We start from the raw sequence: 72,089 nt of genomic DNA on the forward strand, positions 1-72,089 counted from the left end.
TCTGTATGAAGCCGGATCGCCTGCAGCTGGATCCGCAATCAAGCGACGCCAAAAAGGACTTTCAGCACTGGCTAGCTTGTTTCGAGGCGGACATAAACTCGGCGTCCACCCCTGTCTCGGAGGCTCAGAAGATACAGATCCTGTACTCAAGGTTGAGCTCCAGCGTCTTTCCGCTAATCCAGGCCGCGCAGAACTATGCCGAAGCCATGACGCTTCTCAAAGAAAATTATGCTCAGAAGACGAACACGCTCTTCGCCAGGCACGCACTCGCCACTCGCTCTCAACTCCCTGGTGAGTCCATAGAAGACTTCTGGTGGACCCTAATCGCACTCGTCCAGGGCTGTGACTGTCAGGCCGTTACGGCCACGGAACATTCAAACCTCCTTATGCGGGACCCGTTCGTTACGGGGATTGGGTCGGTCCTCATACGCCAGCGACTGTTAGAAGAGGCCACGCTCGATCTAGCAGAGACAAAGAAGCTAGCGCTCTCTATGACGGTCGCATCGCGCAACATTCAGGCCTACACCCCCAGCCGTGCGGCCCACCCCTCCTATGCATCGTGGACCGCACAGACGGCCGCCCCAGCGGGGGCCTTATCCAGCCAATAAATCTGCGCCACCCGCCAGCCAGCGAACCCCGGGGGTCCCCGATGTTACTTTTGCGGCCAGCAGAGACACCCCCGCCAACACTTCCTGGCCCGCGCTGCCCTTTGTAAGCATTGCGGTAAGAAGAGGCACTTCACCGTGGTGTGCCAGGCCCGTGCAATCACTGCTATCGCCCCCACCCACCTCGTTTACGAACAATGGGCGCCGCCATCTTCACCTCCTTGGACCACGCATGGCCATTGGCGCCGCCATCTTTCCCTCCACGCAACACGTGCGGCCCATGGGCGCCGCCAACTTGTTCAAACCCCGCCACGTGTGGCCCATGGGTGCCGCCATTCTGTCCTCCTCAAGATCTTCATGCGCCTCCATCTTGTCTCCCCCATGGCACATGGGCACCACCAGCATTCCAGGACCTGTGCCCCACGGGCTCCCCATCATCCGACACCAGCGACGACCGACCACGACTCGCCTCAGTGACCATGGACCAGTCTCGTCCGCACAACCTGGCCACTGCATCGACCACCGTCAAAATCAACGGACACGTGACCTCTTGCCTGCTGGACTCCGGGAGCACCGAAAGCTTCACCCACCCGGACACGGTAAGGCGCTGCTCCCTCGCGGTACACCCCACCGACCAAAGAATCTCCCTGGCCTCCGGATCCCATTCCGTCGCGATCCGGGGGTACTGTACGGTCACACTCACGGTCCAGGGCATAGAATTCAGCGGCTTCCGCCTCTACGTCCTCCCCAACCTCTGCGCTGCCCTGCTACTCGGCCTGGACTTCCAGTGCAACCTCCAGAGCCTAACCCTGATATTCGGCGGGCCCCTACTACCCATTACTGTGTGCAGCCTCGCGACCCTAAAGGTCGATCCGCCTTCCCTCTTCGCAAATCTAACCCCGGATTGCAAACCCCTCGCCAGCAGGAGCAGACAGTACAGCACCCAGGACAGGACCTTCATCAGGTCCGAGGTCCAGCGGCTGCTGTGGGAAGGCATCATCGAGGCCAGCAACAGCCCCTGGAGAACCCAAGTGGTAGTAGTTAAAACTGGGGAGAAACACAGAATGGTCGTGGACTACAGCCAGACCATCAATCGGTACATGCAACTCGACGCGTACCCCCTCCCACGCATATCTGATATGGTCAATCAGATTGCGCAGTACCGGGTCTTCTCAACGGTAGACCTCAAATCCGCCTACCGCCAGCTCCGCATTTGTAAATCGGACAGTCCATACACTGCCTTCGAGGCAGATGGCCGCCTCTATCGCTTCCTCAGGGTTCCTTTCGGCGTCACCAATGGGGTCTCGGTCTTCCAAAGGGAGATGGACTGTATGGTCGACCAGTATGGTTTGCGGGCCACCTTTCCGTACCTAGACAACGTCACCATCTGCGGCCATGATCAGCAGGACCACAACGCCAACCTTGCCAAATTTCTCCACACCACCACTCTCCTAAACCTCACCTACAACAAGGAGAAGTGCGTGTTTAGCACAATCCGCTTAGCCATCCTCGGCTATGTGATCCAGAACGGAGTTCTGGGGCCGATCCCAACCGCATGCGCCCCCTCATGGAGCTTCCCCTCCCCCACTGCCCCAAGACCCTCAAACGTTGCCTGGGGTTCTTTTCATACTACGCCCAGTGGGTCCCAAACTATGCGGACAAGGCCCGCCCACTCACCCAATCCACCCATTTTCCCCTGACGGCCGAGGCACAACAGGCCTTCGCCCGTATCAGAGCCGATATCGCCAAGGCCGGTATGCACGCAGCAGACGAGACGCTGCCCTTTCAAGTAGAGAGCGACGCATCAGACGTCGCCTAGCCGCCACCCTCAATCAGGCAGGCAGACCCGTGGCATTCTTCTCCCGCACCCTTCATGCCTCAGAAATTCGGCACTCATCCGTCAAAAAAGAGGCCCAAGCTATCGTTGAAGCTGTGCGGCATTGGAGGCATTACCTGGCCGGCAGGAGATTCACTGACCAATGGTCGGTAGCCTTCATGTTCAATAACACACAGCGGGGCAAGATCAATAATGATCTTGAGGTGGAGGATCGAGCTCTCCACCTACAATTATGAGATTTTGTATCGCCCCGGCAAGCTCAACGAGCCCTCAGACGCCCTATCCTGAGGTACATGTGCCAACGCACAAGTAGACCGACTCCGGGCCCTGCACGACAGCCTTTGTCACCCGGGAGTCACACGGTTGTACCATTTTATAAAGGCCCACAATCTGCCCTACTCCGATGAGGAAGTACGGACAATCGCCAAGGACTGCCAGGTATGCGCGGAGTGCAAGCCGCACTTCTACCGGCTGGACCATGCATGCCTGGTGAAGGCCTCAGCGTGGATTTCAAAGGGCCCCTCCCCTCCACCGACCGTAACACGTATTTTCTCAGTGTGGTCGACGAGTACTCCAGATTCCCCTTCACCATCCCATGCCCCGACATGACATCTGCCACCGTCATCAAAACCCTCAACACAATCTTCGCTCTGTTCGGTTTCCCCGCCTACATCCACAGTGACAGGGGATCCTCATTCATGAGTGATGAGCTACGTCAGTTCCTGCTCAGCAGGGGTATCGCCTCCTGCAGGACGACCAGCTATAACCCCTGGGGAAACAGGCAGGTAGAGAGGGAGAACGGGACGTTATGGAGGGCCGTCCAACTGGCCCTACGGTCCAGGAACCTCCCGGCCTCCCGCTGGCAGGAGGTCCTCCCTGATGCACTACACTCCATTCGGTCACTACTGTGCACCGCCACTAACAACACACCCCATGAACGTCTTTTGGCCTTCCCCAGGAAGTCCACATCTGGGGTGTCGCTCCCGACTTGGCTCGCAACTCCAGGACCCGTCCGGCTCTGTAGGCACGTCTGACCCCACAAGGCGGAGCCGTTGGTGGAGAGGGGACAATTGCTCCATGCAAACCCCCAGTATGCCTACGTGGCGTACCCCGACGGCCGCCAGGATACTGTCTTCCTCAGGGACCTGGCACCAACAGGTTCCACACACACACACCCCTCCGGCCCGGCACCATCCCCCCCCCCCTCCCCCGGCGCTCCCAGCAGCAACCCCCCCAGGACCATCCGTGCTCCCTCTGCCCACGCCCGAGGATGAAGAGGATTTCGGCACGCTCCCAGAGTCACCGAGCATCAGACCAGCATCGGCATCGCCGCCACCACTACGTCGCTCCAGCGGCACATCAAGGCCCCAGACCGGTTATACCTCGAACTGGCCCACTGGACTTCAAAAGACATTTTTTTTTCTCCCTCTGTCAAGGATTGTAAATGTAAATGTAAAAAGAAAACCATTTGTTGTACATAGTTCTCCACCACCCCCGCCGGACTGAATTTTAACAGGGGGTGAATGTGGTAAACCACTGTTGCACCTCTATTAGGTGATGTATGGTAGGACCTGTACTACAGGTACGTTGGTAGTCCCTGCCTACTGGGCGGAGTATAAATGTGTGTGTCCTCCATGCTGCAGCCATTTCGCCAGCATCTGTGGGAGGCCACACATCTTAGAGCAATAAAGCCTCAGTTGTATCCAACTCAAGTCTTTGTGCAATTGATTGTGCATCACTCCTATTCGTTCCATCCATTGCCATTGGCCTACATGGGCCTTACCTTGGGCCCCAGCTCATCCATTTTCTACAGCACAGCCATCACTTTCTCTTATCTTCTGTAACTACCATCTTGCCACGGCATATTCCCACCCAATCCAAGTACTTGTATCTGGCTATTCTAGTATCTTAATAATCATAATAATAATAATAATCGCTTATTGTCACAAGCAGGCTTCAATTAAGTTACTGTGAAAAGCCCCTAGTCGCCACATTCCGGTGCCTGTTCGGGCAGGCCAGTACGGGAATTGAACCCGCGTGCTGCTGGCATCGTTCTGCATTGCCAGCCTTGTAGTGTGTCCTAGTTATTTTTTTAAACAAACATCAGGTTTAGAAATGTATCCAATGAGTGAAGGAACAGATTTTGGGAGATTTAAAAGGAAATAAAGACAAAGACTTACGGAAAGAATAACGACGACTGAGGGAGCAAATCAGACAGAAACAGAAAGACAAAGAGATGAACGTAGCTCATTCTGAAACGTAGCAAACCCGACTTACAGTTTGGAGTCCGTATGACGCTTCTTTGATATTTCCAGCATTCACAGATTTTTGCTTTTATACAAGAAATGAAAGATTACATTAGATCAAAGGAATTGGCTTATAAGGTAAATTATAAGGGAAAAAGAAACAGAACATCTCCCAGAACTGCTTGGGGACCAGGGTCCTTGTGAAAATGAGGAATTGAAATAAATTAGTGTTAATGAAGGTGTAGAACTCAAAAAAGTAATTGAATTGAAGATTGATAAAACTCCTGGGCTAGATGAACTACATCCCAGAGTCTTGAAGGAAGTGCCTATAGAAATATTGGATGCATTGGTGGCTATCTATCAAAATTCTACAGATTCTGGAGAGGTCCTTGCAGAAGAGACAGCAGCAAATGTAATGCCATTATTTAAGAATGATGTGGAGATGCCGGCGTTGGACTGGGGTGAGCACAGTACGAAGTCTTACAACACCAGGTTAAAGTCCAACAGGTTTGGGCTTGATTCACCTGAGGAAGGAGCAGTGCTCCGAAAGCTAGTGTTTGAAACAAACCTGTTGGACTTTAACCTGGCGTTGTAAGACTACATTATTTAAGAAAGAAGAGAGAGAGAGAGAAAACAGAGAACCACAGACCTGTTAGTTTGATATCAGTAGTAGAGAAAACGTTGGAATCTATTATTTTTTAAAAATATTTTTATTTCAATTTGTCAACTTTTTTCATTTTACAACAATGACAAACCCACCCAACACAGTAAACCCCCCACCCACCCGTGCTTCCTCCACCCTCCTTCCCCCCACACCTCTCTCAACGGTCATCAGTAACCATCTCCAAAATGCAGAATGAACAAACCACAACTTTTGTAGAGCCCATCACCCGTCCCCCTTAGAGAACATTTCACCTTCTCCGGGGCTAAGAACTCCAGCGGGTTCCCCTGCCATGCCGAGGCATAGGCTGGAGAAGCTGACTTCCACCCCAACAAGCGAGCGATCATAGAACATAGAACATGGAACATGGAACAGTACAGCACAGAACAGGCCCTTCGGCCCTCGATGTTGTGCCGAGCTTTGTCCGAAACCAAGATCAAGCTATCCCACTCCCTGTCATTCTGGTGTGCTCCATGTGCCTATCCAATAACCGCTTGAAAGTTCCTAAAGTGTCCGACTCCATTATCACAGCAGGCAGTCCATTCCACACTCTAACCACTCTCTGAGTAAAGAACATACCATGGACATCCCTCCTATATCTCCCACCCTAAACCTTATAGTTATGCCCCCTTGTAACAGCTACATCCACCCGAAGAAATAGTCTCTGAATGTCCACTCTATCTATCCCCCTCATCATTTTATAAACCTCTATTAAGTCGCCTCTCATTCTCCTTTGCTCCAATGGGAAAATCCCGAGCTCCCTCAACCTTTCCTCATAAGACCTACCCTCCAATCCAGGCAGCATCCTGGTAAATCTCCTTTGCACCCTTTCCAATGCTTCCACATCGTTCCTATAATGAGGTGACCAGAACTGCATACAATACACTACATGTCGTCTCATCAGGGTCATGTACAGTTGCAGCATAACCCCATGGCTCTTAAAGTCAAGCCCCCTGTTAATAAACGCTAACCCACTATAGGCCTTCTTCACGCCTCTATCCACTTGAGTGGCAACCTTCAGAGATCTGTGGACATGAACCCCAAGATCTGTCTGTTCCTCCACATTCCTCAGAACCCTGCCTTTGACCCTGTAATCCGCATTCAAATTTGTCCTACCAAAATGAATCACCTCGCACTTTTTGTTCATAGAATTTACAGTGCAGAAGGAGGCCATTCGGCCCATCGAGTCTGCACCTGCTCTTGGAAAGAGCACCCTACCCAAGGTCAACACCTCCATCCTATCCCCACAACCCAGCAACCCCACCCAACACTAAGGGCAATTTTGGACACTAAGGGCAATTTATCACGGCCAATCCACCTAACCTGCACATCTTTGGACTGTGGGAGGAAACCGGAGCACCCGGAGGAAACCCACGCACACACGGGGAGGACGTGCAGACTCCGCACAGCCAGTGACCCAAGCCGGAATCTAACCAGGGACCCTGGAGCTGTGAAGCAATTGTGCTATCCACAATGCTACCGTGCTGCCCTAAATCACTGTCCACGGTAACACTTATCAGGGTTAAACTCCATCTGCCATTTTTCGACCCAGCTCTGCATCCTATCAATGTCTCTTTGCATCCTACAACAGCCCCCCACCTCACCCACTGCTCCACCAATCTTGGTGTCATCAGCAAATTTACTGACCCCCCCTTCAGCCCCCTCCTCCAAGTCATTTATAAAAATCACAAATAGCAGAGGACCCAGCACTGATCCCTGTGGTACACCACTGGTAACTGGTCTCCAGTCTGAAAATTTTCCATCCTCCACCACCCTCTGTCTTCTATGTGATAGCCAGTTACTTATCCAATTGGCCAAATTTCCCTCTGTCCAACACTTCCTTACTTTCTTCATGAGCCGACCATGGGGAATCTTATCAAACGCCTTACTGAAATCCATGTATACGACATCAACTACTCTACCTTCATCTACACACTTAGTTATCTCCTCAAAGAATTCAATCAAATTTGTGAGGCAAGACTTACCCTTCATGAATCCGTGTTGACTATCCCGGATTAAGCTGCATCTTTCCAAATGGTCATTAATCCTATCCCTCAGGACCCTTTCCATTAACTTACTGACCACCGAAGTAAAACTAACCGGCCGATAATTACCAGGGTCATTCCTATTCCCTTTCTTGAACAGAGGAACAATATTTGCCACTCTCCAGTCCCCTGTGGACCGTGGACAGTGAGGACCCAAAGATCAAAGCCAAAGGCTCTGCAATCTCATCCCTTGCCTCCCAAAGAATCCTAGGATATATCCCATCAGGCCCAGGGGACTTGTCGACCCTCAGGTTTTTCAAAATTGCTAATACATCTTTCCTCAGGACATCTACCTCCTCCAGCCTACCCACCTGTATCAGACTCTCATCCTCATTAACATAGCCCCTCTCCTTGGTAAACACTGAAGAAAAATATTCATTCAACGCCTCTCCTATCTCTTCTGACTCCATGCACAAGTTCCCACTACTGTCCTTGACCGGCCCTAACCTCACCCTGGTCATTCTTTTACTCTCACATAAGAGTAAAAAGCCTTTGGGTTTTCCTTGATCTGACCCGCCAAGGACTTCTCATGCCCCCTCCTAGCTCTCCTAAGCCCTTTTTTTTAGCTCATTCCTTGCTACCTTGTAACCCTCAAGCGACCCAACTGAACCTTGTTTTCTCATCCTTACATACGCTTCCTTTTTCCTCTTGACAAGACATTCAACCTCTTTTGTGAACCATGGTTCCCTCACACGGCCATTTCCTCCCTGCCTGACAGGGACATACCTATCAAGGACACGCAGTATTTGTTTTTTGAACAAGCTCCACTTTTCATTTGTGCCTTTCCCTGACAGTTTCTGTTTTCATCTTATGCTCCCTAATTCTTGCATAATCGCATCATAATTACCCCTCCCCCAATTATAAACCTTGCCCTGCCGTATGGCCTTATCCCTCTCCATTGCAGTAGTGAAAGACACCAAATTGTGGTCACTATCTCCAGAGTGCTCTCCCACAAACAAATCTAACACTTGGCCCGGTTCATTACCCAGTACCAAATCCAATGTGGCCCCACCTCTTGTCGGCCTATCCACATATAGTGTCAGGAAACCCTCCTGCACACACTGTACAAAAACTGCCCCATCCGAACTGTTCGACCTATAGAGGTTCCAATCAATATTTGGAAAGTTAAAGTCACCCATGTCAACTACCCTGAGACCTCCACACCTATCCATAATCTGCTTTGCAATTTCTTCCTCCACATCTCTGTTACTATTTGGGGGTCGACAGAAAACTCCTAACAATGTGACCACTCCTTTCCTATTTCTAACTTCGGCCCATATTACCTCAGTAGGCAGATCCCCCTCGAATTGCCTTTCTGCAGCCTTAGTTAGTTAAACTATCCTTGATTAACAATGCTACTCCTCCACTTCTTTTACCACCTTCCCTACTCTTACTGAAACATCTATACCCCGGAACTTCCAACAACCATTCCTGTCCCTGTTCTAACCATGTCTCCGTAATGGCCACAACATTGTAGTCCCAGGTACCAATCCACGCTCCAAGTTCACCTACCTTATTCCGGATGCTCCTTGCATTAAAGTAGACACACTTCAACCTACCTTCCTGCCTATCGGTACACTCCTGCGACCTTGATACCCTCCTCAGTACCTCACTACTCTCAACACTGGCTTCTGGACTGCAGCTCGTTTTCCCATCCCCTGACAAATTAGTTCAACCCCCACCCCCCGAAGAGCCGTAGCAAATTTCCCTCCCAGGATATTCGTGCCCCTTTGGTTCAGGTGCAAACCGTCCTGTCTGTACAGGTCCCACCTTCCCCAGAATGTGCTCCAATTATCCACGTAACTGAAACCCTCCCTCCTACACCATCCCTGCAGCCACGTGTTTATCTGCACTCTCTCCCTGTTCCTCAACGTGCTAGCACGTGGCACCGGCAACAAACCAGAGATGACAACATGGTTTGTCCTGGCTCTCAGCTTCCACCCGAGCTCCCTAAATTCCTGTTTTAAATCCACGTCCCTACTCTTACCTATGTCGTTGGTACCGATGTGTACCACTACTTGTGACTGTTCCCCCTCCCTTTTAAGGATTCTGAAAACACGGTCCGAGACGTCAAGGACCCTGGCACCCGGGAGGCAACATACCATCCGTGAGTCTCTTTCGTTGCCACAGAACCGTCTATTTGTCCCTCTAACTATCGAGTTCCCAATAACTATTGCTCTGCTGCTCTCCCCCCTGCCCTTCTGAGCCACAGGGACAGACTCAGTGCTGGAGATCCGGTCACCGTGGCTTACCCCTGGTAAGCAGTCTCCCCCACCAGTGTCCAAAGCGGTATACTTGTAACTAAGGGGAACGACCGCAGGGAATCCCTGTGCTGACTGCTTCCTCCCAGCCCCTCTCACCGTCACCCAACTATCTTAATTCTTCGGAGTAACTACATCCCTGAAGCTACTATCTATAACCACCCCTGCCTCCTGAATGATCCAAAGTTAATCCAGCTCGAGCTCCAGTTCCCTAATGCGGTTTCTGAGGAGCTGGAGATGGGTGCACTTCTCACAGGTGAAATCAGCAGGGACACTGACGGCGTCCCACACCTCAAACATTCTGCAGGAGGAACATTGCACTGCCTTCCCTGCCATCCCCCCTAGATAACTAGCGGTAAAAACAAGAAAAAGAAAGAAAGAGCTTACCTGCTATTCACTCACCCCCTTAGGTTAGAGGAGGTGGAAGGGTGGGGGACATTACAAGTGTAGTATCTCGGGTTTAGCAACCGCCCAACTTAAATACAGGTAAAAATAAAACACTTAACCAGCAACCATTGCGTCCCGCACTATAACAGCAATCAGCTGTTATGGGCCCGCGCAAACAATTTAAATCTGTACTACTTACCCAGCAGTCACTCTGTCCTCACTCCGACAGGATTCAGCTGGAAACCCCCAGCGATAAGTTTTTAAAAATTCACTCACAAGGTAAAGGCTAAAACATCTGTCCCCGCACCCGTCTGGAACTTCAGCTGGTTTGACACCCCGAAAATGGCTTCCAGGGATTCGGGCTCCACATTGACATGGAGAACCCCTGAAATGGTGCTGAACACCGTCCTCCAAAAACTCTCCAGCTTCGGGCAGGACCAAAACATATGGTCATGATTCACATGGCCCCTTCCACATTGCTTGCAGACATCCTCCAATCCCTCAAACAGCTGGCTCATCCTTGACTTTCTCAGTGCGTATTACCTTTAGCTGTATCAGCCCCAGCCTCGCACACAAAGTCGATGCATTCTTCCGCAGCACCTCACACCACAATCCCTCCTCCAACATTGCCCCTAACGCCTCCTCCCACTTAGCCTTAAATCTCTCCACGGACATCTTATCTTCCTCCAAAATCCTCCTATAAATCACCGAGGTGACTCCCCCGGCTGACAGCACCACCTCCAACAACGAACAGGTGGGTGCTATCAGGAAGTTTGGGAAGACCTTTCTCGCACAGTCCCACACCTGCATATGCCGGAAACTTGCCCCGCGCCAACCCAAACTTCTCAATCAGCTCCTCCAAGCTCGCAAACCACCCTCCCAAAGACAAATCCTTCATCTCCTCGATGCCCCTCTCCTCCCATCCCCAGAACCTCGCATCCATCCTCCCCGGCCCAAATTCGTAATTTCCCCTGATCGGCATCCCCCACAATCCCACTTCCAACCTAAAATGTTGCCGAAACTTCAGTGTGGCCATCACCACCAGACTCACCGAATACTTCCCTGGAGCCATCGGGAGCAGCGCCATTGCCACCACCCGCAACTCCAACTCTCTACATGAGCCCGCCTCCATCCTCAGCCAGAAAACCCATTGCCTCCCTATTCCATCCCTGAACCTTCTCCGCATTCGCCGCCCAATAATAGTACATCAGATTCGGGAGGCCCATCCCCGCCGACTGTCATCCCCTCTGCAGCACCACCTTCCTTATTCTTGCTTGGAATCTATTATAAAGGATGCAATAACTGGGTACTTAGAAAATGATATGACTGGGCAGGGTCAACATGGATTTATGAAAATGCAATTATTATTGAGTTTTTTGAGGATGTTACTTGCAGCATAGATAAAGGAGAGCCAGCGGATGTGATGGATTTGAATTTTCAGAAAACCTTCGATAAAGCCCCATACAGGAAGGTAGTAAACAAAATGAGAGCACATGGGATTGTTTGTAATATACTGCTGTGGATTGAGAATTGGTTAACTGACAGAAAAAAGGAGTATTTCCAAGTTTGCTGATGGCACAAAAATGTGAGGAGGATATAAGGAGGCTTCAAGGAGATTTGACCAGGCTAACTGAATGAGCAAGAAAATGGCAGTTGGAAAACAAATTGAAAACAGCGCGAGAGGTGAGTGAGCCGGGACAGTGAAAACAGCGCGGGAGCAGAGTGAGCCGGGACAGTGAAAACAGCGCGAGAGGTGAGTGAGCCGGGACTGTGAAAACAGCGCGGGAGGAGAGAGAGCCGGGACATTGAAAACAGCACGGGAGGTGAGTGAGCCGGGACAGTGAAAACAGCGCTGGAGCAGAGTGAGCCGGGACAGTGAAAACAGCGCGAGAGGTGAGTGAGCCGGGACAGTGAAAACAGCGCGGGAGGAGAGAGAGCCGGGACAGTGAAAACAGCGCGAGAGGTGAGTGAGCCGGGACAGTGAAAACAGTGAAAACAGCGCGGGAGGAGAGAGAGCCGGGACATTGAAAACAGCGCGGGAGGAGAGAGAGCCAGGACAGTGAAAACAGCGCGAGAGGTGAGTGAGCCGGGACATTGAAAACAGCGCGAGAGGTGAGTGAGCCAGGAAATTGAAAACAGCGCGAGAGGTGAGTGAGCCGGGACAGTGAAAACAGCGCGGGAGCTGAGTGAGCCGGGACAGTGAAAACAGCGCGGGAGCTGAGTGAGCCGGGAGATTTTAAAAGCGCGGGAGCTGAGTGGGCCCGGAAACTGAAAACAACGCGAGAGGTGAGTGAGCCGGGACAGTGAAAACAGCGCGGGAGCTGAGTGAGCCGGGACAGTGAAAACAGCGCGAGAGGTGAGTGAGCCGGGAAATTGAAAACAGCGCGAGAGGTGAGTGAGCCGGGAAATTGAAAACAGCGCGAGAGGTGAGTGAGCCGGGAGATTTAAAAAGCGCGGGAGATTTAAAAAGCGCAGGAGCTGCGAGTCAGAGCGGAGATTTTAAAAGATCGTGGCCTAGTTTCGGGAGCCGTTTGGAGGAGGAGGAGCAGTCCCTGTCAGGGAGAGAACCTGAGAACATCTAAGACACTCAGAAGGTAAGAAGGTAAGTAAGTGATTTTTACTCATTTTTACTTTTATACCTTTTTCAAATTGTGTGTGTCGGGGGGAAACTGAAGTGACATCACAGAAAAGCTGTGACCTGAGTGGCTGGTTGGGAATCTACACTAAATTAAAAAAATTAAGCATTGGTAACTAATTAAACATAATTACTTAATTATAATTTAGAGGGGTATCTAAGCCAGAGATCGGAGAGTACTATATTTAGCTTTCGCATTTATATTAGAAATCTAGTGCTAGGAAACAGTAACTTTGAAAAATTTTTAAAAATATATAAATTTAAAAAATAAAAAAAAACTTTTAATTTTAATTAATTGACGTAATGTCAGTTAGAGGGGTGCAGTGCTCTGACTGTGAGATGTGGCAGGTCCGGGAGGCTTCCAGCGTCCCGGATGGCTTCATCTGCAGAAAGTGCACCCAACTGGAGCTCCTCGCAGACCGCATGGTTCGGTTGGAGCAGCAATTGGATGCACTTAGGAGCATGCAGGTGGCGGAAAGCGTCATAGATCGCAGTTATATAAATGTGGTCACACCCAAGGTGCAGGCAGAGAAATGGGTGACCACCAGAAAGGGCAGGCAGTCAGTGCAGGAATCCCCTGTGGTTGTCCCCCTCTCGAACAGGTATACCCCTTTGGATACTATCCCCCTATCAGGGGAAAACAGCAGCAGCCAGAGCAGTGGCACCACGGCTGGCTCTGATGTTCAGAAGGGAGGGTCAAAGCGCAGAAGAGCAATAGTAATAGGGGACTCTACTATAGTCAGGGGCACAGATAGGCGCTTCTGTGGACATGAAAGAGACTCCAGGATGGTATGTTGCCTCCCTGGTGCCAGGGTCCAGGATGTCTCCGAACGGGTAGAGGGCATCCTGAAGGGGGAGGGCAAACAGGCAGAGGTCATTGTACATATTGGTACTAACGACATAGGCAGGAAGGGGCATGAGGTCCTGCAGCAGGAGTTCAGGGAGCTAGGCAGAAGGTTAAAAGACAGGACCTCTAGGGTTGTAATCTCGGGATTACTCCCTGTGCCACGTGCCAGTGAGGCTAGAAATAGGAAGATAGAGCAGCTAAACACGTGGCTAAACAGCTGGTGTAGGAGGGAGGGTTTCCATTATCTGGACCACTGGGAGCTCTTCCGGGGCAGGTGTGACCTATATAAGAAGGAGGGGTTGCATCTAAACCGGAGAGGCATAAATATCCTGGCCGCGAGGTTTGCTAGTGTCACACGGGGGGGTTTAAACTAGTATGGCAGGGGGGTGGGCACGGGAGCAATAGGTCAGAAGGTGAGAGCATTGAGGGAGAACTAGGGAATAGGGACAGTGGGGCTCTGAGGCAGAGCAGACAGGGAGAAGTTTCTGAACACAGCGGGTCTGGTGGCCTGGAGTGCATATGTTTTAATGCAAGAAGTATTACGGGTAAGGCAGATGAACTTAGAGCTTGGATTAGTACTTGGAACTATGATGTTGTTGCCATTACAGAGACCTGGTTGAGGGAAGGGCAGGATTGGCAGCTAAACGTTCCAGGATTTAGATGTTTCAGGCGGGATAGAGGGGGATGTAAAAGGGGAGGTGGAGTTGCGCTACTGGTTTGGGAGAATATCACAGCTGTACTGCGGGAGGACACCTCAGAGGGCAGTGAGGCTATATGGGTAGAGATCAGGAATAAGAAGGGTGCAGTCACAATGTTGGGGGTTTACTACAGGCCTCCCAACAGCCAGCGGGAGATAGAGGAGCAGATAGGTAGACAGATTTTGCAAAAGAGTAAAAACAACAGGGTTGTGGTGATGGGAGACTTCAACTTCCCCAATATTGACTGGGACTCACTTAGTGCCAGGTACTTAGACGGGGCGGAGTTTTTAAGGAGCATCCAGGAGGGCTTCTTAAAACAATATGTAGACAGTCCAACTAGGGAAGGGGTGGTATTGGACCTGGTATTGGGGAATGAGCCCGGCCAGGTGGTAGATGTTTCAGTAGGGGAGCATTTCGGTAACAGTGACCACAATTCAGTAAGTTTTAAAGTACTGGTGGACAAGGATAAGAGTGGTCCTAGGAGGAATGTGCTAAATTGGGGGAAGGCTAATTATAACAATATTAGGCAGGAACTGAAGAACATAGATTGGGGGCGGATGTTTGAGGGCAAATCAACATCTGACATGTGGGAGGCTTTCAAGTGTCAGTTGAAAGGAATTCAGGACCGGCATGTTCCTGTGAGGAAGAAGGATAAATACGGCAATTTTCGGGAACCTTGGATAATGAGAGATATTGTAGGCCTCATCAAAAAGAAAAAGGAGGCATTTGTCAGGGCTAAAAGGCTGGGAACAGACGAAGCCTGCGTGGAATATAAGGAAAGTAGGAAGGAACTTAATCAAGGAGTTAGGAGGGCTAGGAGGGGTCACGAAAAGTCATTGGAAAATAGGGTTAAGGAAAATCCCAAGGCTTTTTACACGCACATAAAAAGCAAGAGGGTAGCCAGGGAAAGGGTTGGCCCACTGAAGGATAGGCAAGGGAATCTATGTGTGGAGCCAAAGGAAATGGGCGAGGTACTAAATGAATACTTTGCATCAGTATTCACCAAAGAGAAGAAATTGGTAGATGTTGAGTCTGGAGAAGGGTGTGTAGATAGCCTGGGTCACATTGAGATCCAAAAAGACGAGGTGTTGAGTGTCTTAAAAAATATTAAGGTAGATAAGTCCCAGGGCCTGATGGGATCTACCCCAGAATACTGAAGGAGGCTGGAGAGGAAATTGCTGAGGCCTTGACAGAAATCTTTGGATCCTCACTGTCTTCAGGGGATGTCCCGGAGGACTGGAGAATAGCCAATGTTGTTCCTCTGTTTAAGAAGGGTAGCAAGGATAATCCAGGGAACTACAGGCCGGTGAGTCTTACTTCAGTGGTAGGGAAATTACTGGAGAGAATTCTTCGAGACAGGATCTACTCCCATTTGGAAGCAAATGGACGTATTAGTGTGAGGCAGCATGGTTTTATGAAGGGGAGGTCGTGTCTCACTAACTTAATAGAGTTTTTCGAGGAGGTCACTAAGATGATTGATGCAGGTAGGGCAGTGGATGTTGTCTATATGGACTTCAGTAAGGCCTTTGACAAGGTCCCTCATGGTAGACTAGTACAAAAGGTGAAGTCACACAGGATCAGGGGTGAGCTGGCAAGGTGGATACAGAACTGGCTAGGTCATAGAAGGCAGAGAGTAGCAATGGAAGGATGCTTTTCTAATTGGAGGGCTGTGACCAGTGGTGTTCCACAGGGATCAGTGCTGGGACCTTTGCTGTTTGTAGTATATATAAATGATTTGGAGGAAAATGTAACTGGTCTGATTAGTAAGTTTGCAGACGACACAAAGGTTGGTGGAATTGCGGATAGCGATGAGGACTGTCAGAGGATACAGCAGGATTTAGATTGTTTGAAGACATGGGCGGAGAGATGGCAGATGGAGTTTAATCCGGACAAATGTGAGGTAATGCATTTTGGAAGGTCTAATGCAGGTAGGGAATATACAGTGAATGGTAGAACCCTCAAGAGTATTGAAAGTCAAAGAGATCTAGGAGTACAGGTCCACAGGTCACTGAAAGGGGCAACACAGGTGGAGAAGGTAGTCAAGAAGGCATACGGCATGCTTGCCTTCATTGGCCGGGGCATTGAGTATAAGAATTGGCAAGTCATGTTGCAGCAGTATAGAACCTTAGTTAGGCCACACTTGGAGTATAGTGTTCAATTCTGGTCGCCACACTACCAGAAGGATGTGGAGGCTTTAGAGAGGGTGCAGAAGAGATTTACCAGAATGTTGCCTGGTATGGAGGGCATTAGCTATGAGGAGCGGTTGACTAAATTTGGTTTGTTCTCACTGGAACGAAGGAGGTTGAGGGGCGACCTGATAGAGGTCTACAAAATTATGAGGGGCATAGACAGAGTGGATAGTCAGAGGCTTTTCCCCGGGGTAGAGGGGTCAATTACTAGGGGGCATAGGTTTAAGGTGAGAGGGGCAAGGTTTAGAGTAGATGTACGAGGCAAGTTTTTTACCAGAGGGTAGTGGGTGCCTGGAACTCACTACCGGAGGAGGTGGTGGAAGCAGGGACGATAGTGACATTTAAGGGGCATCTTGACAAATACATGAATAGGATGGGAATAGAGGGATACGGACCCAGGAAGTGTAGCAGATTGTAGTTTAGTCGGGCAGCATGGTCGGCACAGGCTTGGAGGGCCGAAGGACCTGTTCCTGTGCTGTACATTTCTTTGTTCTTGTTCTTGAATATAGCGCGCGATTTAACGGAACAAGTTCTAAGTTCCGTAGCGAGTGAGGTTTCTTGCGAGCTCCTCGCCAGGCGCATTGACGAGCTCCTGACCACTATTGAATCGCATTTAGTCATTTTTTTGGGCTCTTGCGAGGTCCTCACGGGTAAGCCCATTATTTTCATTACTGGGGAGCTGGGCTCGCTGCCCAGATTGGCTCCGCAGAGATCGGGCCGCCATTTTGAAAGGGTGCCCGATCTCTAGGTGAGCTTGTAGGTCCATCACCCCCCCACACATATGGGCACTATGCCACCACCCCCCCCCCCCCCCCCAAGTGTGGACACCCCACTATGGGGGCACTGAGGCCCCCCATTTTAGGCTGTCCCACACCCCATTTTGGGCCCCCCTCTTTCTGGGACCCCCACTCTTCATCCTTCCCAACCTTCTGACATCCCCACATACCTACTCTTCTCCCCCTTACCCTCCAAAGCCCCCGTCACCCTACCTCACCAGCAATTGTGATGCTCGCCAGATGTGGCTTGCTATGAAACTATTGCTCCCCTTAGGCCCTGACCCATGGCAATGCCACCCTGGCACCCATGCACTGCTGCCCTGACACACTGGCAGTGCTTCTGCCAGTCTGGCAGTGCCATCCTGGCGTAGAGGCAGTGCAAGAGTGGCAGTGCCAAGATGTCAGCCGTGCAGTGCTAAAGTGCCCGGGTGTCAGGGAGAGAGCCTGGGTGCTACCCTGCCCTGTCCCTGTCCACCCAAGGGCCACCAACAGCCTGGGAGACTCTCCAAGTGAAGGAACTGTTTCGTCTGGTCCTCATTTGTGTGGACCAGCACTAATCGTCACCTGCGGGACCTTTTGCTGGTGAGCCAATTCGATCACAGGAGGTCGTTGAGTATGGCGACCATCTCATTAATGAGATGGAGATTGGCCTTTAAGTGGTGGTTAGGGGGGTTTCTCACCGCACCTAGTCATGTTCCAGAATAAGCCAACGGGAGTGAGCTAGTTTCATAGCAAGCCACATCTGGCGAGCATCACAATTTAGGCCGCTCCTGCAATCGAACCGACTCACACGGATTCTCACCAGGTGTGACCAGGCCATTAAATTATACCCATCATCTGACTAACTGTGAAGTTATCCACTCTGGAAGAAAAAAACCCAGAAAGGCAGAGTATTTCTTAAATAGTGAGAGGTTGGGAAGTGTTGATGTTCAAAGGGATCTGGGTGTCCTTGTTCATGGAGGTGCAGCAGGTAGTTAGGAAGGCAGAAGGTATGGTGGCCTTTATTGTGAGCAAACCTGAGTACAGGAGTGAAGAATTCTTGCTGCAATTGTATAGGGCCCTGGTGAGACTGCACCAGGAGCATTGTGTGCAATTTTGGTCTCCTTATCTAAGGAAGGTTGTACTTGTCATCGAGGCAGTGCAGTGGAGGTTCACCAGACTCATCCCTGGGATTGTCTTTTGAGGAGGGATTTAAGAAACTGGGCCCATATTGTCTCGGATTTCAGAGAACGAGATGTTAAATCATTGACAACAGAGCATGACAGGGTCAATGTAGATACGCGATAGGATTATCTATTCCTGAGACTAAGGGCAGGATTCTCTGTTGCCCGACGGTGAAATCTTATTCGGCGATCGGGCGGAGAATCCCCGTTTGCGACCGAATCGGGGTCGGCGCCATTTTTCCGATGCCCCCCTCTCCAAATCGGCATCATCAAGGTGCGTGCCGCATGCCGTTGCCACTACCTGGAGCGGCTGCGGCATATAACATGGCGCCGGCGATGCGCGGACCCGACCTGCCAGATAGTGCCGCCCTGAATACCCCCTCGCCTCCCCCGACCAGTCCCCACATCCCTCGCGTAAACCCCCCCCCCCCAGCCAGCAGCATGGCTCCTGCCCGACTGTGACGGCGCTGGACAAAGTCCGCAGTCGCCACGCCGGACTCCCATATGGCTGTGACCACACTTCCCCAGCGCCGTCGTGAACTTGGCCAATCGGGGCGGAGCATCAGGTGCGGGCCTTCAGGTGACGTGCTGAGGCGGTACCAATGGCATATGGCGCGAGCAGCGATGATGCCATTTCAGAGGGGGCGGAGCATGCGAAACCTGTGTCAAACAGGCACTGCCCCGGATTTTGTCGTAATAAAGGATTCTCTGCCTGATCGTCGATTACGAAAGCAGAGAATCTCACCCATGATTTTTAAAAGCACAAGTGAACCTCGCCGTAGGGAATTTGCCCCAGTGGAGGCCCCGGAGAATATCGGGTGAGGCCTGCTAATGATATGCCGAGTGTGTTTACTGTACGTGCGGAGTGGAACGCCTCGACTCCACTGTCGAGGCACCGGAGAATTGCGATTTGTCGTGAACCGGCGCCCGCCACAATTTTGGCGTCAAAAACGATTCTCCCCCCAATCGCATTTTCCGATTCCGGCGTCGGCCAACAGAGAATCCCACACAAGATGTTTCCTCTGGCTGGTGAGTCTAAAACCATGGGATGCAGTCTCAGAATTAGGGGCTGGCCATTTAAAACTTTACTCAGTGGATGGTGAATCGTTGGAATTCATTACCCCAAAGGTTTGCAGAAGCTCAAACACTGAGGATGTTTAAGACAGAAATCAATAGATTTCTGGATACTAATGATATCAAGGGACATGCGGATGATGGGGGAAAATGACCTGTTTGAATGGTGGAGCAGGCTGAAAGAGAAATTTCTTCAGCCAGCGAGTGGTGGGTCTGTGGAATTCATTGCCACAGAGGGCGGTGGAGGCCGGGACGTTGAGTGTCTTTAAGACAGAAGTTGATAAATTCTTGATTTCTCGAGGAATTAAGGGCTATGGAGAGAGAGCGGGTAAATGGAGTTGAAATCAGCCATGATTGAATGGTGGAGTGGACTCGATGGGCCGAATGGCCTTACCTCCGCTCCTATGTCTTATGGTCTTATGATCATGCTAAATGGCCTACTCCTGCTCTACATTCCCATGAAGAATTGAAGAGTGGGAAAGAACAGTTAAAAGATCGTTTTTGCAGATAAATTTTGCCAATGAGAGAACAAATTGTATTCTATATTGTAATGTAGTCTTTAAACAATACTACAATTGTCTGGAGATATACAAGATGGCTTTTTGAAACATTTGACCATATTAACTTTACCTAGTGTAGTATGTTTTTAAAGAACATTTCAAAGATGCCAAGAAGCATGTTCGTTTGTACTAGAGTTTTCTAGTCAAATCTCATATGCCTAATGCTGTTGATGTCTCATTTATGTTTGATTCATCAATAAAGATATAAAATTGACAACAAAGTTTTCTAGTTCATTTTATTTTGAAACCATATGCACAAAATGTGTTATAATTACAGCTCAGCAGAGTATCAGAAATGTTGAATTGTAGAAACACGAAAGTGGCACACACACCTCTTGCTAAACAAACTACAAGAAACAAAGTCAGACAGACCTGTCTTTTTCAGGTACAGTATCACAAATGTACACTTCTATTTTAAAGGCTGGTACTGAATTGGAAATGGTCACAGAACTGAAAACTGAGTTTTGTTTAGTTGCCACGCGAGGGTCTATTGCTATAGCACAAAAAATAGATGTGCTGAGCTTTCACTAAAATAAGTGAGTGCTTTGGAAACAGACAATGATTGAAACAGTGTCCCATTTTTGGTTGCTAATGTACATGCGGTGGAAGGAGACTATGCTATCTCCTACATTTGGTATCCCTGTCCTTCTCACTTCACCGCACAACACAGTTATGTTTTTTTTTAGGTATGCAAATGGCTGGAGCCACTGGGAAGTGATGTACATGGTTTGGTAAGGCAGCAGACATTTCTCAGATATTTGAGCCATGAAAGAGTCATTCCTTCCTTTTAATTGAACTTGGTGGTGACCATCAGCTGAATCCCTTCCCCAACAGTTCCATGTACTCTTTACAATTGGTCAGCACAAGTGAAGTAACCTTTGTATTGCACAGTTAACCTCTCCTTTTAGCTGGATACATTCATGCGTGCGTGCACCCCCAAGGACCAAACACTGAGCGTCAGGTTGCAAGGAATGCCAGCCTGTTTTTGATGACTGCTGGCATTTAGCAGAAGAAAGCATGCTGAAGATGTTGCGGGTTATCTTCATGTTGTTGGGTAAAGCTGAAAACGAACCCAACAATTAAGAAACAGAGTTGTGATTAAGTTTTATTAGAAGATGCAATAAATTGAAAGTATGCAATAAATTGAAAGTATTCGAATCAACCACGTTGGTCTAAAGATAAAAGAATGGAAAGCAGCATAATGTAGTTAACTCAGGCTCTGCTTAAGAATATGTTCAATTATATCAGGAATCATCAGAATCACATCACCATCATGATCGGAGGACGAATCATAAACACAGTACAAATGTAACCATTGTATAAATCGGCAGTGGACCCAAACTTTCTGGTGGACCTCTGCATTATTAAATGTGCAGCAGTGTTCAGGATCTCTTCTCATCAATGGGTCAGATGCTGACCGTCATTAGAAATCATGGAGTCAGTGAACTTACATTCTTTGGATGGGTGTCTGCATCATTTTGGCTCACTAGAACACGTGTCCCAGCAGGGATGGGGGGAGGGGGGGCGGATTTCACTGCAACACTTAGCTACAGCATAGCAAAGTCAGGTCAAGCTAAAAGGAGGGCTGAAAGGTCCAGGGCATGAATGTGCTATTTTCCAAGTAAGGAAGCTGACATTTTAAAAGCTGCTGTATGCCACGGCTGCCAGACTTCAGTCTGGGCATGCACTGCGAGAGGGAGCGGTGCAAGGTCCCCATCCACTGTTTTCCTGAAGGATTTTCAATGCCAGGCTACAAGTGGTCAAAAGTTCCCCCCCATCCCGTTCAGATTGTGCCATTTTGCTGATCAGAATGTACAAGAACTTTGGATCTAAAATATTTGGAGGAAACTTCAACGCGATCTTGTACAGTAACAGATAACACTGATCTTTTTTCTTATTCCAATTTGGAGAACAGCACATAAATATGATAAGTGAATGACAGCATTGGATATAAAAGTTATCCAACATAATGTGAATCTTTCTCTGGTACAGCATGCATTTCATTGCCTACTGTGTGTATTGATGAGTAAACATTAAATGGTGGGAATTTCAAACCTTTTAGCTTAATTCTCAATAAATAATGCACGGATACGCTAACTTAAAAATGAGCTGTGGTTTGAATTGGCGCTAACTTCAATTAATTTTTAGTTGTTCTATTGCTGCATTTAACACCAATAGTCTTGTTTAAATCAATTTCTATTCTCTTTCTATATAATAAACCAAGTCAAATTGCGGTTGGAATGATGTGAGCAGGGAAAAGGATCGGATTCCCCCTTTTTCAATCAAAAATACCCAATCAAGTACTTTTTTAAGAACTGGAAGATTGTTTTGGAATTCCATGCTGTTAGTATTTCAGGTGGCAATTCTGCATGGATATTTAATGCCGGTTTTATGAATGATTGAGGTCCAAATGAAAGCAGTATCTGGAAAAGAGCTTCATCCATTTATTGCCCAACCCTAATTGCCCTTGAGGGGCCATTTCGGAGTCAACCACATTGCTGTGTCACATGTAGGCCACACCAAGTGAGGATGGCAGATTTGCTTCCCTTCCCTAAAGGGTGTTGGTCAACCAGATGGGTTTTTACAACGATCAACAAACACGGTCCAGATTTTTATTGGATTCAAATTTCAGACCTGCCATGGAGGGATTAGAACCCTGGTCCCCTGGGTCTCTGGATTGTTGCTCCAGCAACAATACCACTATGCCACTGCATGCTCTATGAAGAGATTGAGATTGGTACTATAGCACTGTAGCCGGGCTCCCGCGCATGTGCGGACCCGGTTGCGGCCGCCATGCGCATGCGCGGCCGTGCGTTATGTCCAGCAGTGCAAGAGCTGCCGGGCGCACGCCAGATGTCCGCTAACCCCCTGGGCAACAGGGAATCACCCCCGACCTTTGAGGAAAAAGTCCGGAGTGATTCTCATCCGTTTTCCAGCGGGCATGGGGGCTTAGTCCCCCAAAGGGAGAATCCCGGCCCATATATCTATCATATATCAATCTGATAACACCTGCAAAATTAGTTTGATAATCTTTTTATACTGAATATAATCTAGTGATATTACAGGAATGAAAATCTGCCCAATTTTTCACTGATATTCTGCAAATAAATTGTGACATTGCAACACACATTTTTCTTTGCGATGGTGCTGGAAAGAGCTGAAAGCGTTTGATTCAAAATGAACTGTAACACAAATATAAAATATGCTTTCCATATAAAATATTGCAAATATTATGTGACGATCTACATGTGGAGTTCATACATAGCACCCTTCAGTATGTCCTTGTATTACTTATCCTCTGCTATCTCCATTCATTTCAATGCTGCAGATTCCTCCTGTTGCCTGGGAACAGTCTGTGCCGTGTCAACTTGCAATTGGAAAAAGGTTTAGAATAACGAGACCTCAAACTTGTTTTTTTTTTCTCAAATTGCTAACTGATTTCTGTCCACATTATCTCAGGTTCATAAATCACAGTGTTTGACCATTGTAACTTTCCAGAACCTGGCCAGCAGATAGCCCTTCACATTCCAAAACTCAAAATCCATCCCAGGGGCGTTTGTTTTCTTATGATGTGGAGATGCCGGCGTTGGACCGGGGTGAGCACAGTAAGAAGTCTTACAACACCAGGTTAAAGTCCAACTGGTTTGTTTCAAACACTAGTTTTCGGAGCACTGCTCCATCCTCATTCACCTGAGGAAGGAGCAGTGCTCCGAAAGCTGGTGTTTGAAACAAACCTGTTGGACTTTAACCTGGTGTTGTAAGACTTCTTATTGTTTTCTTATGGCAGAATTTGTCTAATTTGCCTTTTCTTATACTTATTTCACTTTTACACTAATATGTGTGGAACACGAGTGAATACTTGCTAATAATGAGCGTTTTACTCCAATGTAAGTAACATCTGGATCAGGTGTGGTGATTGACATAGAAGGAGAGGACGAGTAAAAGCAGCTACTACACCTGTAGCTTTATAGGCAACGAAAGACATTGCTGATTAAATATGAACATAATGCTTATTTGTGTACTTAATGCTTGAGGTTTAAGACACAGACAATATATAAACAATAAACACTATCTCTATGTAACATCAACCACCACATATATAAATAATGTCAGAAATTCAAGTAACTGCAAAACATTCAGATGAAGCCTTTTGACAAACAAGCCTGTTGACTCAGAATCCCTTTTGAGGTTCTCTACCAGGTTCCAGTCTGTGACCAAACATTCACAGTGGGATGCCAGTCTGGTCATGTCAGCTTTTAGCTGCTGTCAGTTGAGTTTTCTGATGTTCTTTGATCAGAATAGTCTATTTCGATTTCTGGTATTTGACTGGGTTGTGATGATATATCTAGAATGAACAGAATTAGCATAATTTACTTTCGAACTAGAAAATAGAATACTTGTTATAATCAGACAGGCAATTATTAAATGCATGATCCAAAGTTACCCAAGCTTTCCTCATGTGTAATAAAACAAAAGAACAAAATAAAAAGGTATTATGCTGCAGAATACTTCCCTCAGTCCAAATGGCACTATTCTTTTTGTACATAAAAGCAAACTTTACATGCATTTATTTTGTTGCAGAAAATGAACATTTTAACAAAGAAAAATGACACATGTGGGGTTAACATCCTGTGCAGGTCACCGGGGCTGATTTGATTCATTAAGTGGTACTACATTCTTCGTTACTCCAGCTTAATGTTAAAAAATAAGGAGGATTCATACCATACACATGTCACTCTTTATTCTTTACAGGACGTGGTGTCGCTGGCTAGGCCAGCATTTATTGCCCATCCCTAATCCCTTCACCACCACCTTCTTGACTCTCTGTCGTCCATATGGTGCAGGTATTCCCACCGTGCTGTTAGGAAAGGAGTCCCAGGATTTTGATCCAGCGACAGTAAAGGAACGGTGGATTGCAAGTTAGGATAGTGTGTGCTTGTAGGGAAACCTGTGGTGTTCCCATGCATCTGCTGCCCTTGTTTAGAGGTCACTGGTTTGGAAGGTGGTGACGAAGGAGCCTTGGTAAGTTGCTGTAGTGCCTCTTGTATACACATTGTTGCCATTGTGCATCAGTGGTGGAGGGAGTGAATGTTTGTGGATGGGGCGCTCGTCAAGTGGACTGCCTTGTCCTGGACGGTGTTGAGTTTCTTGAGTGTTACTGGAGCTGCAGGCAAAGTGAAGGTCAGGCTTTGTGGAGCCAGGAAGTGAGTTACTCACCTCAGCATTCCCAGTCCCAAAATAATTTTTGTTAAGTGCTACTGTTGAATAAAGCAAGAAGCAACCTCTCCTCATACCCATGCAAAGCATTTCTGAACTAGTTAATGGGAAACAGATGTCAGCATGACTTATGCTCCAAATTTTCCTCAAGAAGGAGAAATGACTCAAAGTTCTATTGCTCTTCCTCTTGTCTGAGTTGAGAAACTCATTGTGGTCAGAAGTGTGAATGTTCGCTGGTGATTGCACAGTATTCAGTGCCATTTGAAACTCCTCAAACACTAAAACAGTCCTTGCCCACATGCAGCAAAACCTTGGCTGATAAGTGGCAAATAACATTCACGCCGCACAAATACCTGCCATGACCATCTCCAACGAGGCATAATATAACTATTTTCCCTTGATGTTCAACAGCATTACCATTGCTGAATCCCCCCACCTTCAACACCCTGGGGATTAACATCAACCAGAAACTTAACTAGAGCAAAGAGATAAATATTGTGACTAAAAGAGCAAGTCAGAGGCTAGGAATCTTGCGGCTACTAACTCACCTCCTGACTCCCCAGAGTCTGTCCACCATCTACAAGGCACAGGTTAGGAGTATGATAGAATGCTCTCCAGTTTCCTGGATAAGTGCAGCTCAAACAATACTCAAGAAGCTCAATACAATTCCAGACAAAGTAGCCCGCTTGACCGGAATCCCCACCCGCCACTTTTAAGCATTGACTCCCTCCACTGCCAACATACAATGGCAGAAGTATGTACTATCTACAAGATGTAACGCAAGCCTCCTTCAACAACACCTTCCAAACCCATAGCCTCTGCCACTTAGAAGAAAAAGGGCAGAAGATGTATGGGAAAACCATCAACTGCACTTTTCTCTCTGAATCGCACACCACCTTGACTGGGAACCATATCGCCGTTGCTTCAGTGTATACTTAAATCACATAGGTCGCAGAAGAAGGTGGGTCATCAGCACCTTCACAAGGGCAATTAGAATCATAGGATCCCCACAGTGCAGAAAGAGGCCACTTTGCCCATTGAGTCTACACCAACCTCTCGAAAGAGCACCCTACCTATGCCCAATCCGCCACCCTATCCCTGTAATCCCAACCAGCCTTTGGATAGTATGGGGCAATTTAGCATTGCCAACCCACCTAACCTGCACATGTTTGGATTGTGGGAGGAAACTCATGCAAACACGGGGAGAACATGCAACACCACACAGACACCCGAGGTTGGAATTGAACCCGGGTCCCTGATGCTGTGAGGCAGCAGTGATAACCACTGTGCCACCGTGCCGCCCATTAGTGTTGAGCAACAAATGCTGGCCTTACAAGCAACACTCACAATCATAAAATAATCTGTTAAAAGTTAGCCGTCAAAATTACAGCGAGGCTAAAATCATTGTTCGGTTGTTAGCTTCGCAAAAATAGCATCTCCTTATCTGCCTCACCATTGACATGCATTTAAAAGCGTGAAGTTGCTGTACTTACTCATAAGAACAGAATGTGGCACAGGAAGTTGAGCCTCATCATTTTAGTGTGAGAGGAGATTTACAGAGCCCATCGTGCATGTTTGGGGCAGAAAGTCATCTAAAATGGGAAAGATGTCTAGCCCACCGTCTTCCTGCTAATCAGATTGGCCAGCAGCTCTCAAGGGCGGGACTTTCTGTGCCTGAGGGGTGGAGGTCACACTGTCACCTTCGCCCCAGCATATTATCAATGCAGGGTAGCCGTTTTTTAAATATAAATTTAGAGTACCCAATTCATTTTTTTTCCAATTAAGGGGCAATTTAGTGTGGCCAATCCACCTAACCTGCACATCTTTGGGTCGTGGGGGCTTAACCCACGCAAACACGGGGAGAATGTGCAAACTCCACACGGACAGTGACCCAGTGCCGGGATCGAACCTGGGACCTTGGCGCCGTGAGGCAGTAGGGCTAACCCACTGCGCCACCGTGCTGCCTAGGGGAGCCGTTTTTAAAGCCTGTTGACTTTTCCATGGTGTGGAGGGGAGGGGGAGCAGTACCCCACCACCCCCTGCACTCGTAAAGTTCAGCTCTGAGTTTCCTTTTAGTAACCTGATAGGAGCTCATTACTGCTGTCACATTCTTCACTGAAAATTCACCATCACAGAAGTGCAGTTTCATTTCTTCAAGTATTTCATTGTTAGAGATTTTTAAAATGTAGTTTTTATTTTTTTTAAACTTCTCCTTTCTGTCTCCTTCTCTCTTTTAATCCAATATTTTCCACCTTTCCTTATTTATTTTTCCGTGCCTGATTTTGCATTTAATTCGCCCATTCCAATTTACACTTCCTTCCCAGCCCTGGTGTTGTTAATTTCACAAACCTTCAATCTGATTGATTGACGAGATACACAGTTGCTTGCCCTGTTTACTCAGGCCCCAGAGGCTCCACTTCCTTCACTGCAATGTTATCAGCTTGAAATCTCATCAAATTGCCACGCAAAAAAATTAAAATCTAAACATGCAAGGACAAGCCTAACGAAAAGCAGAAGCTGTTAGGTTCACTTCTGACAGCAAATTGTGATCCATTATGTGGCAAAACCATAATGCAGCACCGTGCTTTATTGTATCAGTACGCCACCTCAATTTGTTCTCAGTAAAAGTATTATGAATAATTGTAATATGTATATCGTGCTGTAACATTATTAAAAAGTGTAAAATATAACAGTGACAATTGGCTTGAGTCTCCATGTTAGGCAGAAGGACAGTCAGCTAGGTTTCCGAATCCTAATCAAGTTCAATAATAGTTCCTGGAAAGTACATGTGTATGCATGTCAGCTGAGAATAGAATCTAGTCTGCCAATGTCCATTCTCTATCTAGGATCGAATACAGCATGAAGAACAAACAAAGGGACCAGGGATAGATTCCGGCCTTTTGTGACTGTCTGTGTGGAGCTTGTACAATCTCCCCATGTCTGCATGGGTTCCCTCCAGGTGCTCCTGTCTCCTCCCACAGTTCAAAGATGTGCAGGTTAGGTGGATTGGCCATGGTCAATTGCCCCTTAGTGTCCAGGGATGTGCAGGTTAGGTTATGGGGTTACAGGGATAGGGCAGGGTGGACAGGGGAGTGCACCTGGGTAGAGTGCTCTTTTAGAGGGTAGGTGCAGACCTGATGGGCCGATTCTAAGATTTTAAGATAAATGGCAGATCCTGAAGTGCTGTTCCTTGACATGATCCAAGACAAGATTGGGATATGACAGGAGAAAACTTAAAGCAGAAACATATGGTAAATGGAATTTGTATAAGTGAAATAAAATTGCACCTGATTGTTAATCTTTATGATGCTCTCAGCTGTATCAGACTGCAAATAAATATAATTTCTTTGTAACTTCTGTAACAGAGGTAAGACCTCACAGTATATTTTAATGTATTATATAAATATCAACATGCCTACTTTCTAATTTTTTTCAAACTGGACAAAGACTGTAAAATGACTGAAACCATGCCTGGCTGCACTTTTGAACAATAATAGTTATTTGGCAATAACACAACACCTTTTACCTCGTTATCTCTGAAGAGACACAAACAACTCATGAGCTGCAGAAATCAACTTCAAAGGAATTATGCAAAGGCCATTGTCTTTCCTGGACAATGGAAACTAAAAGTCTGATTTGATAAAGGATTCTGTAACCTCCTTTGAAAGTCTTAATGTTTGAAACATTAACAATCCCAAGAACCAAGAGAAAGGAATGTACATCCTTTGTCAAAGCCAAAAGGAGGGGTGGGAATTACATGACCCCTTACCCTTCACCCAGCTGGGAGAACAAGTTACACTGTCTTGTATTATTGCCAAGTAGCTTGCCATCCTCCACCTAGCAAGCAACAGCTCAGAACAAGGGTTCAGTCCTGGTAAATGCCTGGCTTCCATCTATAATGATTCTACTGGGACTTCTGAAATTCTATGCACTTGCCTAAAGACTAACTCATCTTCACATACCTACCCCATTGTTGGTAGTATTTAATAGACAATGGCTGGAGCGTCAGCGAGAGTCGCTCTTTTAAGAAAAGCCTGCCCAATTAAATACTACTCAGGCACTTAACTGGCCAAATAGAGGACAGCAGTTCTGTTGAACAGCAGCTTCGCTGGACAAGTGGTGGATGTTGCTGATATGACACCTACCCTAGGCCCAGTACTGTCGCTGGGTCCCAGGCCACAAGTAAGTGATGGCGGGAAGAGGTCACAGAAAAGGTGAGGGAAGTGGGGGGGGGGGGGGGGGGGGGGCGACAGCAAGGGCAGGAGATGGCTCTCTGTGGCTACCACCCCCCCTGACATCCTTAACGATGCCGAGTCCCTTCATAAAGCACTGAGTACCTGTGAACAAGGGACCCCCATCCTGGTAGCTCACTCACCGCATGACGGGCCTCCTACCCACCACTGGGTTGATACCAGTTGTGGTGGGATATACATCCTTTGTCAAAGCTAAAGTGGAGAGGTGGGAATTACATGACTCCCTCCCCTTCACCATTCCTTGCTTTTCTCTGTTGTTCAATACATTTTATAGTCAGCAAACTGCTGCATTTCATCCAGAAAGAGCAGCATATTTTGAAAGTCTTAAAACGATTAGAACAAATATTTCTTATTGAATGTTAACTATTTCTGTTCCAATGTATAGTTTAATGAATGAGCAAAAATTGTAACTTAACTTTCCAAAAAATCTGACCGAAGCTAAAATTACTGAACACGTTTTATATTTAGTAGGATTCTAACTGTAATAAAACATAACTCATTACTGTAACATAATAACATGGCTTGCTGTACTCTGAATATGACAGCCCTATTGATTAAATATGTCTTTTACATTGTAGATATATGGGATACCGTTACTAGAAGCAACAATTGTGAAGGCCATTATTGTATGCGCTTTCCATTTGAAAAGAAAGGTATGCCTTCTAATATTGTTTAAAAGCAAAAATTAACTGGAGGAACATAAGCTCGCTTGTGACACCAAATCCTTCTTCTTCTGGAAGGATAATAATTCTTAAGTGGGCATTGTTTGGTATTAATTAGTCCTAAATATAAACTTTCGCAATCAACGAAAACAATTATAGAAATGCGCGTTTTACCTTCCTCGTCATCCTCTGGTATTTTTGGTTTCGATGTTAATTCACTTTGGTGATGCTCCGCATCTTCTGATACATTCATTTCATCAGGTGGCCATCGCAACTCCCCACTCTCCACCTCCCCACCCTCAGTTGGTTCAACCACAATTGATGGCAGTCGTTTTGTCATCTTGGGAAACCTTTCAGATTTTTCACGGGGATCAGGAAATATCTGTTGTAAAAATAGATTATTACTGCTAATGGTACATTCCTTCCTTCTGTATTTTTCAATTCTTCCTGCAAAAATAACATTAATAATTTCAAGCTGATCGATTTTATTTCATTAAAATATGAAGCTACTTTCTTTTATTTGTGTATGTGCCAATACACGTTTATCGTGTGCTAGTTTTTCTTATAGCGAAATGAAATGTGATAGCTTCTCCCTTTTTGTCCACATCAGGCCATTCACCTTACAGTTGAAATAGTTGGTGGACAGCCGTTCTACGACCTTGACCATCCAAGGTGATTTCAATTTCCTTCTCAGCTCCCATCATCTACTCTGATCCAAATTCAATGTTCTCTTTCCTCTGTAACATTCCTTCCAAACTCTCCTACCCATTTGAGGCATAAACCTTAGCCACACAACTACTGCGGCCTCTCCAATCATCTAGTCTCTGACAAGGCTCTCTCCAACCACTTAATTGCATCCTTCATGATTCACCTTCTTTACTCTCTAACTCTCCATCAACCTCAGTTACTTCTGCATCCATCCACCTCTGGGAGAAAGATCACCACAATATTTCGTAAAACTGCACTTGCAAATTCCATGCTGCCTACTTCCATTTGCCGTAATACCTCTGCAATTGTTGATTTGCTCAACTATTCCATCAAGCTTACTATTAGCATAGAATAGAATCTCTACAGTGCAGATGGAGGCCATTCAGCCCATCTTGTCTGCAACAATCCTCTGAAAGAGCACCCTACCTCCCCTGCTCTATCCCCATAACCCCACCTAACCTACACTTCTTTGGATGATAAGTGGCAATTTTATCATGGCCAATCTACCTATCCTGCACATATTTGGACTGTGGGAGGAAACCAGACCACCCAGACGAAACCCACAAAGACACGAGGAGAAAGTGCAAACTTCACCCAGTCGCCCAAGGCCGGAATCGAACCCAGGTCCCTGACGCTGTGAGGCAGCAGTGCTAATCACTGTGCCACCGTGCTGCCCCCGCCACGTGCCACCAAGGAAAACCTTCCCCATCCAGGTTGAAAACCAGTCCTGCTCCCTTGTGCAGCCAATCTATTGCCTTTTCAATCCAAGGGATGCAGATTAGATTTTTCTGACATACGTCTGGTTTAGCCATCCACGGTCAGATCGTTCCTGATGACACTCGACTCCATGCGCCGAATTCTCCCAACATGCCTGACGTAGGTTTGGTGGCAGGAGGGCGTGGAAAACCTGGCGGGAGCCAGAAAGCCGAAAACCCACCAGAGTAAAATTATGTTGCAATTCTCCCAATGGCAGGTCGGTCATCCCGCCGACAGGTGGCATGAATGGGATTTGCATCTCATGAATTCTCATTAAAATAGCTGCCCACTGGTGTCCCATCAGGCCTTCCAACCATGCGTCACACCAGCAGGAAATCACGTCGGCATCAAACCCGATTGCTAAAAGAATGGCGTGCACAAGACGGCCCTCAGTTGGTAAGAGACTTTGAGGTGAGTGCAACAAAGCTTTCTGCTATAGCTCTGCGCTGCTCCAGATGTGCTGTTCACAACGCTACTGGGGAAGACCGGTTCCTGCCCCAAACTCCATGCCAAGCTGGTCTTCATGGACAGCACCGTGCTGCTGGATCCATGGACCCTCCTGTGTCATCGAGTCGGATCAGTACTGCACCTGGGATTGTGGAGTATAGGAATCACCTTCCCTCCCGATGCCACACAGCAGTGTCTCTCTGGACAGCCCTGTGCTGTTGACTCATGCAGCCACCACAACAAAGGGCCTAAGTTCAACCGGGGTGGTGTATGAGGTGGGGGAGGGTAGCAGAATGGTGACTTGATGAAGACCATGGGAACAATATGGAAGGAGGGCTGTGCGGAGAGGGGGGGGGGGGGGGGGGGGGGTTGTAGGGTGAGGACTCACAAAAGCAGGCAGAAAGGAAAGGAAGTGGATGAAGAAGATAAACAGTGGAAGGAAGAAGGAAGAGGACCGAGGGGAGACAAGGCTGCTTGAAAAGCTTACAAACAAAAGGGTCAACGGGAAACCAAATAGATAACTGGAAGATGATGGATGACGACTCCAGATGTGATCGGTAGAAGTCGATGTGTGGCGTGGGCTGGGGGAAGGTGATTGAATTGAGGAAAAGGCTTCCCATTGAGGCTACTGGCCTTTTCCCTCTGGCCTGGTGAAGACAAGTGGGCTGGAGAGAGTGATAGCAGTGTGCTGGACTGGTATTTAAATATGGTGCTGGGATTTTTGAACCCATCAGCTGAGGGCGGGTGGATAAATCAGCTGCCGGCCCATCAAGAGAGTCGGATGGGAGCTTGGCTGTGCATAATTGATGAGGTTGCAAACACAGAGTTTGGCACAGGTTCCTGCTATTTTGGCCAGTGTGACAGGAGCTGCCAGAGTCACCCACCACTGCAGTTAGTCTCCAAATGGTAGAATTCCATCCTACCAGAATGGGCTAATTCCAGTCATCGCCTTAAATTTCTTCCGGCTCTTCTAATAAATGCATGGAATTAATAATAATAAGCTTTTATTGTCACAAGTATGAAGTTACTGTGAAAAGCCCCTCGTCACACATTCCGGCGCCTGTTCGGGTAAGCTGGTATGGGAATTGAAACCGCGCTGCTGGCTTTGTTCTGCATCACAAACCAGCTGTCTAGCCGACTGAGCTAAACCAGAATGGCTTTCTTCATCGCTGATAGAGATGGTCTGAACCCTCCTCCGCCTCCCACCGATACTAATCGCCTGTTTCATCCCTAACCTAGTTTTGATCCCTCATGTCTATCTAATGTCTACATATCTTTATCCATGCCTTCTCCAACTTCATCTCATTCATGAGATCAAACTCCTGTATCTCCTTTCCCACTAAACTCTTGGCCATACCAATGTCTTTTCCTGGCCCACATTTAGCTGCTATTCTAAGCAATTACCTCTTAGAATCATCGACTCCCTCATTGCAGAAACAGGCTATTCGGCCCATCAAGTCTGCACCGACCCTCTGAAACAGCACCCGACCCAGGCCCAATCCTTATAACCCCACCTAACCTTTGGACACTAAGGGCCAATTTAGCATGGTCAATCCATCTAAGCTGCACATCTATTGACTGTGGGAGGAAAACGGAGCACCTGGAGGAAACCTACGAAGACACAGGGAGAAAGTGCAAATTCCACACAGTCGCCCAAAGTCGGAATTTAACCTCGGTCCCTGGCGCTGTGAGGCAGCAGTGCTAACCACTGTGCCACATGCTGCCCTCTTCGAGCACTGTTCACCTTATCTTGAAAAATAACTGTCACCACCCGCCTGCTCATAAAGAATTGTCTTCATTAAATATCATTCCATCTTCAACCTTCCCTTACTCTCTACAATCCTTGACTGTGTTGTCACCTCCTAGATCGCTGTCCACCTCTCCCGCATTCCCTATTTGGACACTTCTGACTAAGTGTTCATCTATCCCCACAGCACCAAAATAGCTCTAACATCCGTAAAATCATTCCTCGCATTCTCTGTGATTGTAACTATAGTGCATTATTTCAGCTTGACCTCTCTGCTATCTTTGACACAGTCAAGCACATAATCCTCCTCCAACACCTCCAGCTTTCTGATTCATTTAATGACTGAAGCCATTTCATCTTGCCATTTTGGAGAACCTCCAGATCAGATGTGATCTCATGTTTACTGCCCAATTCTGGGGAATATAGTAACTAGTCATCGTTAATCAGTATCCCAGTGTTTCCCTTGACAATTAGGAACATGTCAACAATTCAAAGAAATACAGTTCCCATTTAAAAACGGGAATTTGTCATTCTTTGTTTCATACATCTGTAATTTGTGGTTATAATGAGTGATAAAATGTATGCTGCTAAAGTGATTCTTTGCACTGTTTGTCTGGTGATAGGAGCAAAAATAAACTCAACCAGGAACACTGGCGATAACCCGCATGTGTGCGAGTAACAAAGCGTCACTTCTATACACTGCCAACTTGCTGTGTAGAATGTGACAGCAAGAAATCAGAAGAAATAGTTAAGATAATATATATTTGTTGATCACCTTGACCTCCTGCCACCCCCACCCTAACATACACAGATACACACATATAGACACATACACAGGCACACACACACAATCACAGGCACAAACACGCACATAGACATACATGCACACAGACACACGCACAGTCACACACAGACACATACACACACACACATACACAGACAGACAGACACACAGTCAGACATGCACACACAGTCAGACACACATACACACGCAATCTGTCAGACACACACAGTCAAACACACACACTCAGTCACACACATTCATTGACACACAAACAGTCAGACACACACACTCAGTCACACACACAGTCAGGCACACAGTCAGGCACACACATACATTGACACACAAACAGTCAGACACACATACACACGCAATCTGTCAGACACACAGTCAGTCACACACACACAGTCAGGCGCACACATACATACACAGACACACACATACATACACTGACAGACACACAGTCAGACATACATACACACTTAGTCAGTCACACACATAGTCAGTCACACACACACATTACCTGGAAGGGGAGTCTTCCCTCTTCTGGTGTCTGATTTAAAGTAAAATCCTCCATTACAGGCTCGCAGCTGCTCATCACTTCCGTCATTCTGAAACAGAGAACTAAACGAGTTTGAAAAATTCTACACGCCAATGTACGTTCCTATAGTCCATTGGCATTTTTAGTTAGAACCATGATTTAATTTTTGGCACAGTGGGGTGTCTTACAAACACGAAGCAAGTTGGCTAAAAACAATTTTTAAAAAGCACCCAAAGTGCTCCTATCCGGGGACGGTGAAAACCGGGGAGAAAAGCGATGCACTTCAATCCGTCAGACAGGGAGAGGGACGGTCACCCTTGTCAGAGCCCAGTGGGAAAGGCATCAGCTGGCTGGTATTTTCAGACGCGAGGCTGAACAACGGTGTTGTGGGGAGACAGGAGTGGGGAGCTGGATCCGCTCAGTGACAGTCATTCAAGCCGGGGCAGCCCACTCCCATACATTCCAGCAAGGAGCGGAAACATTTCGCGCGCGGAGGGGGTGGGGGGTGAAAAACCACGAAGCTGCCAAAAAAATTAAATGATTTTCCACAACGACACGGTCCCCGGTTGTTCTGGCAGGTTTATGTGACGCCCGGCAGTAGTTTGACGCCATTCTGACACACAGTGGCTGAGGGAAGAAAGCGAAATGTTTACCTTGAAGGAGCAATCTTGGCGCCCAGGGCGCCGGATTGCAGTGGTCCAGCTCCCCAGCCCCTCCGCTGGTAGCAGAGAGCACAGTGAGGATGGGATATGGGGGGGGGGGGGGCGAGGGGAACAGTCCCCATTCTTACCTTGAGAGAATCAATACACCTGGGCGCCGCGCACACTCTCCGCTTGTCCTTCCTCTGAGGGGTGTGCTGTGTGTGTGTTGCAGATGAAGTGCTGCTGATCACTCTCCGGTTGCCGCTTCTGCTGGGTGACCGCGTTCAGCTGGCCGCGGGCGACTGGAGCTGGCAGGACCTGGTGAGTGTGAGGCACTCCAGCAATTGTCCATGCAGCCACAGGGAGACACAGAGCAGCAGAGAGAGAGTCTCTCTCGACACATCAGCAGCCCAGCTGGGAGTCAGTGATCCCACTGCCGGCTGCTCAACAGGAGGGGTATCACACCCAACGCAAGCACAATGTGGGAAGGGACGCGGGGGGTTAGATCAAAAGAATAGCTCGTTTACTCTGTGAAGAAAAAAAAGTGCATGATAGAAACATTAAACATATGTACACAAATTATGGTAATGGCCACATTGTGATCAATTACTTGGCACTGGAATTATTTTAGGCTGGAGAAGGCGCTTCCATCCCCTTTATTCAAATAGATGCAGACCTTGATTTGAAAGATCAGCGAGTGACTGTTCATCTGGGAGATGGGCCGTAGCAGAAGCTTTCCAAGTTTTCCATGGGGTTAATCTATGGCCCCCTACTTTGTGACAAGCCGCCCTGATGTTTAACCTTGTGGGGCTCTGGGGGAGGTTTGTGAATTGACACTCCTCCCCCCGCCCCCCCCCCCCATGTGTTATAGCCACTTCCCTGGCAGGGGGGTGGGGGTGGCTGACAAGTGATCTGTGCAATAAAACACAATGAGACCGTTTGCCAGAAAGCAGGAAGAAACCTTCCCCGATCTGCGAAGGGGTTAAAATCTAAATTGAGTGCTGCGGTTGTGACGTCTTATATCGCATCTCTCTCCAGATTTGCCCTTTTTAAAGTTTAAAATATGCACAACTGTTAAGGATTAAAACCGGTGCAGCCAGGGAGATCTGTTTGAGAATAGCATCCATCATGTCATTATTTAGCCTTAACACCAGCAATCCAGTCCTCGTCGACATATGGACCGGTCAGATGTTTTTTTTTAGCAAGACCATTAAAAGAAATGAAAGTCACGATGCAGGAGCGGTGTTTCAACCTGAGCTGTGCACGGTAGATGTAAAGATAAACACATTGGGTCAATGTTCACCAGCTGGCTGACAGATACACTTGTGATAACCTAAATGCGGAATGAATAACTCTGGTCGTGAGAGTGTTCAACTTCTGTACGAACATGGATTGAGACAGTCCTTATTCCGATAAACACAACTTGTACAGATCTGCATGAAAACCACATGTTCCAGGTCTCCCCGAAGGATCGTCATGATGTTTCAGAGGAGAGTGAGCGAGCTTTGATTTTCAGGAACGGCCGAATCTTAAAGAGCTGGAGTTATGGTTAGAGAAAATGGGAGGGGTGCGAAGCTCTGAGATCTGGATATTGCAGATGAATTACATGGCCTCATCTTTATTTCTAACCCTAAAAGGACAGTAAGAAGTGAAATTCAATTGAATCTGTCTATATATATGTTTCTGGAACATACCTCTTCATTCGCCCGAGGAAGGAGCAGCGCTCCGAAAGCTAGAGACACGAAACAAACCTGTTGGACTTTAACCTGGTGTTGTAAGACTTCTTACTGTGCTCACCCCAGTCCAATGCCGGCATCTCCACATCATGCCTAAAAGGACAGGCAGCAGTGATTTCCGCTGGGCGAACCACTTCAGCACATGTCGGTGTTGATGTTAATGCCAAAAACCCAGCCAACCCGGTGTTCAGTTATATTTGAAAGCCTGAGGTACTGAAACAGTCCAAGCCCATAGCAGCAAAAACCGGACAATATCCAGGTTTGGGCTGATAACAGCCAAGTAACAAACGTGTCACACAAGTTCCAGGCAGTGACCATCTCCACAAGAGGTCTGATCACCCCGCCTTGATATTCAATGCCTTTACCATAATCAATCCGCCACAATCACCATTGACCAGAAACTGAATGGACCAGTTATGTACACAGTGTGGCTACAAGAGCAGATCAGCAGCTCGGATCCTGAGGCCAGTCACTCACCTGTTGACTCCGCAAAGCCTGCCCACCATTCACGCGGAAAGATTTGGAAGTGAGAGGGAACAATTTCCACTTACCTGGATGAGTGCATCTCTAGGGGCTGGTTTAGCACAGTGGGCTAAACAGCTGGCTTGTAATGCAGAACAAGGCAAGCAGCGCAGGTTAAATTCCCGTACCGGCCTCCCCGAACAGGCGCCGGAATGTGGCGACAATGTAACTTCATTGAAGCCTACTTGTGACAATAAGCAATTATTATTAACACAAGACAGCACTGGATGAGTGACTCTCTAACACAAGACAACACTGGATGAGTGCAGCTCTAACACAAGACAACACTGGATGAGTGCAGCTCTAACAACAGAACAAGACAACACTGGATGAGTGCAGCTCTAACACAAGACAACACTGGATGAGTGCACCTCTAACACAAGAAAGCATTGGATGAGTGCAGCTCTAACACAACAAGACAGCACTGGATGTGTGCAGCTCTAACACAACAAGACAGCATTGGATGAGTGGAGCTCCAACATAACAAGACACATCTGGATGAGTGAGGCTCTAACACAAGACAGCACTGGATGAGTGAGGCTCTAACACAACAAGACAGTACTGGATGAGTGCAGCTCTAACACAACAAGACAACACTGGGTGAGTGCACCTCTGACACAACACTGGATGAGTGTAGCTCTAACACAAGACAGCACTGGATGAATGCAGCTCTAACACAACAAGACAACACTGGATGAGTGCAGCTCTAACTTAACAAGACAACACTGGATGAGTGCATGTCTAACACAACAAGACAGCACTGGATGAGTGCAGCTCTAACACAACAAGACAACACTGGGTGAGTGCAGCTCTAACACAACAAGAGAATACTGGATGAGTGCTGCTCTAACACAAGACAGCACTGGGTGAGTGCAGCACTAACACAACAAGACAACACTGGATGAGTGCAGCTCTAACACAACAAGACAACACTGGATGAGTGCAGCTCTAACACAAGACAGCACTGGGTGAGTGCAGCTCTAACACAACAAGGCAATGCTGAATGAGTGCAGCTCTAACACAACAAGACAACACTGGGTGAGTGCAGCTCTAACACAACAAGGCACACTGGATGAGTGCAGCACTAACACAAAACAACACTGGATGAGTGCACTTCTAACACAACAAGGAAACACTGGGTGAGTGCAGCTCTAACACAACAAGGCAATACTTGATGAGTGCAGCTCTAACACAACAAGGCAATAATGGATGAGTGCAGCTCTAACACAACATGACAGCACTGGGTGAGTGCAGCTCTAACACAACAAGACAACACTGGATGAGTGCAGCACTAACACAAGACAACACTGGATGAGTGCAGTTCTAACACAACAAGGAAACACTGGGTGAGTGCAGCTCTAACACAACAAGGCAATATTGGATGCGTGCAGCTCTAACACAACAAGACAGAGCTGGGTGAGTGCAGCTCTCACACAACAAGGCAATACTGGATGAGTGCAGCTCTAACACAACAAGGCAATATTGGATGAGTGCAGCTCTAACACAACAAGACAACACTGGGTGAGTGCAGCTCTAACACAACAAGAGAATACTGAATGAGTGCAGCTCTAACACAACAAGACAACACTGGATCAGTGCAGCTCTAACACAACAAGACAACACTGGATGAGTGCAGCTCTAACACAACAAGACAGCACTGGGTGAGTGCAGCTCTAATACAACAAGACAACACTGGATGAGTGCAGCACTAACACAAGACAACACTGGATGAGTGCAGCACTAACACAACAAGACAACACTGGATGAGTGCAGCACTAACACAAGACAACACTGGATGAGTGCAGTTCTAACACAACAAGGAAACACTGGGTGAGTGCAGCTCTAACACAACAAGGCAATATTGGATGCGTGCAGCTCTAACACAACAAGACAGCACTGGATGAGTGCAGCTCTAACACAACAAGGCAATACTGGATGAGTGCAGCTCTAACACAACAAGGCAATATTGGATGAGTGCAGCTCTAACACAACAAGACAACACTGGGTGAGTGCAGCTCTAACACAACAAGACAACACTGGATGCGTGCAGCTCTAACACAACAAGACAACACTGGATGCGTGCAGCTCTAACACAACAAGACAACACTGGATGAGTGCAGCTCTAACACAAGACAGCACTGGGTGAGTGCAGCTCTAACACAACAAGGCAATACTGGATGAGTGCAGCTCTAACACAACAAGACAATACTGGATGAGTGCAGCTCTAACACAACAAGACAACACTGGATGAGTGCAGCTCTAACACAAGACAGCACTGGGTGAGTGCAGCTCTAACACAACAAGGCAATACTGGATGAGTGCAGCTCTAACACAACAAGACAATACTGGATGAGTGCAGCTCTAACACAAGACAGCACTGGGTGAGTGCAGCTCTAACACAACAAGACAACACTGAATGAGTGCAGCTCTAACACAACAAGACAATACTGGATGAGTGCAGCTCTAACACAACATGGCAATGCTGAATGAGTGCAGCTCTAACACAACTAGGCAACACTGGATGAGTGCAGCTCTAACACAACAAGAGAACACTGAATGAGTGCAGCTCTAACACAACAAGACAACACTGGGTGAGTTCAGCTCGAACACAACAAGGCACATTGGATGAGTGCAGTTCTAACACAACAAGGAAACACTGGGTGAGTGCAGCTCTAACACAACAAGACAGCACTGGGTGAGTGCAGCTCTAACACAACAAGACAACACTGGATGAGTGCAGCACTAACACAAGACAACACTGGATGAGTGCAGTTCTAACACAACAAGGAAACACTGGGTGAGTGCAGTTCTAACACAACAAGACAGAGCTGGGTGAGTGCAGCTCTCACACAAGACAGCACTGAATGAGTGCAGCTCTAACACAACAAGACAGCACTGGATGAGTGCAGCACTAACACAAGACAACACTGGATGAGTGCAGTTCTAACACAACAAGGAAACACTGGGTGAGTGCAGCTCTAACACAACAAGGCAATATTGGATGCGTGCAGCTCTAACACAACAAGACAGAGCTGGGTGAGTGCAGCTCTCACACAACAAGGCAATACTGGATGAGTGCAGCTCTAACACAACAAGGCAATATTGGATGAGTGCAGCTCTAACACAACTAGGCAACACTGGATGAGTGCAGCTCTAACACAACAAGAGAACACTGAATGAGTGCAGCTCTAACACAACAAGACAACACTGGGTGAGTTCAGCTCGAACACAACAAGGCACATTGGATGAGTGCAGTTCTAACACAACAAGGAAACACTGGGTGAGTGCAGCTCTAACACAACAAGACAGCACTGGGTGAGTGCAGCTCTAACACAACAAGACAACACTGGATGAGTGCAGCACTAACACAAGACAACACTGGATGAGTGCAGTTCTAACACAACAAGGAAACACTGGGTGAGTGCAGTTCTAACACAACAAGGAAACACTGGGTGAGTGCAGCTCTAACACAACAAGGCAATATTGGATGCGTGCAGCTCTAACACAACAAGACAGAGCTGGGTGAGTGCAGCTCTCACACAAGACAGCACTGAATGAGTGCAGCTCTAACACAACAAGACAGCACTGGATGAGTGCAGCTCGAACAACAGATTAAGACAACACTGGATGAGGGAGGCTCTAACACAAGACAACACTGGATGAATGCAGCTCTAACGCAGCAAGACAACACTGGATGAGTGCACTTCTAACACAAGAGAACACTGGATGAGTGCAGGTCTAACAACAGAACAAGACAGCACTGGATGAGTGAGGGTCTGACACAACAAGAAAACATTGGATGAGTGCAACCCCGGTAACTATAGACCAGAGAGCCTTACTTCTGTTGTGGGAAAAATCTTGGAAAGGTTTATAAGAGATAGGATGTATAATCATCTGGAAAGGAATAATTTGATTAGAGTTAGTCAACACGATTTTGTGAAGGGTATGTCGTGCCTCACAAACCTTATAGAGTTCTTTGAGAAGGTGACCAAACAGGTGGATGAGGGTAAGGCAGTTGATGTGGTGTATATGGATTTCAGTAAAGCGTTTGATAATGTTCCCCATGGTAGGCTACTGCAGAAAATACGGAGACATGGGATTCAGGGTGATTTAGCAGTTTGGATCAGAAATTGGCTAGCTGGAAGAAGACAAAGGGTGGTGGTTGATGGGAAATGTTCAGACTGGAGTCCAGTTACTAGTGGTGTACCACAAGGATCTGTTTTGGGGCCACTGCTGTTTGTCATTTTTATAAATGACCTGGCGGAGGGCGTAGAAGGATGGGTGAGTAAATTTGCAGATGACACTAAAGTCGGTGGAGTTGTGGACAGTGCGGAAGAATGTTACAAGTTACAGAGGGACATAGATAAGCTGCAGCGCTGGGCTGAGAGGTGGCAAATGGAGTTGAATGCAGAAAAGGGTGAGGTGATTCATTTTGGAAGGAATAACAGGAAGACTGAGTACTGGGCTAATGGTAAGATTCTTGGCAGTGTGGATGAGCAGAGAGATCTCGGTGTCCATGTACATAGATCCCTGAAAGTTGCCACTCGGGTTGAGAGGGTTGTTAAGAAGGCGGATATTGTGTTAGCTTTTATTGGTAGAGGGATTGAGTTTAGGAGCCATGAGGTCATGTTGCAGCTATACAACACTCTGGTGCGGCCGCATTTGGATATTGCGTGCAATTCTGGTCGCCGTATTATAGGAAGGATGTGGATGCATTGGAAAGGGCGCAGAGGAGATTTACCAGAACGTTGCCTGGTATGGAGGGAAGATCTTATGAGGAAAGGCTGAGGGACTTGAGGCTGTTTTCGTCAGAGAGAAGAAGGTTAAGAGGTGACTTAATTGAGGCATACAAGATGATCAGAGGATTGGATAGGGTGGACAGTGAGAGCATTTTTCCTCGGATGGTGATGTCTAGCAAGAGGGGACATACCTTTAAATTGAGGGGAGATAGATATAAGACAGATGTCAGAGGTAGGTTCTTTACTCAGAGAGTAGTAAGGGCGTGGAATGCCCTGCCTGCAACAGTAGTGGACTTGCCAACACTAAGGGTATTCAAATGGTCATTGGATAGACATATGGACAATAAGGGAATAGTGTAGATGGGCTTTAGAGTGGTTTCACAGGTCGGCGCAGCATCGAGGGCCGAAGGGCCTCTACTGCGCTGTAATGTTCTATGTTCTAACACAACAAGACAACACTGGATGAGTGCAGCTCTAACACAACAAGAGAACACTGGATGAGTGCAGCTCTAACACAACAAGACAACACTGGATGAGTGCAGCTCTAACACAACAAGACAACACCGAATGAGTGCAGCTCTAACACAAGACAACACTGGATGAGTGCAGCTCTAACACAACAAGACAACACCGGATGAGTGCAGCTCTAACTTAACAAGACAACACTGGATGAGTGCATGTCTAACACAACAAGACAGCACTGGATGAGTGCAGCTCTAACACAACAAGGCAATACTGGATGAGTGCAGCTCTAACACAACAAGACAACACCGGATGAGTGCAGCTCTAACTTAACAAGACAACACTGGATGAGTGCATGTCTAACACAACAAGACAACACTGGATGAGTGCAGCTCTAACACAACAAGACAACACTGGATGAGTGCAGCTCTAACACAACAAGACAACACTGGATGAGTGCAGCTCTAACACAACAAGACAACACCGAATGAGTGCAGCTCTAACACAAGACAACACTGGATGAGTGCAGCTCTAACACAACAAGACAACACCGGATGAGTGCAGCTCTAACTTAACAAGACAACACTGGATGAGTGCATGTCTAACACAACAAGACAGCAATGGATGAGTGCAGCTCTAACACAACATGGCAATACAGAATGAGTGCAGCTCTAACACAACAAGACAGCACTGGGTGAGTGCAGCTCTAACACAACAAGACAACACTGAATGAGTGCAGCTCTAACTCAACAAGACAACACTGAATGAGTGCAGCTCTAACTCAACAAGACAGCACTGGGTGAGTGCAGCTCTAACACAACAAGACAACACTGAATGAGTGCAGCTCTAACTCAACAAGACAACACTGGATGAGTGCAGCACTAACACAAGACAACACTGGATGAGTGCAGTTCTAACACAACAAGGAAACACTGGGTGAGTGCAGCTCTAACACAACAAGGCAATACTGGATGAGTGCAGCTCTAACACAACAAGACAACACTGGATGAGTGCAGCTCTAACACAACAAGAGAATACTGGATGAGTGCTGCTCTAACACAACAAGACAACACTGGATGAGTGCAGCTCTAACACAACAAGACAACACTGGATGAGTGCAGCTCTAACACAACAAGACAACACCGGATGAGTGCAGCTCTAACTTAACAAGACAACACTGGATGAGTGCATGTCTAACACAACAAGACAACACTGGATGAGTGCAGCTCTAACACAACAAGACAACACTGGATGAGTGTTGCTCTAACACAACAAGACAACACTGGATGAGTGCAGCTCTAACACAACAAGACAACACTGGGTGAGTGCAGCTCTAACACAACAAGACAACACTGGATGAGTGCAGCTCTAACACAACAAGACAACACCGAATGAGTGCAGCTCTAACTTAACAAGACAACACTGGATGAGTGCATGTCTAACACAACAAGACAGCAATGGATGAGTGCAGCTCTAACACAACATGGCAATACAGAATGAGTGCAGCTCTAACACAACAAGACAGCACTGGGTGAGTGCAGCTCTAACACAACAAGACAACACTGAATGAGTGCAGCTCTAACACAACAAGACAACACTGGGTGAGTGCAGCTCTAACACAACAAGGCACACTGGATGAGTGCAGCACTAACACAAGACAACACTGGATGAGTGCAGTTCTAACACAACAAGGAAACACTGGGTGAGTGCAGCTCTAACACAACAAGACAGCACTGGATGAGTGCAGCTCTAACACAACAAGACAACACTGGATGAGTGCAGCTCTAACACAACAAGACAACACTGGATGAGTGCAGCTCTAACACAACAAGACAACACTGGATGAGTGCAGCTCTAACACAAGACAGCACTGGGTGAGTGCAGCTCTAACACAACAAGACAATACTGAATGAGTGCAGCTCTAACAAAGAACAAAGAAATGTACAGCACAGGAACTGGCCCTTCGGCCCTCCAAGCCCGTGCCGACCATACTGCCCGACTAAACTACAATCTTCTACACTTCCTGGGTCCGTATCCTTCTATTCCCATCCTATTCATATATTTGTCAAGATGCCCCTTAAATGTCCCTATCATCCCTGCTTCCACTACCTCCTCCGGCAGCGAGTTCCAGGCACCCACTACCCTCTGCGTAAAAAACTTGCCTCGTACATCTACTCTAAACCTTGCCCCTCTCACCTTAAACCTATGCCCCCTAGTAATTGACCCCTCTACCCTGGGGAAAAGCCTCTGACTATCCACTCTGTCTATGCCCCTCATAATTTTGTATACCTCTATCAGGTCGCCCCTCAAACTCCTTCATTCCAGTGAGAACAAACCGAGTTTATTCAATCGCTCCTCATAGCTTATGCCCTCCATACCAGGCAACATTCTGGTAAATCTCTTCTGCACCCTCTCTAAAGCCTCCACATCCTTCTGGTAGTGTGGCGACCAGAATTGAACACTATACACCAAGTGTGGCCTAACTAAGGTTCTATACAGCTGCAACATGACTTGCCAATTCTTATACTCAATGCCCCGGCCAATGAAGGCAAGCATGCCGTATGCCTTCTTGACCACCTTCTCCACCTGTGTTGCCCCTTTCAATGACCTGTGGACCTGTACTCCTAGATCTCTTTGACTTTCAATACTCTTGAGGGTTCTACCATTCACTGTATATTCCCTACCTGCATTAGACCTTCCAAAATGCATTACCTCACATTTGTCCGGATTAAACTCCATCTGCCATCTCTCCGCACAAGTCTCCAGACAATCTAAATCCTTCTGTATCCTCAGACAGTCCTCATCGCTATCCGCAATTCCACCAACCTTTGTGTCGTCTGCAAACTTACTAATCAGACCAGTTACATTTTCCTCCAAATCATTTATATATACTACAAAGAGCAAAGGTCCCAGCACTGATCCCTGTGGAACACCACTGGTCACAGCCCTCCAATTAGAAAAGCATCCCTCCATTGCTACCCTCTGCCTTCTATGGCCTAGCCAGTTCTGTATCCACCTTGCCAGTTCACCCCTGATCCCGTGTGACTTCACCTTTTGTACTAGTCTACCATGAGGGACCTTGTCAAAGGCCTTACTGAAGTCATTATAGACATCATCTACTGCCCTACCTGCATCAATCATCTTAGTACATCTACTGCCCTACCTGCATCAATCATCTTAGTACATCTACTGCCCTACCTGCATCAATCATCTAATCATCTAACACAACAAGGCAATATTGGATGAGTGCAGCTCTAACACAACAACACAGAGCTGGGTGAGTGCAGCTCTCACACAAGACAGCACTGAATGAGTGCAGCTCTAACACAACAAGACAACACTGGATGAGTGCAGCTCTAACACAACAAGGCAATAGTGGGTGAGTGCAGCTCTAACACAACAAGGCAATACAGAATGAGTGCAGCTCTAACACAACAAGGCAATAGTGGGTGAGTGCAGCTCTAACACAACAAGACAGCGCTGGGTGAGTGCAGCTCTAACACAACAAGACAGCACTGGGTGAGTGCAGCTCTAACACAACAAGACAACACTGGATGAGTGCAGCTCTAACACAACAAGACAACACCGAATGAGTGCAGCTCTAACACAACAAGGCAATATTGGATGCGTGCAGCTCTAACACAACAAGACAGCACTGGATGAGTGCAGCTCTAACACAACAAGACCATAAGGGATGAATGCAGCTCTAACACAACAAGGCAATACTGGATGAGTGCAGCTCTAACACAAGCAGACAGCACTGGTGAGTGCAGCTCTAACACAACAAGACAGCACTGGGTTAGTGCAGCTCGAACACAACAAGACAACACTGGATGAGTGCAGCTCTAACGCAAGACAGCACTGGGTGAGTGCAGCTCTAACACAACAAGACAATACTGAATGAGTGCGGCTCTAACACAACATGGCAATGCTGAATGAGTGCAGCTCTAACACAACAAGACAGCACTGGGTGAGTGCAGCTCTAACACAACATGGCAATGCTGAATGAGTGCAGCTCTAACACAACAATACAACACTGGATGAGTGCAGCTCTAACACAACAAGGCACACTGGTGAGTGCAGCACTAACACAAGGCAACACTGGATGAGTGCAGTTCTAACACAACAAGGAAACACTGGGTGAGTGCAGCTCTAACACAACAAGGCAATACTTGATGAGTGCAGCTCTAACACAACAAGGCACACTGGTGAGTGCAGCACTAACACAAGACAACACTGGATGAGTGCAGTTCTAACACAACAAGGAAACACTGGGTGAGTGCAGCTCTAACACAACAAGACAGAGCTGGGTGAGTCTAGCTCTCACACAAGACAGCACTGAATGAGTGCAGCTCTAACACAACAAGACAACACTGGATGAGTGCAGCTCTAACACAACAAGGCAACAGTGGGTGAGTGCAGCTCTATCACAACAACGCAATACTGGATGAGTGCAGCTCTAACACAACAAGACAGCACTGGATGAGTGCAGCTCTAACACAACAAGACAACACTGGGTGAGTGCAGCTCTAACACAACAAGACAGCACTGGGTGAGTGCAGCTCTAACACAACAAGACCATAAGGGATAAATGCAGCTCGAACACAACAAGGCAATACTGGATGAGTGCAGCTCTAACACAACCAGACAGCACTGGGTGAGTGCAGCTCTAACACAACAAGACAACACCGAATGAGTGCAGCTCTAACACAACAAGACAACACTGGGTGAGTGCAGCTCTAACACAACAGGACCATAAGGGATAAATGCAGCTCGAACACAACAAGGCAATACTGGATGAGTGCAGCTCTAACACAACCAGACAGCACTGGGTGAGTGCAGCTCTAACACAACAAGACAGCACTGGGTGAGTGCAGCTCTAACACAACAAGACAACAATGGATGAGTGCAGCTCTGACACAAGGCAATGCTGAATGAGTGCAGTTCTAACACAACAACACATGCACTGGGTGAGTGCAGCTCTAACACAACAACACATGCACTGGGTGAGTGCAGCTCTAACACAACAAGGCAACACTGGATGAGTGCAGGTCTAACACAACAAGACAAGACTGGGTGAGTGCAGCTCTAACACAACAAGGCACACTGGATGAGTGCAGCACTAACACAAGACAACACTGGATGAGTGCAGTTCTAACACAACAAGGAAACACTGGGTGAGTGCAGCTCTAACAGAACAAGGCAACACTGGGTGAGTGCAGTTCTAACACAACAAGACAGCGCTGGGTGCGTGCAGCTCTAACACAACAAGGCAATGCTGAATGAGTGCAGCTCTAACACAACAAGGCAATACTGAATGAGTGCAGCTCTAACACAACAAGGCAACACTGGATGAGTGCAGCTCTAACACAACAAGACAACAATGGATGAGTGCTGCTCTAACTCAAGACAGCACTGGGTGAGTGCAGCTCTGACACAACAAGGCCATGCTGAATGAGTGCATCTCTAACACAACAATACATGAACTGGGTGGGTGCAGCTCTAACACAACATGGCAATGCTGAATGAGTGCAGCTCTAACACAACAAGTCAACACTGGATGAGTGCAGCTCTAACACAACAAGACAACACTGGGTGAGTGCAGCTCTAACACAACAAGGCACACTGGATGAGTGCAGCACTAATACAAGACAACACTGGATGAGTGCAGTTCTAACACAACAAGGAAACACTCGGTGAGTGCAGCTCTAACACAACAAGGCAATACTGTATGAGTGCAGCTCTAACACAACAAGGCAATACTGGATGAGTGCAGCTCTAACACAACAAGACAGCACTGGGTGAGTGCAGCTCTAACACAACAAGACAGCACTGGGTGAGTGCAGCTCTAACACAACAAGACAACACTGGATGAGTGCAGCTCTAACACAACAAGGCAACAGTGGGTGAGTGCAGCTCTAACACAACAAGACAACACTGAATGAGTGCAGCTCTAACACAACAAGACAACACTGGGTGAGTGCAGCTCTAACACAACAAGACCATAAGGGATAAATGCAGATCTAACACAACAAGGCAATACTGGATGAGTGCAGCTCTAACACAACCAGACAGCACTGGGTGAGTGCAGCTCTAACACAACCAGACAGCACTGGGATAGTGCAGCTCTAACACAACAAGACCATAAGGGATGACTGCAGCTCTGACACAACAAGACTGCACTGGGTGAGTCCAGCTCTAGCACAACAAGACAGCACTGGGTGAGTGCAGCTCTAACACAATAAGACAGCACTGGGTGAGTGCAGCTCTAACACAACAAGGCAACACTGGATGAGTGCAGGTCTAACACAACAAGGCAACACTGGGTGAGTGCAGCTCTAACACAACAAGGCAACACTGGATGAGTGCAGGTCTAACACAACAAGACAAGACTGGGTGGGTGCAGCTCTAACACAACAAGGCACACTGGATGAGTGCAGCACTAACACAAGACAACACTGGATGAGTGCAGTTCTAACACAACAAGGAAACACTGGGTGAGTGCAGCTCTAACAGAACAAGGCAACACTGGGTGAGTGCAGTTCTAACACAACAAGACAGCACTGGGTTAGTGTACCTCTCACACAACAAGGCAATACTTGATGAGTGCGGCTCTAACACAACAAGACAGCGCTGGGTGCGTGCAGCTCTAACACAACAAGGCAATGCTGAATGCGTGCAGCTCTAACACAACAAGACCATAAGGGATAAATGCAGATCTAACACAACAAGGCAATACTGGATGAGTGCAGCTCTAACACAACCAGACAGCACTGGGTGAGTGCAGCTCTAACACAACCAGACAGCACTGGGTGAGTGCAGCTCTAACACAATAAGACAGCACTGGGTGAGTGCAGCTCTAACACAACAAGACAGCACTGGGTGAGTGCAGCTCTAACACAACAAGGCAACACTGGATGAGTGCAGCTCTAACACAAGACAACAATGGATGAGTGCAGCTCTAACTCAAGACAGCACTGGGTGAGTGCAGCTCTGACACAACAAGGCAATGCTGAATGAGTGCATCTCTAACACAACAACACATGAACTGGGTGGGTGCAGCTCTAACACAACATGGCAATGCTGAATGAGTGCAGCTCTAACACAACAAGGCAACACTGGATGAGTGCAGGTCTAACACAACAAGACAAGACTGGGTGAGTGCAGCTCTAACACAACAAGGCACACTGGATGAGTGCAGCACTAACACAAGACAACACTGGATGAGTGCAGTTCTAACACAACAAGGAAACACTGGGTGAGTGCAGCTCTAACAGAACAAGGCAACACTGGGTGAGTGCAGTTCTAACACAACAAGACAGCACTGGGTTAGTGTACCTCTCACACAACAAGGCAATACTTGATGAGTGCGGCTCTAACACAAGACAGCGCTGGGTGCGTGCAGCTCTAACACAACAAGGCAATGCTGAATGAGTGCAGCTCTAACACAACAAGGCAATACTGAATGAGTGCAGCTCTAACACAACAAGGCAACACTGGATGAGTGCAGCTCTAACACAAGACAACAATGGATGAGTGCAGCTCTAACACAACAAGGCACACTGGATGAGTGCAGCACTAATACAAGACAACACTGGATGAGTGCAGTTCTAACACAAAAAGGAAACACTCGGTGAGTGCAGCTCTAACACAACAAGGCAATACTGTATGAGTGCAGCTCTAACACAACAAGGCAATACTGGATGAGTGCAGCTCTAACACAACAAGACAGCACTGGGTGAGTGCAGCTCTAACACAACAAGACAGCACTGGGTGAGTGCAGCTCTAACACAACAAGACCATAACGGATGAATGCAGCTCTAACACAACAAGACAGCACTGGGTGAGTGCAGCTCTAACACAACAACACATGCACTGGGTGAGTGCAGCCCTAACACAACATGGCAACACTGGATGAGTGCAGCTCTAACACAACAAGACAACACTGAATGACTGCAGCTCTAACACAACAAGACAACACTGGGTGAGTGCAGCTCTAACACAACAAGACCATAAGGGATAAATGCAGATCTAACACAACAAAGCAATACTGGATGAGTGCAGCTCTAACACAACCAGACAGCACTGGGTGAGTGCAGCTCTAACACAACCAGACAGCACTGGGATAGTGCAGCTCTAAAGCAACAAGACCATAAGGGATGAATGCAGCTCTGACACAACAAGACTGCACTGGGTGAGTCCAGCTCTAGCACAACAAGACAGCACTGGGTGAGTGCAGCTCTAACACAATAAGACAGCACTGGGTGAGTGCAGCTCTAACACAACAAGGCATACTGGTGAGTGCAGCACTAACACAAGACAACACTGGATGATTGCAGTTCTAACACAACAAGGAAACACTGGGTGAGTGCAGCTCTAACACAACAAGGCAACAGTGGGTGAGTGCAGCTCTAACACAACAAGTCAATACTGGATGAGTGCAGCTCTAACACAACAAGACAACACTGGGTGAGTGCAGCTCTAACACAACAAGACAACACCGAATGAGTGCAGATCTAACACAACAAGAGGACACCGAATGAGTGCAGCTCTAACACAACAAGACAACACTGGGTGAGTGCATCTCTAACACGACAAGACAACACTGGGTGAGTGCAGCTCTAACACAACAAGAGGACACCGAATGAGTGCAGCTCTAACACAACAAGACCATAAGGGGTAAATGCAGCTCTAACACAACAAGGCAATACTGGATAAGTGCAGCTCTAACACAACCAGACAGCACTGGGTGAGTGCAGCTCTAACACAACAAGACAGCACTGGGTGAGTGCAGCTCTAACACAACAAGACAGCACTGGGTTAGTGTAGCTCTAACACAACAAGACCATAAGGGATGAATGCAGCTCTAACACAACAAGACAGCACTGGGTGAGTGCAGCTCTAACACAACAAGACAACACTGGATGAGTGCAGCTCTAACACAACAAGGCAGCAGTGGGTGAGTACAGCTCTAACACAACTAGAGAATACTGGATGAGTGCAGCTCCATCACAACAAGACAAGACTGGATGAGTGCAGCTCTAACACAACAAGACAACACTGGATGAGTGCAGCTCTAACACAAGACAGCACTGAATGAGTGCAGCTCTAACACAACAAGACAACACTGGATGAGTGCAGCTCTAACACAAGACAACAATGGATGAGTGCAGCTCTAACTCAAGACAGCACTGGGTGAGTGCAGCTCTGACACAACAAGGCAATGCTGAATGAGTGCATCTCTAACACAACAACACATGAACTGGGTGGGTGCAGCTCTAACACAACATGGCAATGCTGAATGAGTGCAGCTCTAACACAACAAGGCAACACTGGATGAGTGCAGGTCTAACACAACAAGACAAGACTGGGTGAGTGCAGCTCTAACACAACAAGGCACACTGGATGAGTGCAGCACTAACACAAGACAACACTGGATGAGTGCAGTTCTAACACAACAAGGAAACACTGGGTGAGTGCAGCTCTAACAGAACAAGGCAACACTGGGTGAGTGCAGTTCTAACACAACAAGACAGCACTGGGTTAGTGTACCTCTCACACAACAAGGCAATACTTGATGAGTGCGGCTCTAACACAAGACAGCGCTGGGTGCGTGCAGCTCTAACACAACAAGGCAATGCTGAATGAGTGCAGCTCTAACACAACAAGGCAATACTGAATGAGTGCAGCTCTAACACAACAAGGCAACACTGGATGAGTGCAGCTCTAACACAAGACAACAATGGATGAGTGCAGCTCTAACTCAAGACAGCACTGGGTGAGTGCAGCTCTGACACAACAAGGCAATGCTGAATGAGTGCATCTCTAACACAACAACACATGAACTGGGTGGGTGCAGCTCTAACACAACATGGCAATGCTGAATGAGTGCAGCTCTAACACAACAAGTCAACACTGGATGAGTGCAGCTCTAACACAACAAGACAACACTGGGTGAGTGCAGCTCTAACACAACAAGGCACACTGGATGAGTGCAGCACTAATACAAGACAACACTGGATGAGTGCAGTTCTAACACAAAAAGGAAACACTCGGTGAGTGCAGCTCTAACACAACAAGGCAATACTGTATGAGTGCAGCTCTAACACAACAAGGCAATACTGGATGAGTGCAGCTCTAACACAACAAGACAGCACTGGGTGAGTGCAGCTCTAACACTACAAGACAGCACTGGGTGAGTGCAGCTCTAACACAACAAGACCATAACGGATGAATGCAGCTCTAAAACAACAAGACAGCACTGGGTGAGTGCAGCTCTAACACAACAACACATGCACTGGGTGAGTGCAGCCCTAACACAACATGGCAACACTGGATGAGTGCAGCTCTAACACAACAAGACAACACTGAATGAGTGCAGCTCTAACACAACAAGACAACACTGGGTGAGTGCAGCTCTAACACAACAAGACCATAAGGGATAAATGCAGATCTAACACAACAAAGCAATACTGGATGAGTGCAGCTCTAACACAACCAGACAGCACTGGGTGAGTGCAGCTCTAACACAACCAGACAGCACTGGGATAGTGCAGCTCTAAAGCAACAAGACCATAAGGGATGAATGCAGCTCTGACACAACAAGACTGCACTGGGTGAGTCCAGCTCTAGCACAACAAGACAGCACTGGGTGAGTGCAGCTCTAACACAATAAGACAGCACTGGGTGAGTGCAGCTCTAACACAACAAGGCATACTGGTGAGTGCAGCACTAACACAAGACAACACTGGATGATTGCAGTTCTAACACAACAAGGAAACACTGGGTGAGTGCAGCTCTAACACAACAAGGCAACAGTGGGTGAGTGCAGCTCTAACACAACAAGTCAATACTGGATGAGTGCAGCTCTAACACAACAAGACAACACTGGGTGAGTGCAGCTCTAACACAACAAGACAACACCGAATGAGTGCAGATCTAACACAACAAGAGGACACCGAATGAGTGCAGCTCTAACACAACAAGACAACACTGGGTGAGTGCATCTCTAACACGACAAGACAACACTGGGTGAGTGCAGCTCTAACACAACAAGAGGACACCGAATGAGTGCAGCTCTAACACAACAAGACCATAAGGGGTAAATGCAGCTCTAACACAACAAGGCAATACTGGATAAGTGCAGCTCTAACACAACCAGACAGCACTGGGTGAGTGCAGCTCTAACACAACAAGACAGCACTGGGTGAGTGCAGCTCTAACACAACAAGACAGCACTGGGTTAGTGTAGCTCTAACACAACAAGACCATAAGGGATGAATGCAGCTCTAACACAACAAGACAGCACTGAGTGAGTGCAGCTCTAACACAACAAGACAACACTGGATGAGTGCAGCTCTAACACAACAAGGCAGCAGTGGGTGAGTACAGCTCTAACACAACTAGAGAATACTGGATGAGTGCAGCTCCATCACAACAAGACAAGACTGGATGAGTGCAGCTCTAACACAACAAGACAACACTGGATGAGTGCAGCTCTAACACAAGACAGCACTGAATGAGTGCAGCTCTAACACAACAAGACAACACTAGGTGAGTGCAGCTCTAACACAACAAGAGAATACTGGATGTGTGCAGCTCTAACACAACAAGACATCACTGGATGAGTGCAGCTCTAACACAAGACAGCACTGGGTGAGTGCAGCTCTAACACAACATGACAGAGCTGGATGAGTGCAGCTCTGACACAACAAGACAATGCTGGATGAGTGCAGCTCTAACACAACAAGACAGCACTGGGTGAGTGCAGCCCTAACACAACAAGACAATACTGAATGAGTGCAGCTCTAACACAACAAGGCAATGCTGAATGATTGCAGCTCTAACACAACAAGACAACACTGGGTGAGTGCAGTTCTAACACAACAAGACAACACTGGATGAGTGCAGCTCTAACACAACAAGGCATCACTGGATGAGTGCAGCTGTAACACAATACAGCGCTGGGTGAGTGCAGCTCTAACACAACATGACAGAACTGGGTGAGTGCAGCTCTAACACAACAAGACTACAATGAATGAGTGCAGCTCTAATACAGACAACACTCGGTGAGTGCAGCTCTAACAGAACAAGACAACACTGGATGAGTGCAGCTCTTACACAACAAGACAGCACTGGGTGAGTGCAGACCTAACACAACAAGACAGCACTGGGTGAGTGCAGCTCTAACACAACAAGACAGCACTGGGTGAGTGCAGCTCTAACACAACAAGGCAACACTGGGTGAGTGCAGCTCTAACACAACAAGGCAATGCTGAATGAGTGCAGCTCTAACACAACAAGACAACACTGAATGAGTGCAGCTCTAACACAACAAGGCATACTGGTGAGTGCAGCACTAACACAAGACAACACTGGATGATTGCAGTTCTAACACAACAAGGAAACACTGGGTGAGCGCAGCTCTAACACAACAAGTCAATACTGGATGAGTGCAGCTCGAACACAACAAGACAACACTGGATGAGTGCAGATCTAACACAACAAGAGGACACCGAATGAGTGCAGCTCTAACACAACAAGACCAATAAGGGGTAAATGCAGCTCTAGCACAACAAGGCAATACTGGATGAGTGCAGCTCTAACACAACCAGACAGCACTGGGTGAGTGCAGCTCTAACACAACAAGACAGCACTGGGTGAGTGCAGCTCTAACACAAGACAGCACTGGGTTAGTGTAGCTCTAACACAACAAGACCATAAGGGATGAATGCAGCTCTAAGACAACAAGACAGCACTGGGTGAGTGCAGCTCTAACACAACAAGACAACACTGGATGAGTGCAGCTCTAACACAACAAGGTAGCAGTGGGTGAGTACAGCTCTAACACAACAAGAGAATACTGGATGAGTGCAGCTCCATCACAACAAGACAGCACTGGGTGACTGCAGGTCTAACACAACAAGACAACACTGGATGAGTGCAGCTCTAACACAACAAGACAGCAGTGGGTGACTGCAGGTCTAACACAAGACAACACTGGATGAGTGCAGCTCTAACACAAGACAGCACTGGGTGAGTGCAGCTCTAACACAACAAGACAACACTGAATGAGTGCAGCTCTAACACAACAAGACAATACTGAATGAGTGCAGCTCTAACACAACAAGGCAATACAGAATGAGTGCAGCTCTAACACAAGACAACACTGGGTGAGTGCAGTTCTAACACAACACGGCAATGCTGGATGAGTGCAGCTCCAACACAACAAGACAGCACTGGGTGAGTGCAGCCCTAACACAACAAGACCATAAGGGATGAATGCAGCTCTAACACAACAAGACTGCACTGGGTGAGTCCAGCTCTAGCACAACAAGACAGCACTGGGTGAGTGCAGCTCTAACACAACAAGACAGCACTGGGTGAGTGCAGCTCTAACACAACAAGGCAATGCTGAATGAGTGCAGCTCTAACACAACAAGACAACACTGGGTGAGTGCAGCTCTAACACAACAAGAGAATACTGGATGAATGCAGCTCTAACACAACAAGACATCACTGGATGAGTGCAGCTCTAACTCAAGACAGCACTGGGTGAGTGCAGCTCTAACACAACATGACAGAGCTGGTTGAGTGCAGCTCTAACACAACAAGGCAATACTGGATGAGTGCGGCTCTAACACAGCAAGACAGAGCTGAGTGAGTGCAGCTCTAACACAACAAGACAGAGCTGGATGAGTGCAGCTCTAACACAACAAGACAACACTGGATGAGTGCAGCTCTAACACAACAAGGCAATACTGGATGAGTGCAACTCTAACACAACAAGGCAATACTGGATGAGTGCAGCTCTAACACAACAAGGCAATACTGGATGAGTGCAGCACTAACACAGCAAGACAATACTGAATGATTGGAGCTCTAACACAACAAGACAGCACTGGGTGAGTGCAGCTCTAACACAGCAAGACAGAGCTGGGTGAGTGCAGCTCTAACACAGCAAGACAGAGCTGGGTGAGTGCAGCTCTAACACAACAAGGCAATACTGGATGAGTGCAGCTCCAACACAGCAAGACAGAGCTGGGTGAGTGCAGCTCTAACACAACAAGGCAAGACTGAATGAGTGCAGCTCTAACTCAACAAGACAACACTGTGTGAGTGCAGCTCTAACACAACAAGGCAATGCTGAATGAGTGCAGCTCGAACACAACAAGGCAATACTGGATGAGTGCAGCTCTAACACAACAAGGCAATACTGAACGATTGGAGCTCTAACACAACAAGGCAATGCTGAATGAGTGCAGCTCTAACACAACAAGACAACACTAGGTGAGTGCAGCTCTAACACAACAAGAGAATACTGGATGTGTGCAGCACTAACACAACAAGACATCACTGGATGAGTGCAGCTCTAACACAAGACAGCACTGGGTGAGTGCAGCTCTAACACAACATGACAGAGCTGGATGAGTGCAGCTCTGAAACAACAAGACAATGCTGGATGAGTGCAGCTCTAACACAACAAGACAACACTGGGTGAGTGCAGTTCTAACACAACAAGAGAATACTGGATGAGTGCAGCTCTAACACAACAAGACAACACTGGATGAGTGCAGCTCTAACACAACAAGACATCACTGGATGAGTGCAGCTGTAACACAAGACAGCGCTGGGTGAGTGCAGCTCTAACACAACATGACAGAAATGGGTGAGTGCAGCTCTATCACAACAAGACTACAATGAATGAGTGCAGCTCTAATACAGACAACACTCGGTGAGTGCAGCTCTAACAGAACAAGACAACACTGGATGAGTGCAGCTCTAACACAACATGACAGAGCTGGGTGAGTGCAGCTCTAACACAACAAGGCTATACTGGATGAGTGCAGCTCTAACACAACAAGACAGAGCTGGGTAAGTGCAGCTCTAACACAACAAGACAACACTGGATGAGTGCAGCTCTAACACATGACAGCACTGGGTGAGTGCAGCTCAGGCACAACAAGACGATACTGGATGAGTGCAGCTCTAACACAACAAGACAGCACTGGGTGATTGGAGCTCTAACACAACAAGACAGCACTGGGTGATTGGAGCTCTAACACATCAACGCAATACTGAATGAGTGCAGCTCTAACACAAGGCAAGACTGAATGAGTGCAGCTCTAACATAAGACAATACTGGATGAGTGCAGCTCTGACACAACAAGACAATACTGGATGAGTGCAGCCCTAACACAACAAGACAATACGGAATGAGTGCAGCTCTAGCACAACAAGGCAATACTGAATGAGTGCAGCTCTAACACAACAACGCAATACTGAATGAGTGCAGCTCTAACACAACAAGGCAATGCTGAATGAGTGCAGCTCTAACACAACAAGACAACACTGAATGAGTGCAGCTCTAACACAACAAGGCAATACTGGATGAGTGCAACTCTAACACAACAAGGCAATACTGGATGAGTGCAGCTCTAACACAACAAGGCAATACTGAATGAGTGCAGCACTAACACAGCAAGACAATACTGAATGATTGGAGCTCTAACACAACAAGACAACACTGGATGAGTGCAGCTCTAACACAAGACATCACTGGATGAGTGCAGCTCTAACACAAGACAGCACTGGGTGAGTGCAGCTCTAACACAACAAGGCAGCACCGGGTGAGTGCAGCTCTAACACTACAAGACAACACTGGATGAGTGCAGCTCTAACACAACAAGACAGCACTGGGTGAGTGCAGCTCTAACACAACAAGGCAACACTGGATGAGTGCAGCTCTAACACAACAAGGCAATTCTGGATGAGTGCAGCTCTAACACAACAAGGCAACACTGGATGAGTGCAGCTCTAACATAAGACAATACTGGATGAGTGCAGCTCTAACACAACAACGCAATACTGGATGAGTGCAGCTCTAACACAACAAGGCAACACTGGATGAGTGCAGCTCTAACATAAGACAATACTGGATGAGTGCTGCTCTAACACAACAAGACAACACTGGGTGAGTGCAGCTCTACCACAACAAGGCAATACTGAATGAGTGCAGCTCTAACACAACAAGGCAACACCGGGTGAGTGCAACACTAACACAACAAGACAACACTGGGTGAGTGCAGCTCTAACACAAGACAACACTGGGTGAGTGCAGCTCTAAACTCAACAAGACAGCACTGGGTGAGTGCAGCTCTAACACAGCAAGGCAATACTGGATGAGTGCAGCTCTAACACAACAAGACAGCACTGGGTGATTGGAGCTCTAACACATCAACGCAATACTGAATGAGTGCAGCTCTAACACAACAAGGCAGTACTGAATGAGTGCAGCTCTAACACAAGGCAAGACTGAATGAGTGCAGCTCTAACACAACATGGCAATGCTGAATGAGTGCAGCTCTAACATAAGACAATACTGGATGAGTGCAGCTCTAACACAAGGTAATACTGAATGATTGGAGCTCTAACACAACAACGCAATACTGAATGAGTGCAGCTCTAACACAAGACAACACTGAATGAGTGCAGCTCTAACACAACATGGCAATACAGAATGAGTACAGCTCTAACACAAAAAGGCAATACTGGATGAGTGCAGCTCTAAAAGAACAAGGCAAATCTGAATGAGTGCAGCTCTAACACAACAAGGCAATACTGGATGAGTGCAGCTCTAACACAACAAGACAACACTGGATGAGTGCAGCTCTAACACAACAAGGCAATACTGGATGAGTGCAACTCTAACACAACAAGGCAATACTGGATGAGTGCAGCTCTAACACAACAAGGCAATACTGAATGAGTGCAGCACTAACACAGCAAGACAATACTGAATGATTGGAGCTCTAACACAGCAAGACAATACTGAATGATTGGAGCTCTAACACAGCAAGACAATACTGAATGAGTGCAGCTCTAACACAACAAGAGAATACTGGATGAGTGCAGCTCTAACACAACAAGACAGCACTGGGTGAGTGCAGCTCTAACACAAGACATCACTGGATGAGTGCAGCTCTAACACAAGACAGCACTGGGTGAGTGCAGCTCTAACACAACAAGGCAGCACCGGGTGAGTGCAGCTCTAACACAACAAGACAACACTGGATGAGTGCAGCTCTAACACAACAAGACAGCACTGGGTGAGTGCAGCTCTAACACAACAAGGCAACACTGGATGAGTGCAGCTCTAACACAACAAGGCAATTCTGGATGAGTGCAGCTCTAACACAACAAGACAACACTGGGTGAGTGCAGCTCTACCACAACAAGGCAATACTGAATGAGTGCATCTCTAACACAACAAGACAACACCGGGTGAGTGCAACACTAACACAAGACAACACTGGGTGAGTGCAGCTCTAACACAACAAGACAGCACTGGATTAGTGCTGCTCTAACACAGCAAGACAGAGCTGGTTGTGTGCAGCTCTAACACAACTAGACAGAGCTGGATGAGTGCAGCTCTAACACAACAAGACAACACTGGATGAGTGCAGCTGTAACACAATACAGCGCTGGGTGAGTGCAGCTCTAACACAACATGACAGAACTGGGTGAGTGCAGCTCTAACACAACAAGACTACAATGAATGAGTGCAGCTCTAATACAGACAACACTCGGTGAGTGCAGCTCTAACAGAACAAGACAACACTGGATGAGTGCAGCTCTAACACAATAAGACAGAGCTGGGTAAGTGCAGCTCTAACACAACAAGACAACACTGGATGAGTGCAGCTCTAACCCAAGACAGCACTGGGTGAGTGCAGTCTAACACAACATGGCAATGCTGAATGAGTGCAGCTCTAACATAAGACAATACTGGATGCGTGCAGCTCTAACACAACAAGGTAATACTGAATGATTGGAGCTCTAACACAACAACGCAATACTGAATGAGTGCAGCTCTAACACAAGACAACACTGAATGAGTGCAGCTCTAACACAACAAGACAGCACTGGGTGAATGCAGCTGTAACACAACAAGACAACTCTGGGTGAGTGCAGCTCTAATACAACAAGAGAATACTGGATGCGTGCAGCTCCATCACAACAAGACAACACTGGATGAGTGCAGCTCTAACACAACATGGCAATACAGAATGAGTACAGCTCTAACACAACAAGGCAATGCTGGATGAGTGCAGCTCTAAAAGAACAAGGCAATTCTGAATGAGTGCAGCTCTAACACAACAAGGCAATGCTGAATGAGTGCAGCTCTAACACAACAAGACACCACTGGATGAGTGCAGCTCTAAAACAACAAGGCAATACTGAATGAGTGCAGCTCTAACACAACAAGGCCCTGCGGAATGAGTGCAGCTCTAACACAACATGACAGAGCTGGGTGAGTGCAGCTCTAACACAACCAGGCAATACTGGATGAGTGCAGTTCTAACACAACATGACAGAGCTGGGTGAGTGCAGCTCTAACACAACAAAACAATAATGTATGAATGCAGCTCTAACACAAGACAGCACTGGGTGAGTGCAGCTCTGACACAACAAGACAATACTGGGTGAGTGCAGCCCTAACACAACAAGACAATACGGAATGAGTGCAGCTCTAGCACAACAAGGCAATACTGAATGAGTGCAGCTCTAACACAACAACGCAATACTGAATGAGTGCAGCTCTAACACAACAAGGCAACACTCGGTGAGTGCAGCTCTAACACAACAAGACAACACTGGATGAGTGCAGCTCTAACACAACAAGACAACAATGGATGAGTGCAGCTCTAACACAACATGACAGAGCTGGGTGAGTGCAGCTCTAACACAACAAGACAATACTGTATGAGTGCAGCTCTAACTCAAGACAGCACTGGGTGAGTGCAGCTCTAACACAACAACACATGCACTGGGTGAGTGCAGCTCTCACACAACATGGCAACACTGGATGAGTGCAGCTCTAACACAACAAGACAACACAGAATGAGTGCAGCTCTAACACAACAAGACAATACTGGGTGAGTGCAGCTCTAACACAACAAGACAGCACTGGGTGAGTGCAGCTCTAACACAACCAGACAGCACTGGGTTAGTGCAGCTCTAACACAACAAGACCATAAGGGATGAATGCAGCTCTAACACAACAAGACTGCACTGGGTGAGTCCAGCTCTAGCACAACAAGACAGCACTGGGTGAGTGCAGCTCTAACACTATAAGACAGCACTGGGTGAGTGCAGCTCTAACACAACAAGGCAACACTGGGTGAGTGCAGCTCTAACACAACAAGGCAATGCTGAATGAGTGCAGCTCTAACACAACAAGACAACACTGGGTGAGTGCAACTCTTAACACAACAAGAGAATACTGGATGAGTGCAGCTCTAACACAACAAGACATCACTGGATGAGTGCAGCTCTAACTCAAGACAGCACTGGGTGAGTGCAGCTCTAACACAACATGACAGAGCTGGTTGAGTGCAGCTCTAACACAACAAGGCAATACTGGATGAGTGCGGCTCTAACTCAGCAAGACAGAGCTGAGTGAGTGCAGCTCTAACACAACAAGACAGAGCTGGATGAGTGCAGCTCTAACACAACAAGACAACACTGGATGAGTGCAGCTCTAACACAAGGCAATACTGGATGAGTGCAACTCTAACACAACAAGGCAATCCTGGATGAGTGCAGCTCTAACACAACAAGGCAATACTGGATGAGTGCAGCACTAACACAGCAAGACAATACTGAATGATTGGAGCTCTAACACAGCAAGACAGAGCTGGGTGAGTGCAGCTCTAACACAACAAGGCAATACTGGATGAGTGCAGCTCCAACACAGCAAGACAGAGCTGGGTGAGTGCAGCTCTAACACAACAAGGCAAGACTGAATGAGTGCAGCTCTAACTCAACAAGACAACACTGTGTGAGTGCAGCTCTAACACAACAAGGCAATGCTGAATGAGTGCAGCTCTAACACAACAAGGCAATACTGGATGAGTGCAGCTCTAACACAACAAGGCAATACTGAATGATTGGAGCTCTAACACAACAAGACAACACTTGGTGAGTGCAGCTCTAACACAACAAGAGAATACTGGATGTGTGCAGCTCTAACACAACAAGACATCACTGGATGAGTGCAGCTCTAACACAAGACAGCACTGGGTGAGTGCAGCTCTAACACAACATGACAGAGCTGGATGAGTGCAGCTCTGAAACAACAAGACAGCACTGGGTGAGTGCAGCCCTAACACAACAAGACAATACGGAATGAGTGCAGCTCTAACACAACAAGGCAATACTGAACGAGTGCAGCTCTAACAAAACAAGGCAATGCTGAATGATTGGAGCTCTAACACAACAAGAGAACACTGGGTGAGTGCAGTTCTAACACAACAAGAGAATACTGGATGAGTGCAGCTCTAACACAACAAGACAACACTGGGTGAGCGCAGCTCTAACACAACATGACAGAACTGGGTGAGTGCAGCTCTATCACAACAAGACTACAATGAATGAGTGTAGCTCTAATACAGACAACACTCGGTGAGTCCAGCTCTAACAGAACAAGACAACACTGGATGAGTGCAGCTCTAACACAACATGACAGAGCTGGGTGAGTGCAGCTCTAACACAACAAGGCTATACTGGATTTGTGCAGCTCTAACACAACAAGGCAGAGCTGGGTAAGTGCAGCTCTAACACAACAAGACAACACTGGATGAGTGCAGCTCTAACACATGACAGCACTGGGTGAGTGCAGCTCAGACACAACAAGACAATACTGGATGAGTGCAGCTCTAACACAACAAGACAGCACTGGGTGAGTGCAGCTCTAACACAAGGTAATACTGAATGATTGGAGCTCTAACACAACAACGCAATACTGAATGAGTGCAGCTCTAACACAAGACAACACTGAATGAGTGCAGCTCTAACACAACATGGCAATACAGAATGAGTACAGCTCTAACACAACAAGGCAATACTGGATGAGTGCAGCTCTAAAAGAACAAGGCAATTCTGAATGAGTGCAGCTCTAACACAACAAGGCAATGCTGAATGAGTGCAGCTCTAACACAACAAGACAACACTGGATGAGTGCAGCTCTAACACAACAAGGCAATACTGGATGAGTGCAACTCTAACACAACAAGGCAATACTGGATGAGTGCAGCTCTAACACAAGACATCACTGGATGAGTGCAGCTCTAACACAAGACAGCACTGGGTGAGTGCAGCTCTAACACAACAAGGCAGCACCGGGTGAGTGCAGCTCTAACACAACAAGACAACACTGGATGAGTGCAGCTCTAACACAACAAGACAGCACTGGGTGAGTGCAGCTCTAACACAACAAGACAGCACTGGGTGAGTGCAGCTCTAACACAACAAGACAACACTGGATGAGTGCAGCTCTAACACAACAAGACAGCACTGGGTGAGTGCAGCTCTAACACAACAAGGCAACACTGGATGAGTGCAGCTCTAACACAACAAGGCAATTCTGGATGAGTGCAGCTCTAACACAACAAGGCAACACTGGATGAGTGCAGCTCTAACATAAGACAATACTGGATGAGTGCTGCTCTAACACAACAAAACAACACTGGGTGAGTGCAGCTCTACCACAACAAGGCAATACTGAATGAGTGCATCTCTAACACAACAAGGCAACACCGGGTGAGTGCAACACTAACACAACAAGACAACACTGGGTGAGTGCACCTCTAACACAATACAACACTGGGTGAGTGCAGCTCTAAACACAACAAGACAGCACTGGGTGAGTGCAGCTCTAACACAGCAAGGCAATACTGGATGAGTGCAGCTCTAACACAACAAGACAGCACTGGATGAGTGCAGCTCTAACACAACAAGACAGCACTGGATTAGTGCTACTCTAACACAGCAAGACAGAGCTGGTTGAGTGCAGCTCTAACACAACTAGACAGAGCTGGATGAGTGCAGCTCTAACACAACAAGACAACGCTGGATGAGTGCAGCTCTAACACAACCAGACAGCTCTGGGTGAGTGCAGCTCCAACACAACAAGACAACACTGAATCAGTGCAGCTCTAACACAACAAGGCAATACTGGATGAGTGCAGCTCGAACACAACAAGTCAATACTGGATGAGTGCAGCTCGAACACAGCAAGACAGCTCTGGGTGAGTTCAGCTCCAACACAACAAGACAGCACTGGGTGAGTGCAGCTCTAACACAACAAGGCACAATGGATGAGTGCAGCTCTCACAAAACAAGGCAGCACCGGGTGAGTGCAGCTCTAACACAACAAGACATCACTGAATGAGTGCAGCTCTAACACAACAAGACAGCACTGGGTGAGTGCAGCTCTAACACAACAAGGCACAATGGATGAGTGCAGCTCTAACACAACAAGACAATACTGGATGAGTGCAGCTCTAACACAACAAGGCAATACTGAATGAGCGCAGCTCTAACACAAAAAGGCAATACTGAATGAGTGCAGCTCTAACACAACAAGGCAACACCGAGTGAGTGCAGCTCTAACACAAGACAACACTGGGTGAGTGCAGATCTAACACTACAAGACAACACTGGATGAGTGCAGCTCTAACACAAGACAGCGCTGGGTGAGTGCAGCTCTAACACAACATGGCAATACTGGATGAGTGCAGCTCTAACACAACAAGGCAATACTGAATGAGTGCAGCTCTAACACAAAAAGGCAATACTGAATGAGTGCAGCTCTAACACAACAAGGCAACACCGAGTGAGTGCAGCTCTAACACAAGACAACACTGTGTGAGTGCAGCTCTAACACAACAAGGCAACACTGGATGAGTGCAGCTCTAACACAACCAGACAATACTGGATGATTGCAGCTCTAACACAACAAGGCAATACTGAATAAGTGCAGCTCTAACACAACAAGGCAATACTGAATGTGTGCAGCTCTAACACAACAAGACAACACTGGGTGAGTGCAGCTCTAACACAACAAGACAACACTGGATGAGTGCAGCTCTAACACAACAAGACAACACTGAATGTGTGCAGCTCTAACACAACAAGGCAGCACCGGGTGAGTGCAGCTCTAACACCACAAGACAACACTGAATGTGTGCAGCTCTAACACAACAAGACAGCACTGGGTGAGTGCAGCTCTAACACAACAAGACAACACTCGATGAGTGCAGCTCTAACACAACAAGACAGCTCTGGGTGAGTGCAGCTCCAACACAACAAGACAACACTGAATGAGTGCAGCTCTAACACAACAAGGCAGCACCGGGTGAGTGCAGCTCTAACACCACAAGACAACACTGGATGAGTGCAGCTCTAACACAACAAGGCAATACTGGATGAGTGCAGCTCCAACACAACAAGACAACACTGAATGAGTGCAGCTCTAACACAACAAGACAGCACTGGGTGAGTGCAGCTCTAACACAACAAAGCAACACTGGATGAGTGCAGCTCTAACACAACAAGGCAATACTGGATGAGTGCAGCTCTAACACAACAAGGCAACACTGGATGAGCGCAGCTCTAACATAAGACAATACTGCATGAGTGCAGCTCTAACACAACAACGCAATACTGGATGAGTGCAGCTCTAACATAAGACAATACTGGATGAGAGCTGCTCTAACACAACAAGACAACACTGGGTGAGTGCAGCTCTAACACAACAAGGCAATACTGAATGGGTGCAGCTCTACCACAACAAGGCAATACTGAATGAGTGCATCTCTAACACAACAAGGCAACACCGGGTGAGTGCAACACTAACACAAGACAACACTGGGTGAGTGCAGCTCTAACACAAGACAACACTCGGTGAGTGCAGCTCTAAACACAACAAGACAACACTGGATGAGTGCAGCTTTAACACAAGACAGCGCTGGGTGAGTGCAGCTCAAACACAACAAGACAGCACTGGGTGAGTGCAGCTCTAACACAACAAGGCAATACTGGATGAGCGCAGCTCTAACACAACAAGACAGCACTGGATTAGTGCAGCTCTAACACAGCAAGACAGAGCTGGGTGAGTGCAGCTCTAACACAACAAGACAGAGCTGGATGAGTGCAGCTCTAACACAACAAGACAACACTGGATGAGTGCAGCTCTAACGCAACAAGGCAATACTGGATGAGCGCAGCCCTAACACAACAAGACAGCACTGGATTAGTGCAGCTCTAACACAGCAAGACAGAGCTGGGTGAGTGCAGCTCTAACACAACAAGACAGCACTGGATTAGTGCAGCTCTAACACAGCAAGACAGAGCTGGGTGAGTGCAGCTCTAACACAACAAGACAGAGCTGGATGAGTGCAGCTCTAACACAACAAGACAACACTGGATGAGTGCAGCTCTAACACAACAAGGCAACACTGGATGAGTGCAGCTCTAACACAACAAGGCAAAACTGGATGAGTGCAGCTCTAACACAACAAGGCAACACTGGATGAGTGCAGCTCTAACACAACAAGGCAATTCTGGATGAGTGCAGCTCTAACAAAACAAGGCAATACTGGATGAGTGCAGCTCTAACACAACAAGGCAATACTGGATGAGTGCAGCTCTAACACAACAAGGCAATACTGGATGAGTGCAGCTCTAACACAATAAGGCAATACTGGATGAGTGCAGCTCTAACACAACAAGGCAACACTGGATGAGTGCAACTCTAACACAACAAGGCAATACTGGATGAGTGCAGCTCTAACACAACAAGACAATACTGGATGAGTGCAGCTCTAACACAACAAGGCAATACTGAATGAGTGCAGCTCTAACACAACAAGGCAATACTGAATGTGTGCAGCTCTAACACAACAAGACAACACTGGATGAGTGTTGCTCTAACACAACAAGACAACAGTGAGTGAGTGCAGCTCTAACACAACAAGGCAATACTGAATGAGTGCAGCTCTAACACAACAAGGCAACACCGGGTGAGTGCAACTCTAACACAACAAGACAACACTGGGTGAGTGCAGCTCTAACACAAGACAACACTGGGTGAGTGCAGCTCTAACACAACAAGACAGCACTGGGTGAGTGCAACTCTAACACAACAAGGCAATACTGGATGAGTGCAGCTCTAACACAACAAGACAGCACTGGGTGAGTGCAGCTCTAACACAACAAGGCAATACTGGATGAGTGCAGCTCTAACACAACAAGGCAATACTGGATGAGTGCAGCTCTAACACAACAAGACAGCACTGGGTGAGTGCAGCTCTAACACAACAAGGCAATACTGGATGAGTGCAGCTCTAACACAACAAGACAGCACTGGGTGAGTGCAGCTCTAACACAACAAGGCAATACTGGATGAGTGCAGCTCTAACACAACAAGACAGCACTGGATTAGTGCAGCTCTAACACAACAAGACAATAATGGATGAGTGCAGCTCTAACACAAGACAACACTGGATGAGTGCAGCTCTAACACAACAAGGCAATACTGGATGAGTGCAGCTCTAACACAACAAGACAGCACTGGGTGAGTGCAGCTCTAACACAACAAGGCAATACTGGATGAGTGCAGCTCTAACACAACAAGACAGCACTGGGTGAGTGCAGCTCTAACACAACAAGAGAATACTGGATGAGTGCAGCTCTAACACAACAAGACAGCACTGGATTAGTGCAGCTCTAACACAAGACAGCACTGGGTGAGTGGAGCTCTAACACAACAAGACAACACTGGATGAGTGCAGCTCCAACACAACAAGGCAGCACTGGATTAGTGCAGCTCTAACACAGCAAGACAGAGCTGGGTGAGTGCAGCTCTAACACAACAAGACAGAGCTGGGTGAGTGCAGCTCTAACACAACAAGACAGCACTGGATTAGTGCAGCTCTAACACAGCAAGACAGAGCTGGGTGAGTGCAGCTCTAACACAACAAGACAGCACTGGATTAGTGCAGCTCTAACACAGCAAGACAGAGCTGGGTGAGTGCAGCTCTAACACAACAAGACAGAGCTGGATGAGTGCAGCTCTAACACAACAAGACAACACTGGAGGAGTGCAGCTCTAACACAACAAGGCAACACTGGATGAGTGCAGCTCTAACACAACAAGGCAAAACTGGATGAGTGCAGCTCTAACACAACAAGGCAACACTGGATGAGTGCAGCTCTAACACAACAAGGCAATTCTGGATGAGTGCAGCTCTAACAAAACAAGGCAATACTGGATGAGTGCAGCTCTAACACAATAAGGCAATACTGAATGAGTGCAGCTCTAACACAACAAGGCAATACTGAATGTGTGCAGCTCTAACACAACAAGACAACACTGGATGAGTGTTGCTCTAACACAACAAGACAACAGTGAGTGAGTGCAGCTCTAACACAACAAGGCAATACTGAATGAGTGCAGCTCTAACACAACAAGGCAACACCGGGTGAGTGCAACTCTAACACAACAAGACAACACTGGGTGAGTGCAGCTCTAACACAAGACAACACTGGGTGAGTGCAGCTCTAACACAACAAGACAGCACTGGGTGAGTGCAACTCTAACACAACAAGGCAATACTGGATGAGTGCAGCTCTAACACAACAAGACTGCACTGGGTGAGTGCAGCTCTAACACAACAAGGCAATACTGGATGAGTGCAGCTCTAACACAACAAGGCAATACTGGATGAGTGCAGCTCTAACACAACAAGACAGCACTGGGTGAGTGCAGCTCTAACACAACAAGGCAATACTGGATGAGTGCAGCTCTAACACAACAAGACAGCACTGGGTGAGTGCAGCTCTAACACAACAAGGCAATACTGGATGAGTGCAGCTCTAACACAACAAGACAGCACTGGATTAGTGCAGCTCTAACACAACAAGACAATAATGGATGAGTGCAGCTCTAACACAACAAGACAGCACTGGATGAGTGCAGCTCTAACACAACAAGGCAATACTGGATGAGTGCAGCTCTAACACAACAAGACAGCACTGGGTGAGTGCAGCTCTAACACAACAAGGCAATACTGGATGAGTGCAGCTCTAACACAACAAGACAGCACTGGGTGAGTGCAGCTCTAACACAACAAGAGAATACTGGATGAGTGCAGCTCTAACACAACAAGACAGCACTGGATTAGTGCAGCTCTAACACAAGACAGCACTGGGTGAGTGGAGCTCTAACACAACAAGACAACACTGGATGAGTGCAGCTCCAACACAACAAGGCAATACTGGATGAGTGCAGCTCTAACACAGCAAGACAGAGCTGGGTGAGTGCAGCTCTATCACTAGACAGAGCTGGATCAGTGCAGCTCTAACACAACAAGACAACACTGGATGAGTGCAGCTCTAACTCAACAAGGCAATACTGGATGAGTGCAGCTCTAACACAACAAGGCAATACTGGATGAGTGCAGCTCTAACACAACAAGGCAATACTGGATGAGTGCAGCTCTAACACAACAAGGCAATACTGGATGAGTGCAGCTCTAACACAACAAGGCAACACTGGATGAGTGCAGCTCTAACACAACAAGACAATACTGGATGAGTGCAGCTCTAACACAACAAGGCAATACTGAATGAGTGCAGCTCTAACACAACAAGGCAATACTGAATGTGTGCAGCTCTAACACAACAAGGCAACACCGGGTGAATGCAACTCTAACACAACAAGACAACACTTGGTGAGTGCATCTCTAACACTACAAGACAACACTGGATGTGTGCAGCTCCAACACAACAAGACAACACTGGATGAGTGCAGCTCTAACACAACAAGACAGCACTGGGTGAGTGCAGCTCTGACACAACAAGACAATACTGAATGAGTGCAGCTCTAACACAACAAGACAGCACCTGATGAGTGCAGCTCCAACACAACAAGACAACACTGGGTGAGTGCAGCTCTAACAGAACTAGGCAATACTGGATGAGTGCAGCTCTAACACAACAAGGCAATACTGGATGAGTGCAGCTCTAACACAACAAGGCAATACTGGATGAGTGCAGCTCTAACACAACAAGGCAATACTGGATGAGTGCAGCTCTAACACAACAAGACAACACTGGATGAGTGTTGCTCTAACACAACAAGACAACAGTGAGTGAGTGCAGCTCTAACACAACAAGGCAATACTGAATGAGTGCAACTCTAACACAACAAGGCAATACTGGATGAGTGCAGCTCTAACACAACAAGACAGCACTGGATGAGTGCAGCTCCAACACAACAAGGCAACACTGGGTGAGTGCAGCTCTAACACAACAAGGCAATACTGGATGAGTGCAGCTGCAACACAACAAGACAGCACTGGATGAGTGTAGCTCTAACACAACAAGGCAATACTGGATGAGTGCAGCTGCAACACAACAAGACAGCACTGGATGAGTGCAGCTGCAACACAACAAGACAGCACTGGGTGAGTGCAGCTCTAACACAACAAGACAGCACTGGGTGAGTGCAGCTCTAACACAACAAGGCAACACTGGGTGAGTGCAGCTCTAACACAACAAGACAACACTGAATGAGTGCAGCTCTAACACAAGACAGCACTGGGTGAGTGCAGCTCTAACACAACAAGACAACACTGAATGAGTGCAGCTCTAACACAACAAGACAGGACTGGATGAGTGCAGCTCCATCACAACAAGACAGCACTGGATGAGAGCAGCTCTAACAACAGAACAAGATAACTGGATGAGTACACTCTAACACAACAAGAAATCTTACAAAACCAGGTTAAAGTCCAACAGGTTTGTTTGGAATCACTACCTTTCGGAGCGTTGCTCTTTCATCAGGTGATTGAAGAGGTAGGTTTACACAAACACACATATAGACAAAGCCAGTGATGCAAAATGATACTTTGAATGTATATCTTTGCAGGTAATTAACTCTTTACAGGTCCAGTCGGTGTAACTGGGGAGAAGAATAATCACAGGTTAAAGATGTGTGAACTATCTCAAGCCAGGATAGTTGGTAGTTTTTCGCAAGCCCATGCC

At 47.3% G+C, this 72,089-nt stretch overlaps 1 protein-coding gene across 3 annotated transcripts; it reads right to left on the reverse strand.

Annotated features, from left to right (window-relative positions):
• Nucleotides 1–20,206: 20,206 nt before the first annotated feature.
• LOC140402573 (protein LBH) lies at nt 20,207–36,533 on the reverse strand. 3 transcript variants are annotated; one of them, XM_072490423.1, is made up of 5 exons: nt 36,414–36,533; nt 35,887–36,265; nt 35,079–35,166; nt 30,291–30,498; nt 20,207–24,329 (listed from the first exon to the last, which is right to left on the reverse strand). In XM_072490423.1, the coding sequence occupies exons 3-5, from the start codon at nt 35,163–35,165 to the stop codon at nt 24,241–24,243; spliced, it is 384 nt and encodes a 127-aa protein (XP_072346524.1). In that variant the 5' UTR covers nt 35,166; nt 35,887–36,265; nt 36,414–36,533; the 3' UTR covers nt 20,207–24,240. The 3 variants fall into 3 exon arrangements, with proteins under 3 accessions (XP_072346524.1, XP_072346523.1, XP_072346525.1); XM_072490422.1 differs by having other exon boundaries at nt 35,887–36,460; XM_072490424.1 differs by lacking the exons at nt 35,887–36,265; nt 36,414–36,533 and adding an exon at nt 35,750–35,810.
• Nucleotides 36,534–72,089: the final 35,556 nt, after the last annotated feature.

This window comes from Scyliorhinus torazame, chromosome 2 (assembly GCF_047496885.1).
Source record: "Scyliorhinus torazame isolate Kashiwa2021f chromosome 2, sScyTor2.1, whole genome shotgun sequence".
Classification (NCBI taxonomy): Eukaryota; Metazoa; Chordata; class Chondrichthyes; order Carcharhiniformes; family Scyliorhinidae; genus Scyliorhinus; species Scyliorhinus torazame.

What these genes read in the sequence shown, in the direction of transcription:
- LOC140402573 (XM_072490423.1), bottom strand. Translation starts at nt 35,165, where the DNA reads ATGACGGAAGTGATGAGCAGCTGCGAGCCTGTAATGGAGGATTTTACT. An exon ending in AGGGAAGACTCCCCTTCCAG is followed by an intron (nt 30,499 to 35,078) that starts GTAATGTGTGTG and finishes TTTTTACAACAG; the next exon opens with ATATTTCCTGATCCCCGTGA. An exon ending in ACCAGAGGATGACGAGGAAG is followed by an intron (nt 24,330 to 30,290) that starts GTAAAACGCGCA and finishes TGTTCATTCTAG; the next exon opens with ATATATCATCACAACCCAGT.